Source organism: Mus musculus, chromosome X, assembly GCF_000001635.26.
Source record: "Mus musculus strain C57BL/6J chromosome X, GRCm38.p6 C57BL/6J".
Classification (NCBI taxonomy): domain Eukaryota; kingdom Metazoa; phylum Chordata; class Mammalia; order Rodentia; family Muridae; genus Mus; species Mus musculus.
Window position 1 is genome coordinate 167,214,547 of NC_000086.7, and position 72,089 is coordinate 167,286,635.

The window sequence follows — 72,089 nt, forward strand, 5'->3', positions numbered from 1 at the left end:
CGGAGGAATCTTACTAACAGGAACCAAGACCACTCACCATCACCAGAACCCAGCACACCCACTTCGCCCAGTCCAGGGAACCCCAACACACCTGAGAACCTAGACCTAGATTTAAAAGCATATCTCATGATGATGGTAGAGGACATCAAGAAGGACTTTAATAAATCACTTAAAGAAATACAGGAGAACACTGCTAAAGAGTTACAAGTCCTTAAAGAAAAACAGGAAAACACAATCAAACAGGTAGAAGTCCTTACAGAAAAAGAGGAAAAAACATACAAACAGGTGATGGAAATGAACAAAACCATACTAGACCTAAAAAGGGAAGTAGACACAATAAAGAAAACTCAAAGCGAGGCAACACTAGAGATAGAAACCCTAGGAAAGAAATCTGGAACCATAGATTTGAGCATCAGCAACAGAATACAAGAGATGGAAGAGAGAATCTCAGGTGCAGAAGATTCCATAGAGAACATCGGCACAACAATCAAAGAAAATGGAAAATGCAAAAAGATCCTAACTCAAAATATCCAGGAAATCCAGGACACAATAAGAAGACCAAACGTACGGATAATAGGAGTGGATGAGAATGAAGATTTTCAACTCAAAGGTCCAGCAAACATCTTCAACAAAATTATTGAAGAAAACTTCCCAAATCTAAAGAATGAGATGCATATGAACATACAAGAAGCCTACAGAACTCCAAATAGACTGGACCAGAAAAGAAATTCCTCCCGACACATAATAATCAGAACATCAAATGCACTAAATAAAGATAGAATACTAAAAGCAGTAAGGGAAAAAGGTCAAGTAACATATAAAGGCAAGCCTATCAGAATTACATCAGATTTTTCACCAGAGACTATGAAAGCCAGAAGAGCCTGGACAGATGTTATACAGACACTAAGAGAACACAAACTGCAGCCCAGGCTACTATACCCAGCCAAACTCTCAATTATCATAGAGGGAGAAACCAAAGTATTCCACGACAAAACCAAATTCACGCATTATCTCTCCACGAATCCAGCCCTTCAAAGGATAATAACAGAAAAAAACCAATACAAGAACGGGAACAACGCCCTAGAAAAAACAAGAAGGTAATCCCTCAACAAACCTAAAAGAAGACAGCCACAAGAACAGAATGCCACCTTTAACAACTAAAATAACAGGAAGCAACAATTACTTTTCCTTAATATCTCTTAACATCAATGGTCTCAACTCGCCAATAAAAAGACATAGACTAACAAACTGGCTACACAAACAAGACCCAACATTTTGCTGCTTACAGGAAACTCATCTCAGAGAAAAAGATAGACACTACCTCAGAATGAAAGGCTGGAAAACAATTTTCCAAGCAAATGGTATGAAGAAACAAGCAGGAGTAGCCATCCTAATATCTGATAAGATTGACTTCCAACCCAAAGTCATCAAAAAAGACAAGGAGGGACACTTCATTCTCATCAAAGGTAAAATCCTCCAAGAGGAACTCTCAATTCTGAATATCTATGCTCCAAATACAAGAGCAGCCACATTCACTAAAGAAACTTTAGTAAAACTCAAAGCACACATTGCGCCTCACACAATAATAGTGGGAGACTTCAACACACCACTTTCACCAATGGACAGATCATGGAAACAGAAACTAAACAGGGACACACTGAAACTAACAGAAGTGATGAAACAAATGGATCTGACAGATATCTACAGAACATTTTACCCTAAAACAAAAGGATATACCTTCTTCTCAGCACCTCATGGTACCTTCTCCAAAATTGACCACATAATAGGTCACAAATCAGGCCTCAACAGATTCAAAAATATTGAAATTGTCCCATGTATCCTATCAGATCACCATGCACTAAGGCTGATCTTCAATAACAAAATAAATAACAGAAAGCCAACATTCACATGGAAACTGAACAACACTCTTCTCAATGATACCTTGGTCAAGGAAGGAATAAAGAAAGAAATTAAAGACTTTTTAGAGTTTAATGAAAATGAAGCCACAACGTACCCAAACCTTTGGGACACAATGAAAGCATTTCTAAGAGGGAAACTCATAGCTATGAGTGCCTTCAAGAAAAAACGGGAGAGAGCACATACTAGCAGCTTGACAACACATCTAAAAGCTCTAGAAAAAAAGGAAGCAAATTCACCCAAGAGGAGTAGACGGCAGGAAATAATCAAACTCAGGGGTGAAATCAACCAAGTGGAAACAAGAAGAACTATTCAAAGAATTAACCAAACGAGGAGTTGGTTCTTTGAGAAAATCAACAAGATAGATAAACCCTTAGCTAGACTCACTAAAGGGCACAGGGACAAAATCCTAATTAACAAAATCAGAAATGAAAAGGGAGACATAACAACAGATCCTGAAGAAATCCAAAACACCATCAGATCCTTCTACAAAAGGCTATACTCAACAAAACTGGAAAACCTGGACGAAATGGACAAATTTCTGGACAGATACCAGGTACCAAAGTTGAATCAGGATCAAGTTGACCTTCTAAACAGTCCCATATCCCCTAAAGAAATAGAAGCAGTTATTAATAGTCTCCCAGCCAAAAAAAGCCCAGGACCAGACGGGTTTAGTGCAGAGTTCTATCAGACCTTCAAAGAAGATCTAACTCCAGTTCTGCACAAACTTTTTCACAAGATAGAAGTAGAAGGTATTCTACCCAACTCATTTTATGAAGCCACTATTACTCTGATACCTAAACCACAGAAAGATCCAACAAAGATAGAGAACTTCAGACCAATTTCTCTTATGAACATCGATGCAAAAATCCTTAATAAAATTCTCGCTAACCGAATCCAAGAACACATTAAAGCAATCATCCATCCTGACCAAGTAGGTTTTATTCCAGGGATGCAGGGATGGTTTAATATACGAAAATCCATCAATGTAATCCATTATATAAACAAACTCAAAGACAAAAACCACATGATCATCTCGTTAGATGCAGAAAAAGCATTTGACAAGATCCAACACCCATTCATGATAAAAGTTCTGGAAAGATCAGGAATTCAAGGCCAATACCTAAACATGATAAAAGCAATCTACAGCAAACCAGTAGCCAACATCAAAGTAAATGGAGAGAAGCTGGAAGCAATCCCACTAAAATCAGGGACTAGACAAGGCTGCCCACTTTCTCCCTACCTTTTCAACATAGTACTTGAAGTATTAGCCAGAGCAATTCGACAACAAAAGGAGATCAAGGGGATACAAATTGGAAAAGAGGAAGTCAAAATATCACTTTTTGCAGATGATATGATAGTATATATAAGTGACCCTAAAAATTCCAACAGAGAACTCCTAAACCTGATAAACAGCTTCGGTGAAGTAGCTGGATATAAAATTAACTCAAACAAGTCAATGGCCTTTCTCTACACAAAGAATAAACAGGCTGAGAAAGAAATTAGGGAAACAACACCCTTCTCAATAGCCACAAATAATATAAAATATCTCGGCGTGACTCTAACGAAGGAAGTGAAAGATCTGTATGATAAAAACTTCAAGTCCCTGAAGAAAGAAATTAAAGAAGATCTCAGAAGATGGAAAGATCTCCCATGCTCATGGATTGGCAGGACCAACATTGTAAAAATGGCTATCTTGCCAAAAGCAATCTACAGATTCAATGCAATCCCCATTAAAATTCCAACTCAATTCTTCAACGAATTAGAAGGAGCAATTTGCAAATTCATCTGGAATAACAAAAAACCGAGGATAGCAAAAACTCTTCTCAAGGATAAAAGAACCTCTGGTGGAATCACCATGCCTGACCTAAAGCTTTACTACAGAGCAATTGTGATAAAAACTGCATGGTACTGGTATAGAGACAGACAAGTGGACCAATGGAATAGAATTGAAGACCCAGAAATGAACCCACACACCTATGGTCACTTGATCTTCGACAAGGGAGCCAAAACCATCCAGTGGAAGAAAGACAGCATTTTCAACAATTGGTGCTGGCACAACTGGTTGTTATCATGTAGAAGAATGCGAATCGATCCATACTTATCTCCTTGTACTAAGGTCAAATCTAAGTGGATCAAGGAACTTCACATAAAACCAGAGACACTGAAACTTATAGAGGAGAAAGTGGGGAAAAGCCTTGAAGATATGGGCACAGGGGAAAAATTCCTGAACAGAACAGCAATGGCTTGTGCTGTAAGATCGAGAATTGACAAATGGGACCTAATGAAACTCCAAAGTTTCTGCAAGGCAAAAGACACTGTCTATAAGACAAAAAGACCACCAACAGACTGGGAAAGGATCTTTACCTATCCTAAATCAGATAGGGGACTAATATCCAACATATATAAAGAACTCAAGAAGGTGGACCTCAGAAAATCAAATAACCCCCTTAAAAAATGGGGCTCAGAACTGAACAAAGAATTCTCACCTGAGGAATACCGAATGGCAGAGAAGCACCTGAAAAAATGTTCAACATCCTTAATCATCAGGGAAATGCAAATCAAAACAACCCTGAGATTCCACCTCACACCAGTGAGAATGGCTAAGATCAAAAATTCAGGTGACAGCAGATGCTGGCGAGGATGTGGAGAAAGAGGAACACTCCTCCATTGTTGGTGGGATTGCAGGCTTGTACAACCACTCTGGAAATCAGTCTGGCGGTTCCTCAGAAAATTGGACATAGTACTACCGGAGGATCCAGCAATACCTCTCCTGGGCATATATCCAGAAGAAGCCCCAACTGGTAAGAAGGACACATGCTCCACTATGTTCATAGCAGCCTTATTTATAATAGCCAGAAACTGGAAAGAACCCAGATGCCCCTCAACAGAGGAATGGATACAGAAAATGTGGTACATCTACACAATGGAGTACTACTCAGCTATTAAAAAGAATGAATTTATGAAATTCCTAGCCAAATGGATGGACCTGGAGAGCATCATCCTGAGTGAGGTAACACAATCACAAAGGAACTCACACAATATGTACTCACTGATAAGTGGATACTAGCCCAAAACCTAGGATACCCACGATATAAGATACAATTTCCTAAACACATGAAACTCAAGAAAAATGAAGACTGAAGTGTGGACACTATGCCCCTCCTTAGAAGTGGGAACAAAACACCCATGGACGGAGTTACAGAAACAAAGTTTGGAGCTGAGATGAAAGGATGGACCATGTAGAGACTGCCATATCCAGGGATCCACCCCATAATCAGCATCCAAACGCTGACACCATTGCATATACTAGCAAGATTTTATCGAAAGGACCCAGATGTAGCTGTCTCTTGTGAGACTATGCCGGGGCCTAGCAAACACAGAAGTGGATGCTCACAGTCAGCTAATGGATGGATCACAGGGCTCCCAATGGAGGAGCTAGAGAAAGTACCCAAGGAGCTAAAGGGATCTTCAACCCTATAGGTGGAACAACATTATGAACTAACCAGTACCCCTGAGCTCTTGACTCTAGCTGCATATGTATCAAAAGATGGCCTAGTCGGCCACCACTGGAAAGAGAGGCCCATTGGACACGCAGACTTTGTGTGCCCCGGTACAGGGGAACGCCAGGGCCAAAGGGGGGGAGTGGGTGGGTAGGGGAGTGGGGGTGGGTGGGTAAGGGGGACTTTTGGTATAGCATTGGAAATGTAAATGAGCTAAATACCTAATAAAAAAAAAATTATACAATCAAAAAAAAAAAAAAGAAATGCAGAGTTTGTCTAACATCCTAAGGTCTTCAGACTGGCTGTGTAGACAAGCTAGAAATATAGACATAGACATATCTTTTGTCTATAAATCTGCCAACTTACTGTGCTTGTCCTTAGGGCATATACTTAGCATATGCAAAGTCCTAGGTTTAGTTCTCAGTACCTCAAAACAAATAAAAAATAACACACTTCAAAATATAGATATTGGTTGGAGAGACAGCTCAGCAGGTAAGAGTCCTGGCTGCTTTTCTAGAAGGCCAGGGTTTGATTCCAACTATCCATATGGTGACTCAGAATTGTAATTCCAGTCCCAGGGGATCTGACACCTTCTTCTGACTTCTGGATTTCCTGGGTAACAGACACATATGTGGATAACAGACATACTTGAAATGTAAATAATTAAATAATAAATACTATAAGCAAATAGTGGTGTCATATGCTTGAGATTCCAGCCATTGGGATTGGAGGCAAGATGATTATACATTAAAAGCCATGCTCAGCTATGGGTGTGAAAACTTTGTTTTACATTGCTGTTGTTGTTTTATTTTATTTTTTCCTCATGGTGCTATGATTCCAGCCCTGTGCCTCACACATGCTAGGCAGCACTCTACCACTAAACTTCATCCACACTCTTGTCAAACCTTTTCTGTGAAATACATGTCCCAGGGCTGATGCATTAAACCCTGTGCTTTCCTTGCAAGCGTGAGGACCTGAGTTTAATTCCCAATGTCCACATAAAAAGCCAGGTGTGGCGGTGCTCATGTGTAAAATCCCTGCATTGGAGAGGTGGAGGCAGGCAGAGTACTGGTGTACACTGGCCAACCACCTTACTCTAGAGTACAAGTTCCAGGCCGAGACAGACCCTGCTCAAAACAAAACAAAACAAAAATATCAATAACAACAACCAAAATGAAAAACGAGATAGATAATACCTAAAGAATAAGACACTTAAACACACACACACACACACACACACACACACACACATGAGAGAGAGAGAGAGAGAGAGAGAGAGAAAGAGAGAGAGAGAGAGAGAGAGAGAGAGAGAGAGAGAGAGAGTATAATTTCCATATTACTAGCAAAAAGTAGCACTCTGGCTTTATGATGAAGAAACCAAGTCTAAGCAGCCAAGCAGTGAGCGGCTGCTTCATAGTGGAGAAGGATGCTGATCAAAGTATTAGCTTGTTTGGGGCTCTGTGGCCTGTGTGTTGGACTGGACCCTGCACTCAGAAAAGCCTGACACATAGTAATAAACTGTTGCCATCTTGAAATTCTTCATGCTTTCCCGCAGAGGCTCAACATGTTCCTTCTTTACAGAGTTCCCCCTACATTATGAAGCCAATCCTACCCTTCCAGATTATAGAGTCCTACGTGTCCCCACTGCCATTAACTTGTCCTCCTGATTCTAGGATGGGACCTGTGTTCATTTCCTCTTCCTTTTTGCCCCTGGCCACAGCCACCCATGATGCCCAGCTGCAGAAGCATTCTGATCTTGGTTCACGGCCACAAGTGGTGGCGATTTGAGGAAAAGATTATTTAGGAAAGTAGAACACATGTTTGAAAACTCAAGAATGAAAATGGGCCTCTTAAGTTAAACACAATGAAGTCCAAGCACACATTGACCTGGCTGTCAGAACTTTATTTTGTGTCCTTACTCACTTCTGGCCTACTTGGGAGGAATGTGGGGCGGGGGGACCATGCAGAATGGGACAGAGGTGCTTTAGTAGAGCTGTTGACACCAACACCACTACTGGTGAAATTCGTCATCCTTTTCACCTTTTTATTTTCCTTTCCAGTTGGGGTCCAGCCTTGCTAACCTGGGCCTGCCCACTTTTGTGAATAGCATACAGCATGTGTGCATGAATATGTACACTCACACGCAAACATATATGCATACATACACACAGTCACAGAGAAACACATACACACACACAGCTCCAGGAAATCCTGGTCTTTCAATGTCTATGAGTAAGGAACTTCTCATGACCTCCAGTGGTTTGGGGGGAGGTTCTTGGGTTGTCTCATCCTGCTTTGCCGTTCAAATTGCCAGTTATGGAAGGTTTCTGGGCTCCTCACCTTCCACCCATTCTGTGCTATTGTAATAGCCAACCTGTGTGCACAGAATGCCTCAGCCTCTCCCCTCTATGCAAAGGTTCAGTTTGCCTCTAATATTACGCTTGAAGCTGATGACCTAGATCAGCCATTACCTGTCCCTAGGGTTTGTATAGTGCGCAGATACAAGCTCTCTTCCTTTCGGCTATGTTATTTTTTCCTGTCTAAGGGTGACCTGCAGCTCTCAGCTTACGTGTGTGAAGACATTGATGGACATATATGGTTAGTGAGAGAGCGGGCCTTTCCTAGCATCTGTATACCTCACTGATTCTCTCATCGCTGTACTTACTTCCCATGGGAGGTATCTTGCCCTACAGTAGTTCACTGTGGCATTTGTCTTTGCATCTAAAGCAGAAATTATAGATATGAACCCTACTCATTTTAAAGGAAAGCACAAGAAAAGACCACTTAAGTTACTTACCAGAATGCACAATGTAGAGCCAAGTCCATATGATATGGATTGGTAAAGATGAAATGAACAATTGAACTCAACAGACACATTAATTCCTGAATTTCACCTCAGCTAATAGATTCAACTTGGTTTAAGATTAACCTTAGTCTTCAAATGTTAAGCATTGAATTACCTACCATACGATGCCAGGCATGGTGGTATATGTCTATAGTCCTAGTACTCAGGGGGTAAAGATAGGAGGGTCTCAAGTTTGAAGTCAGTCTTGATTTCAAGGGGCCAGTGTGGGTTATATAGTGAGACTCTGTCTCAAATGATTGAAGGGCTGGTGATATAGCTCACTCTAGTAACAAGGCCTGGGGTTCAATTTCCAGTATTACTCAAAAGGATACAGACTTGAACCATACTACAACATAGACCCTTGAAAACATGAAATGTGAAAAAAGTTATCTACAAAGATAACATACTGTATGACTCTATTTACACTAAGCATCCAGCCTCAATAAATCCAGAAGCAATAAGTGTATTAGTAGTTACCAGGAGCTAAGAGTTGAGAGGAATGAGAAATGACCTTGTAATGGTTTCAAGGCTTACTGTGGGAACAATAAAAATGGTTTAAAACTAGGTAGAAGTAATATTTGTCCAACACAACAAGTGCACTTAACAACAGCTGTCTGCTTCAAAATGGTTCATTGTTACACAATGTATATATAAAAATGTCATGTACAAAAAATGCTACATCCAATTTTCCAAAGCAACAACCACCATCACCATAACAAAGAGTGTTAAAAAGGAGGCAAATCAGAGAGGACCTTCCGGGTATAGGTTTCTCTTGCTTCCACTTCCAGAGAGAGGAACAACCATTGGGGACTGAGCTGGGTAAAGGTCATTATGTGCTACCTACTGGGGACTGGATATAAATCAGTTGAGTGAAAGAGATTTAAATTTTATAGTGAGGGGTAATTGAAAAAGAGCACACACTGAATTATCACTCTCGTGCGCAAAAATGCTAAAAGCACCAGGAAAGGGAGATTGGCCATGAAAATACGTTAGAAGTACTTCTTGTCAAGGTAGAACGTATGCGTTTTTACTGTTGCTGTATATATTTTGGGTACGTGTGGGTGCATACACACGAGTACATGTGTGGAGGTCAGAGGGCAACCCACAAGGTTAATCCTCTCCTTCCATCACTTCAATCCCAGGGATCAAATTCAGGTCATCAAGCTTAATGGCAAGTGCCTGTACCCATTGAGCCACTTTTGCTGCTTGGCTTCTTTGCCTTTGCTTTCTGCAACTTTACTGGTTTGGTTTGCTTTGGTAATGAGGCCTGGTTGGTTATTTGTTTATAACACAAACCATGTTTGGAATTACCAGACTATGTAACAAAATCATTTGAAATAATTTCAAACTTACAGAAAAGCTTCAAAGATAATTAATGACTGCAGACCCTTTTGCCTAGAACATCCCAATTTAATATTTTGCTGCTTTCCTCTGCCAGCCATTTTATGTACCTACTTGCCTGTGTATTGTTTTGAAAACCATTTGCAAATAAGTTGTGAATATGAAATCTTTTACCACCCCACCTCCCATCCCTAGATGCATGTTGACTAACAATAAAAGCATTCCACAGCATAGACACCAGTACAATTATGTGCACCAGGAAATTATCTGCGCTACAATACTGTGATCTAATCTACAGGCACATTCAAGTTTTGCCTGATAATGTCCTTCTAACAGTTTTTGTCTCATCTAGCTTCCAATTCAGGATCATGCAAACATTTAATTGCTATATCCTGTTGATACGTTTTAATATAGAACTTCCTTGGGCTCTCTTGGTGTTCCATGATACTAATATTTTTGACAATAGGACAGCTGTTGTGTGGAATTTCTTTTGATTCATGTTTAATAGATGTTTCCTCATGATTAAATTTGTGTGTTTTCTTTGGGGGCAGAAATACCACAGGCATGAGGGATACTGTGACCTTCTTGTTGTCTACGATCAAGAGTAGAGTGATTTTGGTTTATTTAGTTACTGAGAATATTAAAAAATAACATTGATCACTTCATGATGGTGTTATCTGCCAAATTTCTTCACAAAAAGCTACAATAGTTTGAGACATGCTTTTTTATTTTCTATAAAGATCTATCTCTTTTTTAATTTTATGAATGAGGGTGTTTTGTCTGCACGTATATATGTGTATTCTATGAGTGCCTGGTGCCTGGTGAAGAAGGAGGTTAGGAAAAGTTGTCGGATCATCCGGGACTGGGGTTAAGGAAAAATGGGAGCCACCACGTTTGTGCTGAGAACTGACTTCTGCAAAAGCAACAAGTGCTCTGAACACCACTGATCCATCTCTTCAGCCCCCAAACTTTTAACTTCTCTATTTCCTACATGGTGCCTGGGAATTATGGGAGGATTCATTATGATCTCCATGGTGGTGAAATCGTCTCCCGCCATGCACCAATACTAGTGAGATTGTGCATGGGCATGAAGGCACCCCTGTGATAGCACCTTACAAGGAATCCTGCTGTAAGCTGACATCCCAGGATTCTTCAAAAGGGAAAATCTTCAAAGGTGAAATGTGTCAAAAAGCACTCTGAAAATATTTATTTACGAAGTACATTCATGGTAACTACTCTAATGCGGCTTCGTTTTCCCCTGAAGAAATTGTAGAGCAATGGGACTGTTGAGGACTTCTTTAGAAGAGACTAAAAGCAACAGCTGGGTTAACCCTCTGTTTGCTGGGCACAAACTGCTCTTGTTTATCTTAAAAGTAGACCACAAGGTCTGCAGATACATACTCACTCTACTCAGTGGTAGAGTGCTTTCCAGCATAGCAGCACATCACAAGGCCCTGGATTCATTCCATTTACTGAAGCAATACAAAGGAGGGAAGGGAGGAGGTTGGGAGATACTTTTCCTTAGTTTTTCTTTTGTTCCCACCTGCAGTGTTTACACATTCAAGGGGTCTTCCTTGAACCTGGCATCCCATTCTGCAACATTGGTTTTAGCTGGAGAGCCTCAACTTGAAATTCCCCCCTCTATACAGGCTCAGTATTTTGGGAAATCCTAGCTAAGAAGAACCAGAACGGATTTGGAAAATTGGTGGGAGCCAGGGTTTTTGAATTGTCCTGATGACTACTGGGGGTGGGGGGTGGGTAGAGACAGGAAGCTTGCTGGACAGCCAGTCTAGCCAGTAAGGAAGCTCCAGGTTCAGAGAGAGACTGCCTGTGGGGATAGACAGCAACTGAGGAAGTGACCCAACCATCAACCTCTAGCTTCCATATATGTAGGAGTTCCTATGGTGATGATTACTACTGCAACTATGTTTCACACACACACACGCACACGCACACGCACACGCACACGCACACGCACACGCACACATGCACACGCACGCACACACGCACACGCACGCACGCACACATACCAAGAGCTCACACAAACACTGACACAGAAGGCACACATGGATACAGGTATGTGCTTGTGTGTGTGTGTGTGTGTGTGTGTGCGCACACGTGTATGTGTTGAGCATATGAAGGCAAGAGGACAACTACTTCCAGGTGTCAGTTCTCCACTTCCACCATGTTGACAGGTCTTGGGGTTCCAAACTCAGGCAGCCAGGGCTCACTAAACACCGCTCACCAGCTCTCTACAAGAGAATTTCAAGAACTACTAATAGTTTGATCCTGGGAAAAGGGAGTGGAGATTCTATTTATAGAACTTACCATTTGTACCAGAAATACACAGTATTACTTTTATATTGATGTAAAATATTATTTTTACATTTACCTTCACCTTTCTTGCATTTAAAAATTAGTCTTTATTTTTCTTGATCAAGACACTTTCCATGAAGCCCAGCCCAAGGCAGTTGGGTAGGCCTGTGAAAGTAACAGAAGGTGACCCTGGTGCTTGGGGTTTAGGATGAAAACACCTTTGGAAGGAAGTGAAAGGCACCGCCCAGAGGCCCTACCCAAGGAGGGGGACTTCCTGCTTATTTGCAAGTAAAGGAACTTGTGCTCTTAAAGGGCAGGCAGACAGTTCTTGTGGTACCTGTGGCTCCGAAACAATCCTAAAGTAAATGAATCCTTGGGCCACCGTGCATCAGACTCCGTTCTAGTATGTACCTTTGATACCCACTATTCAGCCATCGAGACCTCATTAAGACCCTCCTAACTTCAGCAGCTACTCTATAGCTAACTTCCTGTAAAATGGAGCAGAACATTACATTTTGGAGACCTGCTTTCTATTTTTCGTGGAGGTGGGGAAGCTGTGTATGGATGTGTTTGAATATTCTGTGAGGGTACTCTTAACTTAGGGGAACGGGGTGGCCAGGCTGCACCTTCTCACAAGAGCACAGTCATCCAAGTGCTTGGTTTTGTTCCTTTTACATTCATTTGTTTCTGCGAACTCATTCTTGTCCCATGCCCCAGAAAGCCAGGATGGAAGACTGTCACTAGGCAGCCAGCACCTCACCTTTGGGGCAAGGAAGTGAGGCAGGCGCGCGGTAAATGCTTTGTAAGAGGACAAACAGTGAGGCCAGAAATAGGCCCCAGGCTCAGCTAAAGGCCTCTGTGTTTGTGCCCCTGCAGGCGAGCAGCTGCGGTTTGCTTGGTTTCCTCATATCTCAGGCAGCCCTCTCAGCTAGACGTTTGTGTAGAAGGAAGTTTCCACAGACTTCTTCTAGGCCTCCCCCAAGTGAGTGCCAATGGAGTGCTAAAGAAAGGTGCTGGAAGGGAGGGATACATGTGGTGGTGGTGGTGGGGTGGGGAACTGGAAAAAAAAGGGAGACCCCCGGGGGAAGAGATACCATCTCCTCTCCCAAGCTCTGATCCATACTTCCGGGTTCCTTCTGCTTCCCTGCTTTGTACTGTTGGACAACATGGAGGATGAACGGAAGCCCGTGAGCTCCAAGTCCTTAGCCTTGCTCTGCTGCTGATTGGGTTCATGTCGCCAAGCGTTCCCAAGAGCCCACTATGTGGCAGGCAATGTGCCAACAGGACAACTTGCTTCCTTTCCTTATGATCTCTTATAGGCCATTTGATTGCCATTTAATAACATAAAAAAAAATACACTCCATTTTGTGTGTTTTCAATGAGCACTGAGAACCATCGAGCAGGCCTCCCACGCCAAGACTGTGGAAAGTCTTCGGAGGTGATAACCGGTCCTGGTTGTTGTCATTTGTATCGATTTGTTTTGCCCCTCCTGGTGGGCTGGGTCTCCTCAATGGTAGGTCAAAGACTTTACATTGGTTTGTGTCTTTTGGGAACAGCAACATTGGCCCACAATCAATGATGCTTTTTGAAAACAAAGCACCCAACTGAACTGGGCTTGCAGGACCTGGCCCCTGAATGATGACGAGCAGACTCATTCATTTAGAGGGCTTCTTTTAAACACAGGTGCAGGCATGGGGCTGCTGCTCCCTTTGGGTGGCCTCAGGTTTCTCATATTTGGCCAGAGTCTTTGCGGCAGCGTGGAAAGACTTTGATTGAGCTCTACTTTCTAGGCTTTTAGGGCAGTCATAAGGTTTGGACCCAACCTGGCATTCATGGTATATTCCATCCATCTTGGGGAAAATATATATATATGTATATATATGTACACACACACACACACACACACACACACACACACACGATAGTAATGTGATAGTTTGATATAGAGATACTGCTGAATGTAACCATTGTTCAAGGTCAATGTAGTAAACCTGGAGGATAGGATAATGACTATATTTCTACTCTGCTCACTGTCTGCTAGAGGCTAATCAAAATATCTCGTCTTCCCCTCAGAAGCAGATGGCATGATGATTGAGATTATGCATGCTTAATGTAGGAAGCTTTGCTACCTACATGCCCCAAATCATGGACATACTGGCAAATAGGAGCTGGGATTTGAACCTGGCAGCTGTGTTTGTGATGTTCTTCACCCCTGTCTCCTATCTGGTTTGAGAGACATATCTTGGAGCTGTTTGCAAAGTTTATTTTCTCTCTGATTTTGTTTCTCTTAATTTCACTGTGTGTTTGCACCAGCATTTTCCATTGTTATTGTTATTATGTGACATAATTATATGTAAGGAACAGAGGCAGAGAGCTGACTATTTCTCTGAAAATCAAAAGGGGATATTTGGGGGGAAAACCAAATTGAGAAATGGCTGAGTTTATGGCCACTAACATCTGTTCTTCTAAGGAACTTTAATTGGTGTTGTGTATGATGTGTTTGTATGCATGTATTGTTTTGTTTTGTTCTGTTTTTTTGTGGGTTTTGTTTTATTTTGTTTTGTTGGTTTGTTTGTATGTTTTTCTTTTGTTTGTTTTCTTCCCAAAGACTTTTTACTTCCTGGAGATTGGAACTGCCATTGCTGTGTAAAAGACATAGCCTGTACATCATCTGTGATACCAGAGACAGGCTTAATGTCCTCCCAAACACAAATGCAAGCCAGCAGTATCCATGATAAATGTTCTTTCCTCCCTGACCCGCTATAATTCGGAGAGTGGCCAAGGTCATTTTCATGTCATTTTCCTGCCAACCTCGACTCCTGAAAGGCTTTTTAATAACTGACTCCAAAGAGCCTTTGCTCTAACTAGTTCTGCTCTACACTGCCCCCTAGCGCTACATCCATGACCTGTGCCTAGGCCACTCCCTGCTTCTGAACTTGCCAGCCCTTCTTGCCCCCAGAAGCATGACAAAGAAGAACTTCTGGTGCTACTGGTTGCACCCAGTCCTATCTGCCAGCATTTCTACTTCCTCCAAGTAAGCAACACTTCAGCCAGGCGGGTTTAGAGTTCCTTCCTCCTAATTCCTCCACATAGTTCCATTTCCGCATTGTTCTTTAGTCCAGGGGTGCATAACCCTACTTTCAACTTCCCAAATGTTTCCCAAGCAGCCATATGTCATGAGTATTAATGTCATGAGTAGAAATCTGGAGCCAGACGTCTGGGTAGATGTGCTCATTCTGCCCAGGAATGGTTTCCTAAGTGTGCCGCCACACAGTGGCTTAGAGCTCAAGCTTAGGCTCTAGGTTTGGTATAACATTGAGCTGACACTATGTTGATATTCTTTAAAAAAAAACTGATACTATGTATTAGCTTAATATTTTTCAGGAAATTCAATATATGTAAAATTCATGTTAAATTCACAGCTCATACCATATAAGGAATAAACTCCAGCATAGAACAACAAGGAAGAGGAGGCAGAAAGAATGTAAGAGCCAGAGGGCAGGGAGGAGTGCCTCAAAACACTTCCCTCCGGGAGTGACAGGGTGAGTCATTCATGAGCTCACAGCAGCTGTGCTTACCTGCATGGGGCCTGCACAAGAGCAGGCCAGACAACATTCTACTGTAGATAGGGTCCATGAGCTCTAGGCCCTACTTCTTAGTGGCAGTGGATAGCTGCTGGAGGAGGGAGATTCATTCATTTTAAGGATGTGGCCACATGAAGCTTTCCCATACTGTAGTGGATGACCCAGACCCATACATGTGGGCATCACTAACTGATCTTGGAAAGTTATTTTAAAAATTATGGAAGTAGGAAGATCAATTGAGGAGAATAAGGGGGAATTTGGAGGGGGAAATGGGCCTAAATGTGATATTTCACTATACACATATATAGCATTTTTAAGAATAAAGGAAATGTAGAAATTCATTGCAGACATAAACATAAAATCACAAAAGTTGTAGAAATGAACAGAAGAGAAAATGATTCTGTTTTTCGTGGGAAGAATTAGAATAATGTTCTTGTTTTTGACACAGGGTTGCTCTATTTAGTCAAGATTAGCCTGGAACTGCTGATCTCCCTGACAGCCCCCCCCCCAAATACTGGGATTACAGGCATATAACACGCCATCTTGCTAGCGAGTATTTCTTAAATGTGCCACTGAAGTCATACCCCATAAAAGAAAGCATTGACAAGTTCAATTTTGAAACCAATTGCTTCTGCTCCGAAAAAAAAAAAAATGGTAAGAAAATGTAAAGATATGGAGTAAAGAATATAAGTGTGTATTGAGAATTTACCCAAAATGTGTTCAAGAGAATGAAAGTATACAACCCTCACTGGGCACAGTGCTGTATGCCTGTATGTTTAGCATTTATGACACTGAGGCAGTTAGGAGTATTATGTGTCCAAGGATAGCTTGGGCTACATAAAGAGATACTCTCAAGAACAATAATGTAGGTCAAGTAATAAAGACAAATAAAAAATTGAAAAGATAATTTACAAAACAACTTCCAAAAGCTGTATTTTTGGTACACAGCAAAGCTGCAAAGAAGCTTAGGTACCGTTCGACACACACACAAAAATGAAGCTGCGGCTGCCATTTTGAAATTCTGGGGTTGCAGGGGGAGGGGCACTGCCAGAGCAGGACTAGTCACATTGGAAGTGGTTACTAAATAAAACCTACTATCACCCCTGTTTTGTTGTTTTGCTGTATTCGACAGGGTGTCCATGTATAATCCAGGCAACATTCAGCCTCCCAATTGGGAGAATTTAGAGGTATAAGCCACCAGGCCTGGCGTGTCACCCTAGCAGCAGGAAGCAGAAACTCAGTGAGTTGATTGTGCCCTACAGCTGTCACATGACAGACACAGAGCAACGCGACTCACTTTCACTTCCCGTGAGAATGAATGTGAACTGTCCCAGTGGCCCTGCCCCTTCTTAGCAGCACGTGGGAACAACTGGTGGCCACGTATTCTGTGGCAGGACTAAAAAGCCTGCTCGAACACCTATTGTTTCTTTTCCCTATGTCTTAGAAGTAAGCTGAGCACAGGTTTTGTCACATTAGATAAATGAGAAAAGTAAGGAAGTAAGCAACTTGTCTAAAGGCCAGATCCAGGTAGGAGCTTTACAGAAACAAAGATGCCTGCAGCACCGTCCATGTCTCTTTGCATTCCGACATCCACTTCTCCCTTCCTGCAGAAAAATGCTAACAAACGCATAGCTGGTCTCTGTGGGGAGGGCTGCTTCCGCCAGACAGTCTTGCTTTTCCCTGCAGATCCCAGGATGCCTTGCAGGAAGGGCTGCAGTAGCCCCCTACCCTCCCCAAAAGAAATGATTTCGTGTTCTTCTGCTTTAAGAGGTCGGCACTGGAGGCCCTGCCTCACTGTTGCTAATGTCAGCTTCCAGTCACCCCTTCATTTATTCCATAAGCATACATTCCAAATCTAGTAATTTTGCTGTGAGCTTGAGAAGGAGGAAGTGCGAAGGTGGAGAGAGATGAAAAAAAAAAAAAAAGACCTACAAAGGTATTCATTTTATCCGTAGGGATTATGGAAAAGACTGAAAAGTGTTCAGAGAGTCGCAATCACAGAAGTGCTGAAAGCCAGGTATGGGAGCCAAGGAAGGCAGCAAAAGCCGAGCTTGGGCAAGAAAGAGACTGTCCTCTCACGAGGGGGCACGTGCGCTGAGAAAATTGGCAAGCACTGCAAAGGGCTTCTCCCCACCCCACAAGTCAGTCACTGTCACTTCTCAGCGCACCTCAGGTTTAGCCCTCCTTTAAGAAAAGCCTCAGGAATGTTTTTTCTTCCTTGATAGTAGAGGTGAACAAAGTGAAGCTTTGAGGCGGTGACGAGCTCTGTAAATAAGCTCACCCAGCTTTTGAGCGGGGCGGCCAGGCCATGTTGTCAGCTCAGTGTATTGGCAACTAGCTTTGGGCTCCTTCTCCCACACCCTCACAGTCATGCCCGACTCTTCCACCTCTAAGGGCTACAGTTAGTCTAACTACCCAAGAGAACTGTTGGACTTAACAGCAAGTTCAACTACAGCCGCCACATTATTAGTAGTGGAGGGGCAATGGCGCTGTCATTGTGGCCAGAGGCTCACCTGGGTCACTGCTGAGCTAAATGGAGCGTGAAGTCCAGGCAGAGCATGAAGAACCACGGATTCTCCACCTGCAGCTGTAGAGGGTTAAAGAGCTTGGATGTAAACAAATGGCCAGGTCCTACAAAAGTACCACCACCACGGACTTCCTCTTAGATGACCTGCAGATATTTAAAGACAAGCCAGACACAAGTGCTTCTTTCAGAAAGGGACAAAGCAAATAATCAAGTTGACCTTTTGGGAACAGTGTTAATTGTGGCAGTTTAGGAGGAGGCAGAAATCAACTTTGTATAGTAATAGGCCTTCTATTCTTCTACCCTTGCCTCATTAAGGTTTGCATATTATTTTAAATGTGCCCGAGGTGTAAAGAGTCTAAAGTGGTTAAAGGGTGAGGTGATTTAATGAACCCAGGAACCAATCCAGAAGGCCTGGAACCACTCTGGGCCTTTTAAGAACTCCATCCATCCCAGGGGGAGAACTAATATCAAGTGAGTGACTTAAAGCTCCACAAAGCCTGGCTTGGCTTAGGGACTGAGTTTCATGGAGCCCAGGTGAGAGTCATTCCTGTACCGTGAATTCACCTAACCCTTGCTCTGCACTTCCATTTCTTAGGCACTCTAGGTGTGCTGGAGCAAAGCAGTGTGCTGTATCCAGATACCTTGGGGGCCCTGGCTTCACAGTGAGGCCCCAGGGTTCCAGGTGGGTGTTGCAGAGAACAAAGGTTCCCCACACTAAGAAAACCAGTTCTCCCAGCCTCCCAGCCGCAGCAAGTGACATCACTGGGAGCCAATAGAAAATTTGCACTGGAGTTTACTTGTTAAGGTCTGAATTGGATCCACGTAGACGGCTTATCTGACTGTGTAGGGCGAGGTTCCCGAACACTACCCTGTTTAGGAGTGCTCTCTGATACAGTGGGAATGTGGCTTTTAACCTTTTTTTTTTTTTTTTCCTGGCAGATTTCAGGCAGGTGAGGGGCCAGGTTTCAAAATCAACAATGAAGATACCACACCCTGAACGCCTGGCTAGCCCAAAGCTAGAGCACTAGGCGGACCTTTACTGCCATCTGCTGGCAGTCCTTGGTATCGATTCATAAGAGTGGCTAGGTTCCTCTGAAAAACAAAGCCTGACTAAGTTAGGCTCCTTATTTTACCTTAGTCTCCGTAGACAAATTGAGCTCCTTCAACTATATCAAAATGAGGTAGCCATGAGAGAAAGACACTCCTGATCTGATCTGATGGCAGTGTACCTTGTCTTTGGTCTTTTTGTTTGACTCAGGATGGCCTTTTTACCTTACTCTGACGATGACCTTGAGCTCTTGATCCTCCTGCCTCTACCTCCACCCCTTGCTGCCAAGTGCTGGTATGATTGGTCTGTGCCACATCTAGTTTATGTGTAGGGATGGGACATGGGTCTTTGTGCATTCTAGGCAGGCCTCTACCGACTGAGCTAGGACCTTTTATTTTTATAAAGCCCCATCATCCATGGGAAAATATAGGTATGTGGTAAATTTGAGGATGCCCTTGACTGAGTCCTGAGTCTGAGATGTTGATCACCTCACACTTTTCACTGCAGATGTGATCTTTACAAAGGCTTTCATGATGCTTCTAGGATTCTCAGTTCACGTGTGGGTGACCGTTTCTTTGAGCACAAATGGGATCCCCTGACTGGGTGTGAATACAGCATTCACCAAGGTCAATCCAAAGTAGTAGAAATTGCATCTCCAGAAGCATTCACTTCTCAGCACCAGCAACTTTCTCCTTTTCTCCCCTAGGCAAAGCAGTTGCTTTGGTGGAGGCACATAGCCCCTTAATTTTGCAAGTTTTAAGGCTAAAGCCAGCCACTCTCAAATCATAGCCGTCGGACCCATACTTCCACACTAAGAATTTAGTATATGTTTTCCTTCTATGTAATGTATATAAGCTGCAAAAGGGAGGGCCCTACTGGCCTGCAGCAGCAAGACTCAAATGCTGTGGAAAATCCCAAAATGTATAGGACAGATCCTTCTAATCCCTAATAAAGAGTAATGTCATCCAAGATCTTAGCAGTGCCACAGTGAGAAAATCTCACTTTCTAACACCCCAAAACCACCATGCCAGTGCTTATGACCCTGAACTTGTCTACTTCTACAACTGAGGCTTCCCTATGGCCTCTACATCCATGTGCACACATGTACACACATATGTGCAACTGTGCATTCATGTCTATGCACACTTATGTACTTGGTGCCTACAGAGGGCATCGGATCCACTGGAACTGGAGTCACAGATGGCTGCAAGCTGCCATCTGCATGCAAGGAATGGAACCCTGGTCATCTTCAAGAGCAGCAAATACTCTTAATCACTGAGCCACTCTCTAGCCCCTTTTATTTATACTTACTAGACAGTTAATGATGGCCATCTCCATCTACAGGTAGACACGTGTACACGTGACTATTGGTATATACATATGCATATTTAATGTTGTTTTCCAATGTAAATAATATCTCCAGAGTAGCCAACTTTGGTTGGATAAGCTTTGCTGTTTTGAAGGTAGAAATTCTTTCAAGATCAGAAAGTAATTGTTTCAATTATACCCACGGGATTTAATGCCTTTGAAAGTACAATATTCCCTATTAAGTCACCAGACATTTCCTTCAGTCGCAGCAGAGGATAACCTAGTCCATGGAGGGACTATTTTCAGTTGTGTCAAGTACTGAGCTTCTCTTGTCTATGACTAACGATGTTACTGAAGGAGACATTATCCTCTTCCCCCGATATCAAAGAAGAATCTATCATGGTTACTTTTTCTTTGTTCTTGACTTCGGCAGTATGATCCGTCTTGTTGTCAACTGTCTCTTTGGAATAATGTCACCTCTGGAAAACTAGCACATTCTGATCAAGAAGAAGACCAACGGTATATGAACAGCTCAAGAAATATGGTTTGAGGGTCCCCCCCCCCGTCTTAAAAACATAAGAATCTGTGGCAGAATAGTGACTGTCACCATACACTTGGGAACACTTTCAAGGGCTTACCAGGCTAGGAGGATCTCCATCAGGCCTTTAAATCTGCATTTTGGAAGAGAAACCCTTAGTTTCAGTACACACATTACAAGCAAAAAAATTATAATCCACAGACAAATGTTTAGGAAAGCTGTATAATCCAGCTCTGTTGGGAGGGGGTGTCACAGTGCATATTAGAGCTATTTGACAAGCAAATACTTCCCAAGTGTGTTGCCCTGAAGAAGAGTTTTCTTTTTCACACACGTATTCTACATATGAATGAGAATATGGAGTACTTGTCAGGCTTCTGCCCTATTATTCTCTATTGCTTTCCCCACTCTCCTTTCTTCACACCTGTCTCCTCAGTGAAAATGCATACATTCCACTAGTAAGAGAAAATACAGTATATTTGTCTTTCTGAATTTGGCTTACTTTCCTTCACATGATGATCTCTATTCACTTTCTCATAAATAAAATTACTTCGTTGTTTTGGAGAGGATAACTCTATTGTGTACATGGACCTCCTTTCCTTGTTCACTCCTCTGTTGATGGACTTATAGTCTGATGGCACATTTTGCCTGTTGTGTGTGAGGAGCGGGTGTGGCAGCAGTCCCAAGATGGCGCCCGGGACTGCAGCTAAGTCTTATGACTTACACCTGACTTCCTCATACACCTGAATATAAGCCACGACCATCGTGAGAGCTGCGCAGGTGCACCATGATGCTGGCAGTTTAAACAAGTCCATATTTGGTGGAGACATGCCCCTGCCGCCCTGATTGGCTGAAGCTGCGTGCCTGGTGAGGTGACGTGGCCTGCTGTGAGTGGATGAAGACTGAGAGTATATAAGAGTGAGAGGCCTGGGGTTGGAGAGAGATAGATGAGGAAAAGATGAAGAGAGAGAGATGAAGACTGAAGTTTGCTGAATAAACTGCTGTTAGAAGGACTGGTGGTCGTGTCGTTCTTGCTGGTCGAGAGAGGACGCGACAGTTGTGGACAGTGCAGCAATAAACATGGATATCTGAGTAGCTTTGTGATATGCTCACTTAAATTCCTTTGAGCATATAACCTGGAATGGTATATGTGGATTGTATAGGGATAGGTGATTTCTTTGCTGTGAAATGAGTCAATTCAAGCTAGATTTGAATATATTAAAGACTGGTTTATTGCAAAGCTACTGTAGGGTGACTGATTTCAGTGCCCCAAGGAAGGAGGCCAGGGAACTTGCCACAGAGAGAGGGGGCTGGAGGCAAAGAGAGAAAGGATACATGTGCAGAGAGAAGAAGCAAGAGAGACCCAAATGTCTGGATTACAGAGAGAGGAGCCTTTGGGGGAAGGGCAGCCCAGCTCCTGGGCTGGAAAATTTAGGGTTGGGGGACAGGGTATGCCAGATAGGAACAGAGGGATGCTGAGAGAACCTGGAGGTCAGGTCTGCTTTGATATGTAAAATATGAGCCCCAGTCCCTTGTACCAGGGTCTGAAATCAAACATCCCAGCCTCTCATTATTATTATTATGATAAATGAATAATGGGCGATGAAATCATCTATGATTACTTCTCGCTGACATTGGGATGCCATTGTTATGGGGTGTGGACAAAAAGCTGAATGTCAGCCAATCCAGGAATTGCTGGTTGTTTCATCACTATTCAGGTTGTGGGATTTTCTCCGAGTAGGAATGTTTAGGTCCTATTAAAGCGGTCTGTAAGGCTGGGCCAGAGCACCTGTGAATGACTGTTTTGGAACTTTCTTGGATGCAGATGCTGAGAGAACACCTGGGTGTTAGGGACAGAAGATAAAGTTTAGGGAGAAAAACTTTCTTGGGTGTACATTCAAAACTCTTAGGCCCACGGTCTTGGTAGTAGTAGGAGGCTTGGGGATTCCAGGACCAGGGAAAGAGAAACAGATCCCACTGTCAGGAATGGGCAGGTGGGGAGGGACAAAGGCTGATAATTGACAGTGCTTATCTTGAGTCTATTTGACAGTGGGAAATGGATTTGAGTGGATTTCCTCTAGCTTACAAGAGTCTTTTTTAAGTTTACAAAAAGACAGCCAGGGCTATACAGAGAAACTCTGTTTTGGAAAACAAACAAACAAAAAAAAAGATAAATCCTCCACAACTTGTATTTTCCAACCTCAAAAGACCTTCCTAGATTTTCAAATACTTTCTTAGAAGCCTTCATATCCTCAGACCTGACATAAACTTTTCCTATCCAATTACTACCATGAGACACAGTTTGTTGATCACTGGCTTCAAACCCTCTCAGAGATCTGATAAGGATATATCATAATCTAAATGGCCTATGTGCCCATTAAAATGACAGACTTACCCATCACTTAGTCACTTCACTAGGTTCCTGTGATGTTGATGGCTTCATTGGGGACACAGGCTCCAGGGTAGACTGAAACTTCGGTTCCCAGGCCTGGCCAATCTGAGAAGCCTTCCTGTAGATGAGGAACTTGGAAGACCGACCTTGCTTTGTCTTAACTCAAGGCATTTCCAGTGTCCCTGTTTGTCCACAGTTCAGGACAGGCCTCAGCATCAGGCAAGGCAATGGAGCAGTATTTTTCAATGGTTTCTCAGTAGTTATCATACTACAGTCCATGTGGAACCCTTTCTTCTTGTGTCCGTATCTTCTTGGAGACCTTGAGGGTGTCACTGCTGGGATGTGGGAGTCTCTATCATTTTAAGAATCTCAAATTTAAGCTTTTAAATGCTGTATTCAGTAGAACTCTGACAGGTTTGAAGGGCAGGGGCCTACTAAGTATACTGGGTTAGACAATCTATGTCCATTTCTAGTTATCTGTTCCAAATTGTACATGTAGCCAATACAAAGCAGGAGGCTAAATAAAGCTTAATAATTACCTGCATCACTTCTCAAGGTGACTTTCAATGCAAGTCTGAGCACGTGAAAGGGTGCTTTTACAAGTTCTTTCTTTTTTCTTTTACTTCTAGCATTTGCCCAAGAGTCAGATAAGAATGCTTGTAATTCTTGCCCAGATGCTGAGCCTTGTGGGATCGACATTATAGCATCCAAGTCTGTTGACATTCTATAGTGCCTAGACACAATCAACCTTCTGGCCACTGAGAATAAGGAGGGAGACAGTGGATTGCTAAGTACATTTTGAGGGTTTCTCAATCCCCTTTTCTTTTATCTCAAGGTCAGAGTTAAAGAGAATGCTTTGGGACTTTCTCTGGTATTCATGGAATTAGTGGATGATGTTATGGCTTTAAGTTCAAGGGTATTGACAATGAAGACCTAAACATATTGCTGAACCAGGAGTTCTCAGAGCATCCTAAGTGTGTATCTTAAAACCTTGATTTCTTTTTAAAAAAATTATTTATTTATTTATGTATTCATTTTATATATGTGAGTACACTGTTGCTGTCTTCAGACACACCAGAAGAAGGCATCGAAGCCTATTACAGATGGTTGTGAGCCACCATGTGGTTGCTGGAAACTGAACTGATGACCTCTGGAAGAGCAGTCAGTGTTCTTAACCTCTGAGCCATTTCTCCAGCACCCTGAGAATGAATGGTTTAAGGAATAGTTTCTTATGACTGGTTTAAGGTAATGACTAAAACTTACCTAAGCTATTTTAATTTTATCCCTTTTGATGGTTTTAGAATGCAGTGCAAGTCCCCCCTCCTCTAAGCTGTTTCTTGTTAGTGATTTAGTCACAGCAAAGAGAAAAGTAACTAATACAGCCATTTATGGTAAGGTGAGTGGGTAAAGGACTGACATACTATGTAAATAACATTATAATTAAGACATAAATAGAGCATAAAATGGGAAATTTGCAGCCAGTACATGTAAAAGAATGAAATGTTCTGTTAAGAGTATTTGCAAGCAACTGGCTAGTTATAGAGATCAGCATAAATAAAGCCAGGTGCTCTGCATCAGAACGAAGGCATTTCAGAGAATATTAAGGTCGCCCCTCCCATCCCAGCAACATTAAAGGGCAAGCCTTAAAGGGCAGAATAGGCTCACTGCCCAGGACCACCTTGGCCTCTGCTCGCTTGTTTTCAGCTGTGGTTCAAGTGGGTTCAAACGCAATTCAACCATCACTCAATTCACCATCACGCAATTCAACCATCACAAGCAATTAGCCCTAGCAATGCCCATGTGGTACTCACTCTGCAGGTGTGTATAATACTAGAGCCATGGAGGCGTGGCAGCCCCTTCTTAGGTTACAAAGGATCTTGTTCACTGCTTGGGAGACCACGAGGAAACCTGATGCAGAGCTGGAGCTACCAGTGGGAGTCCCTGTTAGAGTAATGCCTAGAAGAGCCGTGAGAACCCAATATCTGCAGCTGAAACCCCACCCCTCCACCCCCAAGGATAGAACATGCATACTCAGTTCACAGACCAGTGCTTCAGACGATCCTTTGCAAATCATTGTTCTAATCTTACTTTATTTTATCAAAATGTGCATATAAACACAAAGACATAGTTATTATATGATTACTTCCAATGGCAAAATATTGGAAGCAATCCAAATGTTCAGCAGTAAAACACCGGGAAAATACCTCAGGGTGTATTTCTTTAATGAAATGCTTTATATTTTTGAAAAGTATACACTTTGAGGGGGTAGAGAGATGGCTCAGTGGTTTAAAGCATGTGTTGCTTGTTGTACTGGCTGGTTTTGTGTGTCAACTTGACACAAGCTGGAGTTATCACAGAGAAAGGAGCTTCAATTGAGGAAATGCCTCCGTGAAATACAACTGTAAGGCATTTTCTCAATTAGTGATCAAGGTGGGAGGGCCCATTGTGGGTGGGGGCATCCCTGGGCTGGTGGTTCTGGGTTCTATAGGAAAGCAAGCTGAGCAAGGCAGGAGAAGCAAGCCAGTAAGTAAGGAGGAAATGATGTAGTTATAATCTCAAAGCCTGGAGCTGGTAGGATCTGTGGTTGATTTTTTTTTTTTTTTTACTAAATATAATACAGCTGCAGTGGTAGGCTATCATTTTCTGATTCAGACTCAAGCATCACCAACAGAATACAAGAGATAGAAGAGAGGATCTCAGGTGCAGAAGATAACGATAGATGAAATTAATACAGTGGTCAAAGAAGATGTGAAATCCTGCAAAAGAAAGGGAGGAAGGATTGGAGAGCTGGAGAAGTCAAGAACATCATAAGAAAACTCATGGAGTCAACGAACCTGGGCTCACAGGGGCTCACAGAGACTGAACCACTAACCAGGGAGCCTGAGCAAGACCATCTGCATATATGGTGGTGTAGCTTGGTCTTCATGTGGGACTCCTAATAGTGGGAGCAGGGGCTGTATTTTGACTCTTTAGCCTGTGTTTGGGACACTTTCCTCTTACTAGGTTGCCTCATCCAGCCATAATACGAAAGGAAGGTTAAGGCAGAAAGTGTGTAGTCTTACTCCAACTTGATATGTCATGTTTGGTTGATACGGCTGGGAGCCCTGCCCTTTTGTGAGGAGAAATGAAGGAGGACGGAATGGGGATGGGTAAAGAGGGGTGGAGGGAGGAATAGGGAGGAGGAGGAGAAGAAGAAGAAGAAGGGAAAATTGCAGTCGGGGTGTAAAATAATAGTAATGAAAAAGGAATCTTAAAACTAATCAGTGCAAATGACAACTTTTATATCAGAGTTCTGTTTTCTACTACAGATTTATCACACATTTGTCATGTAAAATGAAGACGTTTTAATCATTCATTTGAAAATATACACCAATGGGAAATAACAAATACCCCCAAAAGCTTTTCATTTAAACGAATACCTTTAAAATGATTTAGGATTAAAAGGCTTTTTAAAAATATCCTTTTCAGTGTTTAAGCAACATCAAAAGCTTAAAAAGCAAATATTGCAGGCAGCATTTATAAAAGTCATAGTGGGGCATGTGAGAAGTTTTGGAGAGAGGATAAAAGAGGGAATGATGTAGTTATAGTCTCAAAACTTAAGATTTTAAAATGTCATTGTAAAGGAAAAATTAATGCAATCACAATGTAATATAACCCCACAGTCATAGATGTATCAACTTCACCAGCATCTTAATATCAAGATCATTAGATACAGTGGCAAATGTTCTTAGGGATTGAAAAGTAGGCATAATAAGCTGCCTGCTAAGACTGCCCATGTGATTTGACTTTCCCAGTATTGATGATCTGTGACCAAGATGGCAAGCCGTCTCTTAATTTCAGTCCAAAGAAATGGATAACGATTAACTCAGACGATCAGATCACTTATCTCGAACTCTTTCCTCTTAGCTGAGAGGCCCCTAGATCTATTACCCTGGTTTTCAATAGCTTTCCCTGAACCTGAGATACTTGGTGCCTGGAGCTGGTAGGATCTGTGGTTGACTTTTACCAAATAGAATACAACTGCAGTGGTAGGCTGTCACTTTCTGATTCACTACCAAAAGACTGACTGCGTCCCCTCTCGCTGGCCTTGATGAAACAAGCTGCCTTGGGGAAAGTTCACATAGCAGGGAGATGAGCTTTTCTATTTTGGCTAACACACAAGAGAAGCTGAATCTTGAGGACAACTGCATGGGGGTGAGCTTGGTAGTGGATCCCAGAGTGAAATCTCTGAGAGAGACCCATGCATTCTGGTTACTCTCATGCCCACCTTTTCCTATCTCCTCTCTCACTGCGGACAACCTACCCACCGCCTTAAAAAACCATTTCTCATGTTCAGGCCCTTTTGTTTTGTCTTCTGGCCACTGACTTTACCAACTCTTTCTGTGTGACCATGAGTTTTGAACCGTCTATTGAATCTAGGCTCATCAATGGGTTCAAAGCTAAAGATAACGATAGTCTCTTTCCTGGATCCACTAATAGTTGATAGTGCAGAAGGATGGAGTACAGGGGACCTGCCCCCTAGAAAGATGAAGTATAGTTTTATACACCTGCCCCCATCTGTAATTGACTGATAAGAGGCCCAGTCTTGTGCAGGCTCACGACAGGCAACCGTAGCTGCTGTGTGATTACAGTTGCAATGGCTGTTATGCCCAGAAGACAGCATTTTCCAGCCCTTCTTCCTGTTTCCTAGCTCATACATTTTTCTGGCTCCCTCTTGCACAAAGTTACCCTAGCCTTAGAGAGGCTGGTATAATTGTCCTGTTTAGGGCTGTGCACCCAATTATCACTTATTCTCAGCACGTCAAGCAGCCACATGCCCTTTCATTTGCCACAGTTCATTGTAAGGAGAAGCTGTGTGTTTTTATGATGGCAGAGTCGTGACTTCCCATCACTAGTATTGCCTAATGGAATCAATGTACAAATCGTCATACCGTGAATCATTTTCAGTCAAGACCACATTTTTCAGACTTTGCCAAAACAAGTTTTCTGCTTTGGGATTGTTGGGCCACTGGAGGATGGAGCTCTTACAGATCCTCTGCCGAAGCCTCAGGTACTGTGAGTACTGTAACACTGGTTCCAGGAGGATGAAAATAATCACATCCATGTTCTCATCCATTAGCCTCTGCAAGGCCAAGTAGAAAGCTGTTTTAAAGTTCCAGCTCTTGGCATATTTCTTGGTTAAAACAAAGATTGTTTTCTTGCTCTGGTTTATGCTCTGCATGAGGTTATCAATGATGGGTAATCCTGGATCCCAATCCCTCTCCTCTAAACAAAGGAGGACACTTTTGTCTTCACTCTCTTCAAGGTGGTAGCGCAGTTCATTGATTACCCAGTCAGTAACAGATGCATCTTTGGTGTCATAAGAAATATAAGCATCATAGAAAGTTTGGGATGTGGATGAAGTCCTGTAGCCTTTTAACTTAGCAGAGCACATGTGATAGATAAACCAAACATCCCAGTAAAACAGGTGGTGAACCAGAGCAGCCAACATAACCATGGAGGTGGTAAGGAATGTGAGGAAAAACAGGACAGCTGCAGTGGTATCCGATACACAAGTCGTGAGATCTAGGCTCATGATACTCTTTGATTTTTGATCCCCAGGATTGGAACATATAACATTTACCAATTTAGGAATTGTGATATTCAGATTTTCATCTAGCCAGCTTCGAAAATCACTTATGTCACACGTGCAGTCAAAATAGTTCCCATGTAGCTCCAGAATAGACAAGTTCGTTTTCATCTTGGTTTGCAGGGAGGATTTATTGATCATCTTTATTGTGTTGAAACTTAGATCCAGGTGCACCAGATTCCTGGCTTCGGAGAGGAAGCCAGAGGGTAGGTGAGAGAAATGATTATGGCTCAGTAGCAGTGTCTCCAGGGAATGTGCAAACTTAGATAGGCAATTGGGTAGAAAATACAGCTCATTTCTCGATAAATCCAGCAAGTGAAGGTGAGGAAAATACTGGAGTAATGTCCAATTAAAGAAACGTAATTTGTTACCACTGATAAGTAACTCTTGGAGGCTCTGAGGCAAATTGAGGAATGCTCCATTTGGGATTTGTTGAAGGTTATTGTATGATAAGTCCAGGCGTATCAAATTCTGGAGACTTTTAAAAATGGACCAGTATTTGCCATCATTTGCATTCCACAAACGGTCAAGACGATTTCCACTGAAAACCAATTCTTTCAGTGAGATGCTTTTCAGCTCACTTTCCTCTGTGAGGGTGTAAATGCCATTGTGGCTCAGGTTTAACACCCTGAGGTTTATTAAGTTCTGGATAAATCCTAGACGGTGCGTTACCCCTGCTATACTGAAATAGTGTGCATTGTGGCTCAGGTCCAGCACTTCTAGATCGTGAAGATCACTGAAAGCATTGTTATCATCAAAGTCTAGTCTGTTGTTGGTTAAATCCAAATATTTAATGTGGGGCATGGAGGAGAATTCTGTGCCATTAAACACTTGAGTATTGGCATTGAAGGACAGATTTAAGCAGGCGATATCCTGAAAACCTTCAAATTGGCTTTTCCCAATAATGAAAATATTGTTCAAACTTAAATCCAAGGCCTTGCCATAAGCAGTACACTGTGGCTTTATTAAAGGTTTGGTGCTATGGTAAAAATTCACGTGTGGATCAAACTCATCATCGTCTGTTGAGAGAGGTTTCCGAAGACGATTTCGCCAAGAGGAATAATCTGTACCATCTAATACAGATGCTATGCGATTTCCTGATAAATAGATAACGTCGAGTTTGGAAAAATTCTGGAAAGCTTTGAAATCAATTTTCTCAATAAAGTTAATGCCCAAGTTGATGGTTGCCAAGTTTGGAAGACTCTGGAGATGCTCGAAATGCTTCTTTTTAAGTTCTCGGAACACATAGCCTCTTAAGTGCAACTTCTTGAGAGAACGAAGCTTAGAGAAATTTGAGGAAATATTAATAAATTGTAAATATTCCTTATATTGAAAGTTGAAGGACAAATCAAGGATTTGTAAACTGGGTAGTTTTGTTAAAAATGCCCCCGAGGCAATTTCTTGAACTAAATAGTTGAATTCAAGATGGAGTTCCTTCAGATTTGACAGATTTTCAAACCAGGTAGAAGGAATCGTCCTGAGGGAAGTGCTGGAAAGGTTTAGATAGAGAAGTTGGGTGAGACTTTGAAAAGCCAGAGGATGTATGTGGATGGATGAGTTTTCCTTGCAAGGTGTGCAAGGAAATGGAGCATTGTAACACCTTGGACAGTTTCCACTCAGATCTAGTAATGTTAAATTTTCCAGTCCTTTGAAGTCTTCCTGAGTGATGTTCATGATTTTGGCATTACTCAGAAAAAGTTTCCTTAGAGAACTTGGTAGTTTGGGGGGCACATAGAAAAGGTTATTGAAAGATAATGAGAGTACCTTCAAGTGTATAAGATTTTTAAATGCCCCATCTTCTACCTTAAAGGTTTGATTACATTTAAAATAGCAGTTCCAGCCCAAATAGAGTCTTTCCAAGTTCCTAAGCCCAAAAGTGTTGTTTTTAGTTACCTGAAATATATTGTTTTGAATTAGGCTAAGTTCTTTCAAAGACTCAGGCAACCCAGCAGGTATAGTATATAACTGGTTGTCTTCCAGCAGTAAAACTGTTAGATTTCTTAGGCTGAGAAGTGCCCCTTCTGTAATATTCATACCATTTTTATTTTCATTTGGGTGCTGTTGTTTGGCATTGTGGTTCAGATCGATTTTAGTGAGGTTTTGCAGCTTTTGAAAGGACTCTTTCGTTATATGTGTAATGGCATTGTCTGACAAGTCTATGTTTGTCACATACTTGCCTATAGTTTGGGGAACTTCATGCAGTTGACGATGGTTGCATTCTGCAATCACAAGGGAGTTGTGCCTTATCTCGTCACAAGGATAGCTTCTGGAATAGTTCGCTTTATGGAAGATGGCACTGGTTCCAGAGGACAGCAGACAAAAGCACGTCAGAATCCATGACTGAGGGGGCATGTTTTCCTAAGGAATACCAACAATGAAAGTATTGTATTAGAGTAGCAATATTTCATGGATGTTTCTTGGCAAACTTAACAGTGTTCCACCACACTTATGAGTTTTGAGATTTGAAATGCTATGAATTATTTAATATGTTGCATCAAATGAGTTTCAGAATACTCATATGTTTTTAGCTTTTAGGGAGCTGGAAAGGTAAAGATAAAACTCTGAGACATGATGATAGAAAGCTTTTGAAAAGAAATTAATCGAGAGAACCAGACAGCTTCTGGGAAGGGCGGAAGCACAGAGCCGCTGAGGCAGCACCCTTGGCGGGCCGCAGACAGCCGGCCACCGTCCGGACCAGAGGACAGGTGTCCGCCTGGCTTGGGAGGCGGCCTCAGCCTCAGGAGCAGCGGTCGCCATCTTGGTTCCAGGACTCCCTGGAACTTAGGAATTTAGTCTGCACAGGTGAGAGTCTGCACCACAGAAGCTGACAGCTTCTGGGAACTGCCAAAGCAACACAGCTTCTGAGAGAGGCCCTGTTTTGGGCCTTCTTCTTCGACCAGGAGGAGGTCCAAAAACAAGATATCTGCGCACCTTCCCTGTAAGAGAGCTTGCCAGCAGAGAGTGCTCTGAGCACTGAAACTCAGAGGAGAGAATCTGTCTCCCAGGTCTGCTGAGAGACTGTAACAGAATCACCAGAAGAACAATCTCTAAACAGAGTCAACTATAACTACTAACTCCAGAGATTACCAGATGGCGAAAGGTAAATGTAGGAATCCTACTAACAGGAACCAAGACCACTCACCATCATCAGAACCCAGCCCTCCCACTTCGCCCAGTCCAGGGCACCCCAACACACGCGAAAACCTAGACCTAGATTTAAAAGCATATCTCATGATGATGGTAGAGGACATCAAGAAGGACTTTAATAAATCACTTAAAGAAATACAGGAGAACACTGCTAAAGAGTTACAAGTCCTTAAAGAAAAACAGGAAAACACAATCAAACAGGTAGAAGTCCTTACAGAAAAAGAGGAAAAAACATACAAACAGGTGATAGAAATGAACAAAACCATACTAGACCTAAAAAGGGAAGTAGACACAATAAAGAAAACTCAAAGTGAGGCAACACTGGAGATAGAAACCCTAGGAAAGAAATCTGGAACCATAGATTTGAGCATCAGCAACAGAATACAAGAGATGGAAGAGAGAATCTCAGGTGCAGAAGATTCCATAGAGAACATCGGCACAACAATCAAAGAAAATGGAAAATGCAAAAAGATCCTAACTCAAAATATCCAGGAAATCCAGGACACAATGAGAAGACCAAACCTACGGATAATAGGAGTGGATGAGAATGAAGATTTTCAACTCAAAGGACCAGCAAACATCTTCAACAAAATTATTGAAGAAAACTTCCCAAATCTAAAGAAAGAGATACCTATGAACATACAAGAAGCCTACAGAACTCCAAATAGACTGGACCAGAAAAGAAATTCCTCCCGACACATAATAATCAGAACAACAAATGCACTAAATAAAGATAGAATACTAAAAGCAGTAAGGGAAAAAGGTCAAGTAACATACAAAGGCAAGCCTATCAGAATTACACCAGATTTTTCACCAGAGACTATGAAAGCCAGAAGAGCCTGGACAGATGTTATACAGACACTAAGAGAACACAAATTCCAGCCCAGGCTACTATACCCAGCCAAACTCTCAATTACCATAGATGGATAAACCAAAGTATTCCACGACAAAACAAAATTCACACATTATCTCTCCACGAATCCAGCCCTTCAAAGGTTAATAACAGAAAAAAACCAATACAAGAACGGGAACAATGCCCTAGAAAAAACAAGAAGGTAATCCCTCAACAAACCTAAAAGAAGACAGCCAGAAGAACAGAATGCCAACTTTAACAACAAAAATAACAGGAAGCAACAATTACTTTTCCTTAATATCTCTTAACATCAATGGTCTCAACTCCCCAATAAAAAGACATAGACTAACAAACTGGCTACACAAACAAGACCCAACATTTTGCTGTTTACAGGAGACACATCTCAGAGAAAAAGATAGACACTACCTCAGAATAAAAGGCTGGAAAACAATTTTCCAAGCAAATGGTATGAAGAAACAAGCTGGAGTAGCCATCCTAATATCTGATAAGATTGACTTCGAACCCAAAGTCATCAAAAAAGACAAGGAGGGGCACTTCGTTCTCATCAAAGGTAAAATCCTCCAAGAGGAACGCTCAATTCTGAATATCTATGCTCGAAATACAAGGGCAGCCACATTCATTAAAGAAACTTTAGTAAAGCTCAAAGCACACATTGCACCTCACACAATAATAGTGGGAGACTTCAACACACCACTTTCACCAATGGACAGATCATGGAAACAGAAACTAAACAGGGACACACTGAAACTAACAGAAGTGATGAAACAAATGGATCTGACAGATATCTACAGAACATTTTATCCTAAAACAAAAGGATATACCTTCTTCTCAGCACCTCATGGTACCTTCTCCAAAATTGACCACATAATAGGTCACAAAACAGGCCTCAACAGATTCAAAAATATTGAAATTGTCCCATGTATCCTATCAGATCACCATGCACTAAGGCTGATCTTCAATAACAAAAAAAAATAACAGAAAGCCAACACTCACGTGGAAACTGAACAACACTCTTCTCAATGATACCTTGGTCAAGGAAGGAATAAAGAAAGAAATTAAAGACTTTTTAGAGTTTAATGAAAATGAAGCCACAACGTACCCAAACCTTTGGGACACAATGAAAGCATTTCTAAGAGGGAAACTCATAGCTCTGAGTGCCTCCATGAAGAAACGGGAGAGAGCACATACTAGCAGCTTGACAACACATCTAAAAGCTCTAGAAAAAAAGGAAGCAAATTCACCCAAGAGGAGTAGACGGCAGGAAATAATCAAACTCAGGGGTGAAATCAACCAAGTGGAAACAAGAAGAACTATTCAAAGAATTAACCAAACGAGGAGTTGGTTCTTTGAGAAAATCAACAAGATAGATAAACCCTTAGCTAGACTCACTAGAGGGCACAGAGACAAAATCCTAATTAACAAAATCAGAACTGAAAAGGGAGACATAACAACAGATCCTGAAGAAATCCAAAACACCATCAGATCCTTCTACAAAAGGCTATACTCAACAAAACTGGAAAACCTGGACGAAATGGACAAATTTCTGGACAGATACCAGGTACCAAAGTTGAATCAGGATCAAGTTGACCTTCTAAACAGTCCCATATCCCCTAAAGAAATAGAAGCAGTTATAAATAGTCTCCCAGCCAAAAAAAAGCCCAGGACCAGATGGGTTTAGTGCAGAGTTCTATCAGACCTTCAAAGAAGATCTAATTCCAGTTCTGCACAAACTTTTTCACAAGATAGAAGTAGAAGGTACTCTACCCAACTCATTTTATGAAGCCACTATTACTCTGATACCTAAACCACAGAAAGATACAACAAAGATAGAGAACTTCAGACCAATTTCTCTTATGAATAGCGATGCAAAAATCCTCAATAAAATTCTCGCTAACCGAATCCAAGAACACATTAAAGCAATCATCCATCCTGACCAAGTAGGTTTTATTCCAGGGATGCAGGTATGGTTTAATATACGAAAATCCATCAATGTAATCCACTATATAAACAAACTCAAAGACAAAAACCACATGATCATCTCGTTAGATGCAGAAAAAGCATTTGACAAGATCCAACACCCATTCATGATAAAAGTTCTGGAAAGATCAGGAATTCAAGGCCCATACCTAAACATGATAAAAGCAATCTACAGCAAACCAGTAGCCAACATCAAAGTAAATGGAGAGAAGCTGGAAGCAATCCCACTAAAATCAGGGACTAGACAAGGCTGCCCACTTTCTCCCTACCTTTTCAACATAGTACTTGAAGTATTAGCCAGAGCAATTCGACAACAAAAGGAGATCAAGGGGATACAAATTGGAAAGGAGGAAGTCAAAATATCACTTTTTGCAGATGATATGATAGTATATATAAGTAACCCTAAAAATTCCACCAGAGAACTCCTAAACCTGATAAACAGCTTCGGTGAAGTAGCTGGATATAAAATTAACTCAAACAAGTCAATGGCCTTTCTCTACACAAAGAATAAACAGGCTGAGAAAGAAATTAGGGAAACAATACCCTTCTTAATAGTCACAAATAATATAAAATATCCCGGCGTGACTCTAACTAAGGAAGTGAAAGATCTCTATGACAAGAACTTCAAGTCTCTGAAGTAAGAAATTAAAGAAGATCTCAGAAGATGGAAAGATCTCCCATGCTCATGGATTGGCAGGATCAACATTGTAAAAATGGCTATCTTGCCAAAAGCAATCTACAGATTCAATGCAATCCCCATCAAAATTCCAACTCAATTCTTCAACAAATTAGAAGGAGCAATTTGCAAATTCATCTGGAATAACAAAAAACCTAGGATAGCAAAAACTCTTCTCAAGGATAAAATTCCTCTGGTGGAATCACCATGCCTGACCTAAAGCTTTACTACAGAGCAATTGTGGTAAAAACTGCATGGTACTGGTATAGAGATAGACAAGTAGACCAATGGAATAGAATTGAAGACCCAGAAATGAACCCACACACCTATGGTCACTTGATCTTCGACAAGGGAGCTAAAACCATCCAGTGGAAGAAAGACAGCATTTTCAACAAATGGTGCTGGCACAACTGGTTGTTATCATGTAGAAGAATGCGAATCGATCCATACTTATCTCCTTGTACTAAGGTCAAATCTAAATGGATCAAAGAACTTCACATAAAACCAGAGACACTGAAACTTATAGAGGAGAAAGTGGGGAAAAGCCTTGAAGATATGGGCACAGGGGAAAAATTCCTGAACAGAACAGCAATGACTTGTGCTGTAAGATCGAGAATTGACAAATGGGACCTAATGAAACTCCAAAGTTTCTGCAAGGCAAAAGACACCGTCAATAAGACAAAGAGACCACCAACAGATTGGGAAAGGATCTTTACCTATCCTAAATCAGATAGGGGACTAATATCCAACATATATAAAGAACTCAAGAAGGTGGACTTCAGAAAATCAAATAACCCCATTAAAAATGGGGCTCAGAACTGAACAAAGAATTCTCACCTGAGGAATACCGAATGGCAGAGAAGCACCTGAAAAAATGTTCAACATCCTTAATCATCAGGGAAATGCAAATCAAAACAACCCTGAGATTCCACCTCACACCAGTCAGAATGTCTAAGAACAAAAATTCAGGTGACAGCAGATGCTGGCGAGGATGTGGAGAAAGAGGAACACTCCTCCATTGTTGGTGGGATTGCAGGCTTGTACAACCACTCTGGAAATCCGTCTGGCGGTTCCTCAGAAAATTGGACATAGTACTACCGGAGGATCCAGCAATACCTCTCCTGGGCATATATCCAGAAGATGCCCCAACTGGTAAGAAGGACACATGCTCCACTATGTTCATAGCAGCCTTATTTATAATAGCCAGAAGCTGGAAAGAACCCAGATGCCCCTCAACAGAGGAATGGATACAGAAAATGTGGTACATCTACACAATGGAGTACTACTCAGCTATTAAAAAGAATGAATTTATGAAATTCCTAGCCAAATGGATGGACCTGGAGGGCATCATCCTGAGTGAGGTAACACATTCACAAAGGAACTCACACAATATGTACTCACTGATAAGTGGATATTCGCCCAAAACCTAGGATACCCAAGATATAAGATACAATTTCCTAAACACATGAAACTCAAGAAAAATGAAGACTGAAGTGTGGACACTATGCCCCTCCTTAGAAGTGGGAACAAAACACCCTTGGAAGGAGTTATAGAGACAAAGTTTGGAGCTGAGATGAAAGGATGGACCATGTAGAGACTGTCATATCCAGGGATCCACCCCATAATCAGCATCCAAACGCTCACACCATTGCATACACTAGCAAGATTTTATTGAAAGGACCCAGATGTAGCTGTCTCTTGTGAGACTATGCCGGGGCCTAGCAAACACAGAAGTGGATGCTCACAGTCAGCTAATGGATGGATCACAGGGCTCCCAATGGAGGAGCTAGAGAAAGTACCCAAGGAGCTAAAGGGATCTGCAACCCTATAGGTGGATCAACATTATGAACTAACCAGTACCCAGGAGCTCTTGACTCTAGCTGCATATGTATCAAAAGATGGCCTAGTCGGCCATCACTGGAAAGAGAGGCCCATTGGACATGCAAACTTTATATGCCCCAGAACAGGGGAACGCCAGGGCCAAAAAGGGGGAGTGGGCGGATAGGGGAGTGGGGGTGGGTGGGTATGGGGGACTTTTGGTATAGCATTGGAAATGTAAATGAGCTAAATACCTAATAAAAAATGGAAAGAAAAAAAAAAAGAAATTAATCAAGATGCCCGACCACTATATTAACATGGGTGATGAAGATGAAGCATGGGTGTGGGTCAAATAAGTGTATAGCATAATGTGACACATATTTTTAGCAACATACTACTTGTATAAATATTCTTTTGCAAGTGTAGCATGCATGCATGTGTGCAGGTGTCTGCATGTGGAAGCCAGACAGTGACACAAATTCTCTTCCTTAAACACTCCTCATTGTATTGATCGAGGTAGGATCTCTTTCATGAGATAAAGAGCTTGCCAATTTGGCCAGTCTAGATAGCCAGCTTGCCCCCAGAGACCCAGTGTGTTTGTCTCCTAAGAGCTGGGGTTACAGGCAGCCACCACTTTTTCCAGGCTCATGTGTAGGTGCTGGTAGCTCTGAACTTGAGTCATCAAACCTCACAGCAAGTGCTTTATCCATTGAGTTGTTTCCCCAGCCCTTCCTGGCATGACTCTTGATAAAACTTCAGCCATCAACCAAAAAGAGCTCATTTTAGGATGTGTCTCCCAAGAATATGCAGCCATTGTAGTATCATCCAAGACACTTAAATCAAAGTCATCACTTGCTTTCCATAGTTCTCACAATTATTTCGTCTGCTTTTCTGTTTCTCTGTGGCGATGATACATATCAGATTCTCTTAGTTCGTTACATTGCTAAAACGTGAAAAATTCATCACGCACACACATACACACTCACACAAAAGTGTCAGGTACTGTGTTAAGTGCTACAACATTTCCTTACCCACAATAAGGCTCATAAGATCACAATTTATTATCCATGCTTTTCAGAGAAACAAGAGAACTCTAAGAGTTAAATAACTTTCAAAATGATACAGTTTTGTGCTGGGCCTTAAGCTAATCTGATTTCAATTTCTTTTAAGCCACTCTTCATATTTACTAATTTTCTTTTGTAATCTATGGGGCAAAATGATGCCTCAAATGTAGTGATCATGCAAAAAAAAATGTGGACTATTGACCATGCAAACATTGAGATTAACAGCTACTTGCTAAATTTGAAATTTCTCTAAGGAAGTCATAAAAAGTATTTCTGGCAACCTAGAGTATTGAATGCACTTCTAGAGTAGAAATCAGGTTGTTGTTCAAACTGAACTTTCATCTCTAAGCAAGCAAATGGATCTCACTCAAAAACTCTAAACCTGGAGTCTACTTAATGTGCAGCAATAGAGAACTAATACAACTTGAAGTTGTCCTCATAATATGACTTCAGCTAGGCTGTAGCTCAGTTGGTAAAGTATCACCTTAGCATTCCAGTGGCCCTGTGTGTTCAATCTTTAGCTCTGATTAAACTGGAGTGGTGTTGCACAAGCTTATAATCCTGGCACCCAGTAGGTAGAAACAGGAAGATCAAGAGTTTAAGTTCATCTCTCGGCCAGCTCCTGACAAATCTGGGCTACATGAGACCGTAGATCAAAACAATATCATAAGATAGTGCTTGAGAACATGAAGCATTGTAGACTCTCAGGAATGTAAGAAACTTGTAAGATGCTGTGGGAAATGTTATATTTATCTAGGGCCCTATGCATATCTCAGTCTACATGTATGCCAATCTGAACATTGTCAGGTCTGAAGGTCGTTTTATATACTTTCCTGCATGTGTCAGCCAGTAAATGGTCTGGGGACTCCATTTTATTGGTTATTTTATCGTTTTCTGTGTAGATAAACATGAGTCACATACAATAATATTACAAGATTTCACCTGTGATTTTAAAAAAAATACTTGATGCTATAAGCAACCCAACAAGGGAATTTGACTTATTTGTATGGTCTAGGAAAGACTTCCACACTTCAATTCTAGACACAACAATTTTCCTAACTTTTTTTTCCTATTAAATTTATGATTTCCTTTTTCCACATTAAAATATTTTACCCAACCAGAACTGTTTTGGCATAAAACAAATAAAAGAAGTAAGCCCAAATTATTCTTTTCTCAGGATAGACCCAGTTGTTTCTATCATCTGTGGAATTGTCTGATCCCTGTTTTGATAATGATAATGCATGTTCAACTTTCCTGCATGTTTGAATTCATTTCTAAATTCCTTGATCTGTTTCATCTGTTTATTTATATTTAAGATGTTATTATGTAGAATCTTATGAGTACAACCCAATAGAAAATGCACCAAAATATATTAAAAGTAAAAAATGAAATGTGTGACTAGAGAGATGGCTTAGAGGTTAACTTTTCACTAAAAAAAATTAATTTGTAAAGGAGGCTATGGGGACATGTATCCTGGTAAAATTAGACTCCAGACATTTTCCTTTGCAGGCTAATAGAGCTATTGATTGGTAAGACATCCTCAGTGCATCAAGCGAATAGGCTGTGTCTACTGTGGCCCCACTTCCTCAACCTAAGGTTTCCCCATCTAGGTTCAAATACAACTATATATTTTATACAGAGCAGAGTAGTTAGGTATGAAAACCTCCAGTAACCTCTTGTCACAAGTAGAGGAATATATTGAGAGTCAAAGTTTTTTCAGGATGAAACCAGATTCCCATACAGCCTAAAGTAACAGTAGGAATTATAGGTCAAGGAAATGAACAGAAGTTGAGATATTACGGAGTGAGGAGCTTGAAGTTTCTAACACCAGCATGGAACTGTGTTTGTGTGGCTATGTTTTGGGTTTTTTGAAAGAAAATTAATTTCTTGCTTTTTCTGGAGTGTAGTTTCCCTTCTTGTGTTGGTATTTTCCATCTATTATTCTTTATAGGGGTGGATATGTGGAAAGATATTGTGTAAATTTGGTTTTGTCATGGAATATTTTGGTTTCTCCATCTATGGTAATTGAGAGGTTTGCTTGGTATAGTAGCCTGGGCTGGCATTTGTGTTCTCTTCGGGTCTGTATGATATATGCCCAGGATCTGCTAACTTTCATAGTCTCTGGTGAGAAATCTGGTGTAATTCTGGTAGGTCTGCCTTTATATGATACTTGACGTTTTTCTCTTACTGCTTTTAATATTCGTTCTTTGTTTTGTGCATTTGGTGTTTTGACTATTATGTGACAGGAGGAATTTCATTTCTTTTTTTATTAGATATTTTCTTTATTTACATGTCAGATGTTATCCCCTTTCCTAGTTTCCGCTCGAAAGATCCCCTATCCCCTTCCCCCTACCCCTGCTCCCCAACCCACCCACTCCTGCTTCCTGGCCCTGGCATTCCCCTATAATGGAGCATAGAATCTTTGAAAGAAAAAGGGCCTCTCCTCCCATTGATGGCCAACTAGGCCATCCTCTGCTACATATGCATCTAGAGACACAAGTCCCACCACATGTTTTCTTTGATTGGTGGTTTAGTCCCAGGGAGCTCTGGGGGTACTGGTTAGTTCATATTGTTGTTCCTCCTATAGGGCTGTAAACCCTTTCAGCTCCTTTGGTACTTTCTCCACCTCCTTCGTTGGGAACCCTGTGCTCCATCCAATGGATGACTGTGAGCATCCACTTCTATATTTGCTAGGCACTGGCAGAGCCTCACAGGAGACAGCTTTATCAGGCTCCTGTCAGCAAAATCTTGTTGGCATCTGCAACAGTGTCTGGGTTTAGTGATTGTTTATGGGATGGATCCCCAGGTGGTGCAGTCTCTGGATGGTCATTCCTTCAGTCTCTGCTCCGAACTTTGCCTCTGTAACTCCTTCCATGGATATTTTGTTCCCCCTTCTAAGAAGGATCGAAGTATCCACACTTTGGTCTTCCTTCTTCTTGAGTTTCATGTGTTTTGCAAATTGTATCTTGGGTATTCTGAGTTTCTGGGCTAATATCCACTTATCAGTGAGTGCATATCTTATGATTGGGTTACTTCATTCAGGATGATATCCTCCAGATCCCTCCATTTGCCAAAGATTTCATAAATTCATTGTTTTTAATAGCTGAGTAGCACTCCATTGTGTAAATGTACCACATTTCCTGTATCCATTCCTCTGTTGAGGGACATCTGGGTTCTTTCCAACTTCAGGCTATTATAAATAAGGCTGCTATGAATAGCATTGGAAACCCTGAATGAAATGGATAATTTTATAGACTGATGCCAGGTATCAAAGTTAAATCAGGGTCAGATTAACAATCTAAACAGTCCCATATCCCCTAGAGAAATAGAAACAGTCATTAATAGTCTCCCAATTAAAAAAAAAAAGCCCAGGACCAGATGGGTTTAGTGCAGAGTTCTATCAGACCTTCAAAGAAGACCTAATTCCAATTCTCCTCAAACTATTCTACAAAATAGAAAGAGAAGGTACTCTATCCAATTCATTCTATGAAGTCACAATTACTCTGATACCTAAACCACACAAAGACCCAACAAAGAAAGAGAACCTCAGACCAATTTCCAGTATGAATATTGATGCAAAAATACTCAATAAAATTCTCTCAAACCGAATCCAAGACCACCTCAATACGATCATCCATCACGATAAAGTAAGCTTCATCCCAGGGATGCAGGGATGGTTTAATATATGGAAATTCATCAATGTAATCCACTGTATAAACAAACTCAAAGACAAAAACCACATGGTTATCTCATTAGATGCTGAGAAAGCATTTGACAAAATCCAACACCCATTCATGATAAAAGTCTTGGAAAGATCAGGAATTCAAGGTCCATACCTAAACATAGTAAAAGCAATATACAGCAAACCAGTAGCCAACATCAAACTAAATGGAGAGGAACTTGAAGCAATCCCACTAAAATCAGGAACTAGAAAAGGCTGCCCACTCTCTCCCTACTTATTCAATATAGTAATTGAAATCTTAGCTAGAGCAATTAGACAACAAAAGTAAATCAAAGGGATACAAATTGGAAAGGAAGAAGTCAACATATAACTATTTGCAGATGATATGATAGTATACATTAGTGACCCCAAGAATTCCACCAGAGAACTCCTAAACCTGATAAACAGCTTCAGTGAAGTAGCTGGATATAAAATTAACTCAAACAAATCAGTGACCTTTCTCTACACAGAAGATAAACAGGCTGAGAAAGAAATTAGGGAAACAACACCCTTCACAATAGTCACAAATAATATAAAATACCTTGGTGTGACTCTAACTAAGGAAGTGAAAGATCTGTATGATAAGAACTTCAAGTCTCTGAAGAAAGAAATTAAAGAAGATCTCAAAAGATGGAAAGATCTCCCATGCTCGTGGATTGGCAGAATTAGTATAGTAAAAATGGATATCTTGCCAAAAGTAATCTACAGATTCAATGCAATCCCCATCAAAATTCCAACTCAATTCTTCACTGAGTTAGAAAGGGCAATTTGAAATTTATCTGGAATAAGAAAAACCTAGGATAGCAAAAACTGTTCTCAACAATAAAAGAACCTCTGGTGGAATCACCATGCCTGACTCAAGCTGTACTACAGAGTAATTGTGATAAAAACTGCAGGGTACAGGAATTTCTTTCCTGGTCCAATATAATTTGGAGTTTTGTACACTTCTTTTATGTTTATGGATATCTCTTTAGGTTAGGGAAGTTTTCTTCTATGGTTTTGTTGAAGAGATTTACTGGCCCTTTAATTTGGGAATCTTTGCTCTCTTCTATACCTATTATCCTTATGTTTGCTCTTCTCATTGTGTCCTGGATTTCCTGGATGTTTTGGTTTAGGAGCTGTTTGCATTTTGCATTTTCTTCGACTCTTGTGTCAATGTTTATAATGGTATCTTCTGCACCTGAGATTTTCTCTTTTATCTCTTGTATTCTGTTGGTGATGCTTGCATCTATGACTCCTGATCTCTTTCCTAGGTTTTCTATCTCCAGCATTGCCTCCCTTTTGTGATTTCTTTATTGATTCTATTTCCATTTTTAGATCCTGGATGGTTTTCTTCATTTCCTTCACCTGTTTGTTTGTTTTCCTGTAATTCTTTAAGGGATTTTTTTTTGTTTCCTTTTTAAGGGCTTCTTCCTGTTTACCTGTGTTCTTCTATATTTCTTTAAGGGAGTTATTTATGTCCTTCTTATATCATCATAAGATGTGATTTTAAATCAGAGTCTTGCTTTTCTGGTGTGTTTGGATATCCAGGACTTGCATGGTTGGAGAACTGGGTTCTGATAATACCAAGTAGGCTTGGTTCCTGTTGCTTATGTTCTTGCCCTTGCCTTTTGCTATCTAGCTATCTCTGGTGTTAGCTGGTCTTGCTGTCTCTGACTGTGGCTTGTCTTTCCTGTAAGACTGTGTGTCAGCCCTCCTGGGAGACCAGTTCTCTCTGGGAGGAATTTGGGTATGGAGAACTGTGGCACAGGGTCAGCTCAGGGGCAGAGACAGAAACTGGAAGGATCCTGTCCACAGGTGTTTCTTGGTTCCTGTGTCCTGATGGTTCTGGGCAGATGCCTCTTGGCCCAGGAATTTGAGCAGAAGTAGTGGTCTCACCTGTGCTCTCAGGTGTGTCAACACTCTTGGGAGGCCATCTCGCTCACAGTGGGATTTGTGTATGGAGAGCTGTGGCACCAGGTCAGCTCCAGGTGCAGATGGAAACCAGAAGCTTCTCCTCCTTTCTCTCTTTTTCCTTATTCCCTTCTCTCTTCTCTCCTCTTCTTCCACCCATGCCTGTCATTGACATGTTGAAGATGGGATACAGGGCCTTGAGCACACTGGGGCATGTTCTCCAGCACTCTACCACAAATTTGTGTTAACAGTAGTATAATAATTGAAACACATGTGACATGATAACTATGAGAATAAAATAGAGAAGCAGCAATATTCCATGTATACTACAGGATTGCATTAATGAAAATAAGATATATGGAGACAGTACATACAGAGACAGACACATGGGGGTTGGGTGGAGAATTTCATGGATTAGTTTGCAGTATAAAATCATAGGAGCATTCTGGAGATGGGAGGCAAAGTCATATCCAAAGGAGGCAGGCCAGTAAATTAACTAAGACTCTCAATAAGAGTACTGGTGACAGGAGTCAGGGTTCAGTGGTTAAGAGCACTGACTTCTCTATAAGAAGACCTGAAATATATACCCAGCACTCACCTGGCATCATATAATTATTTTAAACTCCAGTTCCAGAGGACCCACCATCCTCCTCTGGCTTCCACAGGCACTGAATGCAAGTGATGGACGGACATACAAGCAAGTGTGTGTGCAGTTGTTTTTGTTGCACCCTCTGCCAAGATTTACAGTCTCAAATGATGAAATCTAGGAGCCCTAGACACAAATCAGAGCCAGGATGAACTATCCTGAGAGAAAACAATAGAGATGCAGGGTTAAAGAATGTTCTGCTGGTGGAGCACAGAACACCACATTCATCCCAGGCTCAGCTCTGAGATCTCTAGCATCTACCTTGCTTATGAACAACCACATCAGTATTCCCTACAGGAAGCTCCATGGACTCACTTTGGGGAAGTAGAGCCTGATCAAGGTGAGGCTAGGCAGACATGTGCCATAACTGCAAAATGTTAGGGGACCATGAAAACAGAACTTGGTCAATGAAAATCCATGATGATCGAAAAAGAATCTTTAATACAAGAGCTCGTTTGCTTCCCTCAGCCTGGCTCCAGTTGCAGCATAACTTTCTGCACACAATCAGGTATTGGTTGAGGGCTGAGGCTGCCCCAAATTTTTGATTATCTTTTTGTTTTGAGATAGAATCTCACTCTGAAGCCCAGTCCAGCCTAGAATTCATGCTCCTCTTTAGCCTCCGGAATGCCAGGATTACATATGCATACCTGGCCTGAGTTGTAGATTTTTAAAAAAAGATTTAAGTTTATTTTTATTTTTAATATACTTGTGGGGGATGGTGGGAGGTGAATACATGTGAGTTCTTATGCCCCTGGAGGCCAGAAGAGGACATCAGATCTCCTAGAGCTAGAGTTACAGGTTGTTGTGAGTTGCCCTAGTTGGGTGCTTGGAACCGAACAACAATGCATGGTTTTAACTGCTGAATAATCTCTCCAGCCCTTGGTTTGTTTTTAGAGATAGAACAAAGCAATTATTTATCTTGAATACTGAGCTTCCTGGTGCCCCTGTTCATTCTTAGGTTTTCTTCAGGGCACCCACAAAAGATTCAAGTCTGCCTATATCACATGGATTTTAGACTTCTTGTAACACTGAAAAGGAACGTATTTCTGCTGTTTGAGCACTCACATTTGTGACACAGAACGTCATAGTGTGTAAACAAGTATGATTCGGTGGATCCCACTACCAGGGCAATTGGTCCCAAATGGTCTCTGCACAGACATAATTCATGAACTGACAGCATGAAAATCCCTGAAGAGGAGGGTGGAGCTGCAGGACCCAAGGACTTGCTGTTGCCTTCGTCAGCTGGAGAAAACCGAAACTCATTTATCTAAAGGAAGCCTATGAATCATAAACACCAACCAAAAAATTAACAACAGAAAGAAGGAAAACTGCTTAACTTCCTTTTCTGTGTACCCCAAAGCAGCTCTGGTAGCCAGTTCGCAGCCTTTCCCCTATTTTTCTGTGCATGATCTGCACACTGCTTGCATCCATTGGACATGGCCTTCAGTTCTCCTGAGGATAGCAAACAGCTCAAGGAACTCTATCTCTGTCACCTCACACACTAATCTTTCTTCTCACACTATACCCCGATGGACACCTAAAGATCCCTTTGAAAACATTGTTGTGATGAAAAGAGCAGCTCCAGAGCCCCCCCCCCATTGATTATGAGTGGGCTGGGGGCCATTCTGTACTCATTGGTCCAGTGGTCTTCGGACAGGAAAACTTTAAATGTATGAGTACTAGAACCGTAGCACCTCTTAGTGAGGCCAAAATGAACCCCACACAATTCACAGTGCATGTTGGGTAGGAGGATATAGAGCTCTTAGGATTCAAGCAGTCAATCTGCACAGATAACTCTGTTCTCCCTCTTCAAGGCTTTCTTCAAGACAAGCTGTGGACCCAAAGGCAAGGGAATCATGAATTCAAGACCAACCCAAGTTATCTAGTAAAATCCTGTCTCGAACTAAAATAAAATAAAAACCAAACTAAACAAGCAAAAGAATTTTGTAGTATAGCTTAGCAGTTGAGTGCTCACCTAGCACGGCAAAGGCCTTGAAGCCTTCCCAGTAGCCATGTAAGAAAATGTTTCTCCTTTAACATGGCATGATTTACCTCATACAAGCTGTACCCCTCTCTGGACATGTTCTTCCTTAGGCATGATAACTCCAAGGCAGCCAACACTCCTATTGGTTATTATGCACAACAAACTGAACCATTTAGCTATTCCAGCACCATGTGGGTGGGAAGCAGAGCTGAAAATTTGCTAGCCTGGAGTTCTTTCTTACTTTTAATGGTCTTCAATTAGTTTTTGTTTGATGATGTTGATCACTGATTAACTGATATCAGCTAACAAAGTAAAGAATAGCTACATACAGGATGCTGCAGAGATGGCTCCATGGCTAAGAACACCTACTGTTTGTTCTTGCAGAGAACCTGAATTCAACCATATAGTAGTTCAGAACAATCCAGTTCCAGGGGTTCTGATATTGTTTCTGAGGGCATCAGCCATGCATGCAGTACACCTATATACACAGAGGCAAATCCTCATATACATAAAATAAAAATATTTTATAAAAGATATACAGATATGATTTATCATCTCAGATGAAATTAATAGCAGGTGCTTTATTTTGTCTACTCTAAATCTAATGGATTCATAAACTGCTTTGGAGAGCAAGAGAAACATAATGCCAGTCAAATGAACTTGATGCTAAAGAGATGCCTCCCGATTCAGCAACAACTAAAGATATACGAAAAGTATGCTTTTTGGATCATAGACGGATTTGCCATAAGTCGAGTACAAAGCACCCATATATTTATTTCATCCTCATCCAAATCAGCATAGGGGGGTGGTATCAAAAATCTGTTTCCCAGACTTGGATCCTGATGCTTTGAAAGGTTACTTTACCCAAGTTCACTCCCATAGTAAGCAGCCAAACTGAAATAGAGCATAGATATGCTCAAATAATTCATGAGTTACTGCTGGAAGCTAAAGAACAAATTGAGAATGATCTGGTTGCAGGAATGAGCAAAAGAGTCATAGATAGGGGCTAGAGAGATGACTCAGCAGTGAAGAGTGTTTGTTGCTTTTGCAGAGAACCTGGATTCTCTTCCCAGTACATATATGTTGACACAAAACTATTTATAACTCCAGTTTCAGACAATCTGACATCATTTTCTAATATCTGTAAGCACTAGGCAATGTGCACAAGCATGCAAAACACTCAAATACATATCAAACAAATAAAAAGTATAATAAACTACCACACATTTCAAATCTACAGGATATAGAGTCTGGGAACAGATGTTCCACTTTGACTTTCTGTGCTTACTAAGTCACCACAACAAGCGTCACTGACATTGCTGTAATGAGTTCCTGTGTATGGTGTTCTCTGAAACTGGACTTCCCGATAGCCTGCCTTTCCCCCCCATCAGTTCTGCTGGTTTTAGGATTATCATTTAGGACGAGAAGCAGTGATCGAAAGAAAATGAAATGATATTCAACATAACATAAGACCGTAAAATATAAACAGTGAGAGAATCAATGTAAGCTTGTAAAACCTACCCTCTTCTTTCCCTCTGGTGACAGGTGGAAGCCAAGGACTTCTTTACAAGCTTCCTCTGATTCACTTACTGTTCTATACTCTCCTTTCTTACGACATAGCTATTTTGACTATCATAGCAATTTACCAAGTCGAAACTGGGCGACTTCAATTGCAGTGTCATATGTGCTTTTGGTCTCTTTGGACCAATCCCATATAGATCACAGTCATTTGTAAGGATCATAAAATTTTACTGCAAAATGAATTGATATTCAAGCTCCATTATGGACCTAACTGAGCATAAAAATTAACTTCCAATAAGTTAAATAGACATTAAATTAGTGTCAAAAGCACACCAAGGCCTTTCATATGCACTAAATGGCTAGGGAAAACATACATGGTCAATTTTAAGTGAGATTTGTTTCAAGTCAGATATTCCAATTTCTCCTTATACTTCCCTGAATTTTCTATAACATACACCATTCAGAGAAACTTGTAGTTTGTTTGCTTTTCAATCAAATATCTTTTGACAATGATAAGAATAGAACTCTTGCTGCATCTAGACAGTGTAAGGCAATAGCAGCAGATGCAGTGAGATGTGCATTTTAAAACTTCAAACAGGAAAAGGAGCTGCTGCTACAGAAACTCCAGCTTTTAGTAGTTAAAAGCAACTATCACCAGACTGCAGATACTGAACCATGTTTGTAAAGCAATGGTTCTCAACCTGTGGGTCATGACCCCTTTGGGAGTCAAAGAATTCTCTCCACAAAGGTTGCCTAAGTCTATAGGAAAACACAGATATTTACATTACAATTAAATATAACAGGAGCAGAATTACAGTAATGAAGTAGCAATGAAATATTTTTGTGGTTGGAAGTCACCACAACATGAGGAACTATATTAAAGTGTCACAGCATTAGAGAGGTTGCGAACCACTGGTCTAGCGGTAGGGAACTTACCATGTTCTATAGACAAAGGAAGGTAAAACGTTTGTTTCTCTCTTAACATCCAACTCTGTTTTTCTGGAAGAAGATGTGCTCTATAGCTGGACCAGAAAATAATAGAACAGCCCAAATTCTTTCTTGGAAGGCTCTTGCTTTCCTGTTCAGAATGATAATATTATCATTGTATTCGGCTTTCAAAGTTTCCTCTCTAATTTAGTTTATCTTAACATTCGCACAAACTCATCAGACAGGCAGTCCTCCCAGCATACAATGTGTGCTGCTGGTTTCCTCTGGCTTCTGCTACTACTTGGCTCAGTTAGTACTTTCTTTGTTTCCATCAGTAGCCACCAACCCGGATCTCTAGATGGGAAATTATATTTTGCAGGAGATCTTTGAGACAAGCTCGCACATAGCTTACCCCTTTCTGGCTGGGATCCCTTCAAGGTTCTCTTTCAATAGCTTGTAGTAGCAGTGCAGTGGTCCTCTGTGTACAGTAGCTGTGCAGAGAGCAGACTTTGGCAAACTTCTGAAATCTGGTCGCTTTAGCATCAGCAAAATCTAGCAATGGATTTGCAGAAGTTTATGTTGGAAGACAGGAACTTGTGATTTCTTAACTGTTGCCAAATCACTTATTGGCTATGCTTTAAAAATTTCGAAACTGAATTCAGAGGAAAAGTCATTTATAAAATTATTTTCATAGAACCCTCACATCATACTTTTTTGAGTTGGCATATATTCATGTCTATGGATACCTGTAGGGTTTGGGTAAGCAGGATTAGGAGGGAAACAGGCAATAAAATGGGGGAGAAAATAATATTTTGATGAAAAATTATTTTAAAAAGCAAACACCTGTACCATAAATTTGTATCAAATTTGGGATTTATGAAACTTATCTTTAGGTATGTAACTCATATATACTTCTGCTTTGTTCCACACCTTTTCAAGACTGCCATGCTGCATAGGTGTCTAGGGATCGCCCACTGTAGCTGGGGCACTTCTACATGCAGCACCTGACATGCAATGTAAGGTCAATAAATGTTCATTCAAAAATAAAAGAATTCCTCATTGAGTGAGAGCAAGAGGGATTGGATGAGCATTGTAGAGTCTGGGGATTTTTCCCTTTTCTCATTTGGTTGGATAAAATTAGACTTGGAGCTTCCAGGGCCAGGGCCCCACCACATATTTCATAGAAAGGTATTCACAATCAAAAACCTTGGAGCAACATCTGGTCCACAAGTAAACACACACACACACACACACACACAAAACAAAAAACCAAAAATTTACAAAGGAACATTTGGCAATTTGGCATGTTGAAGCACTAGCTTCAATCTCTAATTATAAAAACACCCCTCTCAAAAACTAATTCTAATTTTTTTCTGATTACCATGTACATAGTAAAATCTACCCTCAGCTATTATTCTGTTTTGAATTTTATAAATGAAATAATTGTGAGATATTGTTTTTCAGTTACCATGTAAGGATATACATGATATCAGAAATTCACCTCTTGTCCCAAAATGCCAACTTTTAACAGAAAGTCCTTGCTGGCCTCTGGAGAAAGAAGTATGTCAGAGTGAGGTGCTCTGTTCTATAGAGCCTCCTCCTACTAAGTAAGAGGTAAACACACTGTGTGTCATTCACAGAAATGTGGACCACAGAAAGCCTGGTTATAGAAAAAAATGCCTTGAAGAAGTCATAGAATACCTTGGATAACCTTTCCTAGACTGACTTCTGAGTATCAGTCCCTGAGGTATTCACGATTTGGCCATGGTCGGGGAGAGCTTTCTAGGATCCAGGTCATCAAGGAACAGAGACAGCTTAAACATTTGTGACATAACCAGAAATCTTTTTTTTTTAACAGAGGAAAGATTTACTTGGGCTTACAGTTTACGAATCAGTATGCTCCATTACCACAGGGAAGGCATGGTCTCAGGGAGGATGGGGCCTCAGAAATCAAAGGCTATATTTAGACACCTCTCACTTTTTTTGTTTCTCCTGAACACTGTTCAAAAGAAAGTTCTAAGCAAGTATGATGGTGCACACTGTAATCTGAGCACTTGGATGGTAGAAGCAGGAGGGTCTCCATGCATTTGAAGACAGCCTGGTCTCCATGGTGAATTCCAGGTCATGTTGACATCCTATTTTAGAAACTCAATGCTCTAAGCAACAATAACAGCGCAAACAGAAACATAGTGAGATGGCTGAGCAGGCTATCTTGGTTCAGATAGAAGAATATGACTCTTGTGGTCTGGGTTCAAAGGTGCAAAATACCAACCAACAGTTAATAAGAACAGTTAATAAGAAGCATATAAAATACAATTACACATGAGCATAAACCACACCCACACAGGCTTTTATCTTCCAGAAAAATGCATAAAATCATTATTGTTCCCAACCAATGATGAAAATGAACAAAGAATTGATAGGAGGTCAGGTAGGACCTGTAAAGAAGGTCTGCCATACAACATGCAGAGTGGTCAGCTGATCTTGCCCTCTGGCCAAGCCCAAGAGTTAGTACTGGTAACTGCTGGAATTGCTCTGCATTCTCTGCCCTGCCTGCCATCCAAGGTATAAAGCTATTGGATATCTCCTAATCACATCTTTCATTTTTCTCTGCTGAGCCATTTGTCCCCTACTCATTCCCAGCCTCAATGGTTGTTTTCTATTTCCGTATTCATTCCTCACTTCAACTCCAAGCTCAAAGTGTTCCACTATACAACTTCTCAGCACTCATTAGGAATGGATGGCTCTTTAGGTAAACGACTTAGCTTCTTCTATGTGAGCGAATATAGTTCCAAATTAGTGAACAGAGCGAGGTAAGAGGAAGGAGGGCTAAATGACAAACTTACTTGACTATGTAGTTGCACAAGTAGGTTTGCAGAGGACAATCTTTGCAACTGTGTACAATAATGCATTTGACTGTGATGAAGAGACCTTTTTCCTATGGTTAGTATAATTGTATGGTTAGTATAATAACAGATACAAGAGAAGGCAAGATCCCAACATAGTCCTTGGCAAATTCATCCTTGAGTCCCTCTAGAGCTAAAGAATAATTATCTGAAACCCAGGTCTTCCTCCCATTCTTTTCTGTATTTCCTTAAGCCAGACTCTCCCAAATAATGACAAGTAACCACAGTAGTTAAAAGCTACAAAGAGTCATCAAATTTTATGGGTAAGGGAACGGGAACCAAAGATCAAGGGTTCAATACAGGAAAAGTAAGTATAGAACTCTTACCACTCAAGTTCTGCTCTGATGCATTTTCAATATCTCTCTTCACTAATATCCCACGTGAAAAATTGGATGACATCAAGTGTTCTGTCACTGTTTTGAGGAAAGGCTGGTCATGAGTTTTTCATCTATTTCAACAGGTGTCCTGTCCTAACTTCTTAGTTCTTTTATAAAAATCTCATTATAACCACCCAGTTTCTCTGCTTTTGTATACAAATATTTTAATAATTTTAAATTATATTCATTACTTTATGTGTGTGTGAATTCTATTCATGTCACAGTGCATATGTGAAGGTCAGAAGACAACCTTTTGTGTTAGTCCTCACTTTCTACTTTGTCTGGGACAGTTTCTTTGACTTTAAAGCTTCTGGAGATTGTACTGTTACCACCTCCCATCTCCATGTAGGAGGTCTGAGATTAAAGATACTCATGTCACCATGTCATTCTTTTCCATAAGTTCTGGTGATTTCCTCTCAGGTTCTCATGTTGGCATGACAAGTACTTTTACCCACTGAAAGTACTCCAGCCCTCATGGCAGCCATCCAGTTCCTTTCTCTAGGGATGGGCTAGATTTTTTTTTTTTTTTTTTTTTTTGGTGATTATTTCTGCTTTTCCTGATCCACCAATGCAAACTCGCGCATGGATGGGTATCCCCGATCTAAATGGATTTGTAAATTATAGACATACTATAGGAGTCTATCCATGGAAGTACCTCCCTCTCCCTAACTATGCCCTCCACGCTAACGAGTCTCCAACTCCACAAATAAACTGTAAGGCAGTTACTGTTGGGAGTAATGTGTGAGACTCAGCACATTCAAACAAATGTGAGCAGTTTCCAAATGCAGAAGCTATATGAAAAATATACATAAGGAAACAGTGTATCATTCCATAGGCATGATGAATTGGATTTGTTTTGGAGAAAATGAGCTGCAGAGAGAAACAAACCTGGGAAGGATGCTATTGGGTTTCTCAACAGAGAGATGGGCCACAGATTAGAAATTCAGGATCGGGGGGTGGGGATTTAGAAGTCCTGGGTAAGTTGTGAGACTCAGAACAAGAGGAAATGGCTACTTCATAGCCCATCTAAGTCTGGGAGATGGTAGTATCTGGAATTTTCCTCACTACCACAGAGTGGAAACAGAGAAGACCCAAAGTTGTTACTCTGCCTTACTCTAAGTCCCAGAATATCATGGGAGTGGGGAGGACAGACTCCAGAGAGGGAGTAAATGTTTGTCCAGATCCAGTCAGGTCAGGGAACCTGTGGATGCATTAAAGAGTAAGAGCTGGTTGATGGAGCAAGAGCATTCTGTGGATTGTTGCTGAGTCTGACAGTGTGGGCCTGTATACTGGAGGCTTTCCACGGAGATCTCTAGCCCAGCCGGATGCAAGAGTTCATGCAAAGGGAGCAAGTGTGAGCAGGGAGGGGAAGTCATTTCCGCCACTTTTGCTGCTGCAGTTGGCTTTACCTCTAGCATGCTGTCTTGGTTACTCCACGCTGGCCTGCACTGAGTCAGGCTGAGCTGACAAGAGGCCGACTAGCCAGTGAGGAGTGAAGGGTAGTTTCAGGCGGCGTTTTGGGAGGGCAGACCTCTTCCCAAGTGTTACAGCTCTTATGACAAAAGTTCTTGTATGACAGAGTAGTTCTAGCACACCGTTAATCCTTCTGGATAGGATTCTTATATACAGTTTTGGGGTGGGTCAGGGTCTGACAACGGGTAATTCTTATTGGCTTGGTCTGAGAGCTTGGGAAAACCTTATTTGCATGTGGGAGGGCTTGGTGCTGCTCTTATGTGACTGATGGCCACATACCTCTCGGGGGGAGGGGTGGCTGTGGGATGCTGTAGCTCCGACAGGAGCCAGATGCCCAAGCGGCATGATCGAACACCTGCCATCCCTTGCAGACCAAAGCCACCTGCCAGGTTTCTGGGGTTCAAAGTCTGAGCTCAACCTAGGACTAGGCTGCCTGTGCACTGCTCACTGCTCCACAACTCCCCCTTTTCCTTTTATAAGGGAGAGGTGTCACAGAATAACTGTCTCCTGTGTTGGGAACAGTTTGATACTGAACCAAGACCTGATTGGTGATATTGTAATGTTACTCATCTGTTGCTTTAGAAACTGAATGAGACAGGGTGCCAAGAGAAGCAAGGCTCCAATGGCTAATATAGGGCCAAGGAGCAGAAGAGTCTAGGCTACCAAGAGGTTAGAGTACCAAGGGGAAGGGGTTTCGGGAGTATAGCGTGCCTGGAGGTTTCTCCAGAGCTCTTTGAGCATTTGTATATCTTGTTCTAACAGCCCAGATTCATTGACATAAAAGCAACATTTCTCCCCCAGCAAAACACAAGTCCCTCCCTGTTCAGCAGTCAGTTAGTCTAGGGCTCTCCGGTTTTGGAGAGCAATTCCTACTAAGGAAGTTATCTGGCGTCGAAGAGACTCAAGGCTGTCTGTAGTGGAAGTCATTGCCTGGTCAAGCTTGTCTTGCAAGTTGCTGGCCAGATGTTGTATTTGGACAAGGCTGTTCCCGCAGCTCCTGTTGCATCCAGTGAGACAGCAAGAACTAGAGCAAAAGTCACCTGCTGGGTCTCTGGGGTTCAAAGTCTGAGCTCAACTGGGGACCAGGCTGCCAGTGCACAGCTCACCGCCCCACATGGCATCATATGGAAATGCTTTATAGCTCCTTACATTTTTATCACCAGTCTTCATTCTCAATGAATAATGGGAGATAATAGCTTTCTAGAGTTGAGAGGCAACAACTACAAGTGGAGCTCAGGGGCCTCTTGATGTCCAGCCACAGGCCATTGCCAGGACTCCAACAATAAGAGCCTGTGTGGCCTTGCCTCTGAGGGCATTTTGTCCACACTTGATCCCATCAGCCAGGCAGTTTCCCTGGTTATATTATACAGCACTGACTCCTCACAGTTACTTCCTATGCTAAAGGCACAAAACATTTCAAGGGGGATTGTTGATGTGTCACTAAGTTCTAAATGACATGGACAAGAGGATACCTCTTGTCTTGACTCAGGAGTTCCCTGTGTTGCTTTATGCCTTTCACCTGAAAACTGCATTTGAGATCAACCTGAAGGACTGTTTCCAGAAGGTTGGTCACACATGGGAAGTATTGGCTTCATGGACAAGAAAGCATTCATGAACATATGCATATGAAATTGAGCACTGCGTTAAAGAATCTTCTTCAGAGAAAAGAAACCCTTCCTATTAGCTGACTCCTGTCAGCTGTTCCTCGTGGCTATGATACCATCATCATTGCCTAGGCTATTTGAGATCTTTCTTCGCTATATTCATTGATACACCTACCATAACAAATGAGAAAAGAAGGGATGGGGAGAAAAGGGAAACTTGCATCTTGGCACAAAGGAAGGTCTGGGCCCTAAGAACTTTTCTTCCACAGCATCTTCTAATGACTAGCTTCTTGATGTGAATACTGGGATAGGTTGGGACTTCTAATTCTTTTGCACAGTCTATTTTAAAATATTTTGATGAAATAAAGTCTTCTACCTGAAAGAAAACAAGGAATGAATGAAAAGAAAAATAGAAAAAAAATGTCCTAACCAGAATAAGATCCCAATGGCTAGTAGGGATATATATATATATATATATATATATATATATATATATATATATACATATGTGTATATATATGTGTGTGTGTGTGTGTGTGTGTGTATGAGATATGGGATTAGAACCCAATGTATGAAGCAAACACCATGCAGAGATACATAAATGAATAAATGATTAAGCACTTGGGAGAAGAGAGACAACTTCCATGTTTTAAAGAATTCCGACCAATCCCACCCCACCCTGCCACCCAACTGTCTACTTCTTACATGGGCTGCAATTCATTTTCAAAGACTACATCATGGAAGCAAGGATGTTTTTTCACAGTTGGAAATTCTAAGTCACCCATGTGACCAACAATGTAACTTGGCAACTGGTACTTCTGTTATGTGTATATGTGGTAGTTTGAATGAGGCTGATATACATAGAGTTATAGATTTGAATGCTAGGTCCTTAGTGGGTGAATCATCTGTTTTAGGTGTGGCCTTGTTGGAGAAGGTGTGTCACTAGGGATGAGCTTTGTTTTTTTTTAAGATTTATTTATTTATTTATTTAATGTATGTATGTAAGTACACTGTAGCTTTTTTCAGACACACCAGAAGAGGGCATCAGATCCCATTACGTATGGCTGTGAGCCACCATGTGGTTGCTGGGAATTGAACTCAGGACGTCTGGAAGAGCAGTTAGTGCTCTTAACCACTGAGCCATCTCTCCAGCAGCCCTTCCCCACCCCCACCCCCACCCCCGCCGGTGCCCAGGGATGAGCTTTGAGGTTCCAAAAGCCTACTCCAGGCTCAGTCTGTCACTGACTTGTCATTGTTGTCTCAAAATGTAAACTCTTGGCTACTGCTCCAGTGCCATGACTGCCTGCCTGCTTGCCTGCCTGCTGCCATGCTCCCCAGCATGATGGTCATAGACTCACCATCTGAAATTGTAAATGAGCCCCCAGTTAAGCACTTCCTTTTCTAAGTTGCCTTGGTCATGGGGACGCTTCACAGCAGTAGAATAGTTACTAAGACATGTGGTGAATGGTGTTTCACCTATCTGTGGGTGTCCCATTTAAAAAAAAAAAAACATGACCCCGGTCTAATCATGAGACTGAGAAGCTAAATCTTTTAAATTCAGACTCCATTTTAGAGAACCTGGCCTAAGTTTGAACTCAGGTAAACTAATAGGCTGGTACCTAGCATTAATTTCCAAGTTACTTCCCAATAAAACCTGAGCCTAGCTTCAGTCTCCAGGTTATACAGAGAGAAGCAGAAATTACATTTATGATATGACTCCCAGCACCAGCCCATTATGTTTAAAGTCTATAATAACTTTTCAATTAGATGCTTACATACTCACCCCCCCTCCCCCATCGTAGCCTTCTATAAAGGCTTACCTGGTAGATATTTGGGGCTCCTTTCTCCAAAATCATCCTGTGTGTGAGCTGAGGGGCCTGAGTTAGCACCAATAGAATGAAGACCCTGCTGTGAGTTGCATCGGCTCAGCTCCTGTCTGTTTTGTGGGGTGGGGTAGGGTGGGGCAGAGGGATCACCATCTCCTTCCTGGCACTACAAGACAATCATTAGACAAAACTAAATAAAGGCACATTTTACAGAAAATCTCACCAGGATTCCTCAAAATCAAGGTCATCAAAAATAAGGAAAATCTTAGCAACTGCTATAGGAGCCTAAGGAGATGGAATGAGCACTATAATGTAAGGTATAGGACATTGTAAATAAGCTACTGCAATTTGAATAAACTGTAATATGTAATCAGTGAAACTATATCACTATTAGTTTATTAACTGTGATTAATTTTTCATAGTAATGTAAGATATTCGCAGTAAAAAACTAGATGTCTGCACAGGTATTTATTTATTAAAAATAAAATGGATGGGGGCTGAGGTATGGCTCAGCAGTTAAGAGTTCCTACTGCCGTCGAGAGGATCTGAGTTCAATGTCACCTACATCAACTGCCTGTAACTTCAGCTCCAAGGCATCTGACACCTCTGGCCTCCAAGGTAACCCACACTCACTTGTCCATACCCTGACCCACACATATAATTGAAGCTAAAGTAAATCTTTAAAAAGTAACAACAAAATAAAACAGATGCCCTTATAAACTGAGGAAGGTAGTCACTCCAGATTTGTGTATGTATATGCAAGCACATGTATAATAAAATGTGAATGTCCTTGCTTACAACAAATAACAGCAACAACAACAAAAATATCATATGAGCCAGGCACAGGTGTGGTTACATGCAATCATCGACTTGGAAGGTAGAGGAAGGAGAATCACAAATTCAAGCTCATCTTCTGCTACACAGTGAGTTTAAGGCCAACCTGGGTGACATAAGACATTCTCTAAAAAAAACAACCAACCAAACAACAACAACAACAACAACAACAAACCCAAAGCAAACTAAACCAAAAAGTGACAACATAAAAAGAAGGAGACAGCTTTTTCCAGAGTCCAAGGTAAAAAGTAAGGTGACAGTAGAATGTTGAGAAAAGAATGGTCAGAAAGGGGCAGAGCCTCCCTATTCTTGCCATATTCCTAGTTCTTTGCATGGGGTCTGGCATGAAAATGAACCTGTTATTATTTTGTATTTATTTACCTTATTTTTATGTGTTTGAGTGTTTGGACTACATGCATATGTGTGTACCACATGTGTGCCAGGGGCCCTCAGAGGTCAGATCCCCTAGAACTAGAATTTTATACACTTGTGAGCTACCATGTAGGTGCTGGGAACAAAACCTGGGTTCTCTGCAAGACAAACAAGTGCTCATAACCACTGAGCTATCAATTCAATCCAAAATGAACCTCCCTTACCAAGAGCCGAGGGTCTGGCACTTGCTAGGTAAATGCTCTTTCTCCAGTCCCACAAACTGCACGTTTAGAAATATAGTGTCTCAGGTACCTCAGTCTGGCTTCAAGTTCACTATGTGTTGAAGGGTGACCTTTTGACCTTCTGACCCTCTTGCTTCCGCTGTCCAAATGCCTGGATATAGGCTTGGGCCACTACTCTTGATTTATACACTGAGGGAACACTTTTATGTATGATAAGCAAGTGTTCTACCGGAATGAAAATAAAAATTAAAAAAGGAAAGAAACATAACTGCTTCTAGGTATGGTGGAGGAGAAAGTTTATTATAGATATGTGGGAAAGCATAGAGGCAAGGACATCTGGGAGAGTCCAGAATGGACATCAACAGTCAGGTCAGGAGGGGGGGGGGTGGGAAGGGAGAGGGGAACGAGGTACAGCAATCAGGAGGCCCAATAACACAAAAAAGGCAGGCAACCAAAATGGTTGGATTATATAGGGAAGAGTAGCCCAGCCTCCTGGCCTGGAGAGTTCAGTGTCGGTGGCCGGTTGTACCAGCCAGGACAGCTCTTTAACAGGTAAGGACTGAGAAATGTCAGGAGAAACTAGTAGCTAGCATCTGCTTTGATATGCTAAGTAGCCATTTGTCCTAGGTTTGAAACATAACATTACTAACTGAGCTACAGTACCAGCCCTGAAAATTCATTATTAAATCAAAGTTATGAGAATGGGGATGTCAAAGAACCCAAACGGAGTAACCCAGGTAAGAGGATGAACCAGTACTGAGCACAATGATGTAGCTGTGTTTCATGACTGCTCCATGATTCCATGACTTGGTGGGACTAGCCTCACTCCTGAATTGATTGAGCCTCCTGTTTTAGGATTTCAAGGGTCTACTTCTACCTTTCAAACTCTTATCACTCACTGATTAAGCAGTGTGAAAGCACTCTGGTCTAGTTTCTCCATGATGGCAAGGCTGTCCTTTGCACTCAGCCCTGGGGGCTGTAGAATAGAAGCTCAGTAGGTATTTCTAGAATAAAAGGAAGAACAAAAAAAGAAGAGACCTGTGCTGGATACTTATGGCCATTTCCATTTCTCAAAGGGAAAACTGATGTAAAGAAAAGCTGAATTATCCTGGCTCCTGAGTTCATGCTCTTAACCATCATATACTAGCACACTAATGCCAAGCAGTACAAGAAACTGCAGAAGTCCCCTAACCTGGCAAAGAGAATTTTACCCTTGACAGTCAAGAGAGTAGTTTTGATAGTGTGGTGCTAGAATCTAAAGCCTGGTTGTGGAAGGTTAAATCAGAGTGGAACATGACAGCCCTTTGGTAGCCCTTTCTATTTACCATCACTAATCACATAGTAACCTCTGATTGACCTTCCCAAGATGTTGCCCATATTACTAATGTTGCAACTCACACACTTCCATGAGTGGACTGGTGAGCTAGTAGTTGGTTGGCTCTCTCTGCAAAGGAGAGCTAATACTTCCCAACTGTCTCTCACAACACTCCACGATCTCAGTTCATGTGGCAAGCTGTACTCCTAAAGAACTCCCCAAGGCCGGACTCATACTTCTGGACAGGACTCTGGAGACTTCCAGTTAAGTCATAAGGCTCTCATTGTGTGATCTGCTGAGTGACTCTGGCAGTGAACTTTTGGGACACAGCCTATTTTAGTTCAGTCGATTTTACTATCATCTACTAGCAGATATAGACTTTCTGAGTTCTGTCCCCAAGTGCCCGTGGATCCTCATTGATCCCAGGTACAGATAAGTTGTGTATCCATTATACCAGACAACTATCTGTGACTCTTCTCCCACACAGCTCACATAGCTTTTTGTTATTAGAATCTCATTTTGGGAATAATATGAACAGGCTTGCTGAGAATCAGTCACTTAGCCAAAGTTTGCTGCAAAGCTAAGATTTGAATTGTATATTCTCTTGTACTTTTCATGGTCAGCTCTAGACATTCTTTAGCATACAAGTATTTTTGGAAAGCTGAAGAAATGGATCAAAAAAGTGAGTGCCAGCATAAGGACCTACTTTGACCCCTAGGACCCATTTCCAAAGCTGGGCACAGTGGTGTGTTCTTGTAACATCCTGGACTGGGGCAGTGACTGGCAGATCCTTGAGGCACTCTGGCCAACCATCCAGACTTCATCATTGAGCTCCAGGCCAGTGAGAGACCCTATCTCTAAAACCTAAGTAGATGATACTAAGAAACAAAACCTGACGTTGACTTCTGGCATTCACTTACAGATACACAAGTGTGTACATGAACAGGCACACACACACACACACACACACACACACACACACACACACATTTTATTTTATTTTGAGATAAAGTCTCTTTACAGGCAGGCTGGCCTCAAACTCACTTTACAATCCTGACTGACTTCAAAATTTCAATCTACATGCCTCAGCCTCCTGAGTGCTGGGATTATAGGTATGCGTTTTACCACTATGTCCAGCAAGACTGTAAAATGTTTGAGACCAAAGAATATTGTATGTATTCAGGCCCATTTTGTGTGATTGTATTATTATGCATATGTATTATAATATTATCCCCATGTGGTTCCAAACATTTAATTACAAGAATAGATGTTTGTTCTTCAGGGGCTTTCCTATGTGTATGTTTTTATATAAGTACATACAAAGTTCTTTTGTAAAAATGGGGTCACAGGGGTCACAGATGTGACTTAGTCAATACAGGTACTTTCTGTCAAGTGTAACAACTTGAGTTAGATCCCAGAACCCACAAAGTAGAAGGAGAGAATTGACTCCCTCCATAGCAAAAATCAATAAATGTTTTAAAATGTGCTATTTTCTAACCTTTTTCTGTGCCTAACAGATCTGTTTTAGATATAGATATGTTTTCTGGTTTTATTTTTTTAATTTAATTAACTTAGTTGGAGTGGTCTTTTGGAGGACAGTGTTTTTTATTTTGTTTTAAAAATCTAGAGATCTAGAGCTCCGGCTGACCTCAAACTCATAATCCTCACTCCTTGAGTGCTGGGATTATCATCTGATTTTAAAAATAATCATTGATCTAGTGCAACATTTTATTTCTATTGACGGACATTAGCAGTTAATCTCCAGATTTTGAAGTCAGACTCCAGGTGTGAGCGAAAGGCAGCAGGATGGGAAGAAGCAATTGTGCATCAGATGAAGTGTGAGCCAGTTACCCAAGTAAGAAGAGCGGAGCGTGGAGCAGGTCTGGATGGGCTTGCAGTTTATATAGGGGAAAGCTGCCTCTTCTCCAGGGTTGGGAAGGAAGGCAGGCTGGAGGGGGGTGGAAGGACTCTGTTTTCTATCAGATGATGGGGAGATTTAGTGACAGGAGACATTTTGCAGTGGTGGTTGTGGGTGGGTGATTTGAGGAAGTGCTTTTGTAATCCGGGAAAGGCTGTTTAGCCGGAAAAGCCGGTGGCAGAAACTGAAGATGTGTGGGACGATCCTGAGGCCAGTGAGTGATTTCAAATTCACAGTCTGAAAAGTGCCAGAGCAGTCTGGTTTGAGACCCGAGGCTTGATGTAGAGATAAGGATTCGAGAAGGAGACGTTTCTGTCAGTTTTTGTTCTCTTCGAGCTTTTACTTTCCTTAAGGCCTTACAAGTTCCAGGAACCCTGCTGCCCTTCTTTCGACACGTTTTTCTTTCCTCTTTCCTTCCAGTTCTTTTTAAGTTTATCATTCCGGAAGCGCTGCATGCACTATTGGGGAAAATCTCCTCTCAGAAATGACTGGAAAATCCTGCTAAGGACTAAAGAACTAACAATCATTCTGCCACGAGGTGGCGCCCTCCACCCAGCAGTTTGAACAGCATACCCAAGCAGCTCAGATGCTGAGGGTCAAAACTAGGGCCTTGTGCTTTTTCTGGTGGAGTGCCTGGATCCCCAGGTCTCTCGGGTGATTGTGATGGCTGTTCACGTTGAAAACCTGCTGCAATAAGATTAATTGGATTGGTTCTTTCTCCTCTTTACCTGCCGATAGGAATCCACCTCACCTGCTGAAATCCAAGGCTGAAGCTTTAGCTCGAACCAATGACACAAGAGCCCACAGAGTGCAGGACTCCCAGACCTGCTTTGCCTTAGTGTTAGTTCGATTGTTGCTGTTTTAGCTGTCCGGGTAATTTCAAGGTGCAGCCAAACTTAGAGTTAGTGTAAAAGTTGGGGAATTATTGCCTGAGTTTTACCGGGACTCTCCCAGTAAAGAAATGTCTCTGACTTGCATGTTATCGTTTTATCCACCCCCTAAAACTCTCCATGGTTGTAACCTTTGTTATTGGTGGGACAATGTTCTCTGCCACGTGGGTGCTTGCTTGGGTTTTAAAGAAGTTGAAAGGCACAGAGTCAGAACAACTCATGCCAACTGTATTCCCACGGTTGTTTAGAACAGTAGAAACAACGATGAATTTAGATTAGATATACAAGAAACTGGAGAGATGGCTCAGCTGCTAAGCATACTTGTTGGCCATGCAGAGTTTGGTTTCCACACGGAAGCTAACAACTATCTATAACTACAGATCCAGGGGATCCAATGTCATTCTCTGACCTCTGAGGGTATTAGGCACACACATAACACACACACACACACACACACACACACACACACACACACACAACCAAAACATCCATAGACTTAAAATAAAAATGCAAAAATCTGTATATGTACATTCAATAAGCCATAATTACTAGGCTCCTCCTCCTCTTTCCCCCTCCCTTCTATGAAACAGGATCTTGCTCGCTAAGGAAATTGTGATGCCCCTGACTCTGCTTGCCAGGTGCTAGGATTACAAGGCTGTGTGTGCCACTGTCTCAGGCTCAATACTTCACTTTCATGAATGTCAAGGAGACCTTATAGGAACAAACTTGTATATTACTGTAATTTCAGTATGTGTATCTTTTCACTTGGTTTTAACTAAAATCCTTCTTTATCCACTTAGACTTGAGCTTTGTGAGATAAGAATTTGCCTTCTTCTACATGCTAACCGCCAGTTGAGTCAGCATCATTTCTTGAAACTTCTGTCTTTTTTCCACTGGATGGTTTTAGCTCCTTTGTCAAAGATCAAATGACCATCGGTGTGTGGGTTCATTTCTGGGTCTTCAATTCTATTCCATTGGTCTACTTCTCTGTTGCTATACCAGTACCATGCAGTTTTTATCACAATTGCTCTGTAGTAACTCTTAATATCAGGCATGGTGATTCCACCAGAAGTTCTCTTATTGTTGATAATAGTTTTTGCTATCCTCGCGTTTTTTGTTATTCCAGATGAATTTGCAAATTGCCCTTTCTATCTCAGTGAAGAATTGAGTTGGAATTTTGATGGGGATTGCATTGAATCTGTAGATTGTTTTTGGCAAGATGACCATTTTTACTATATTAATCCTGCCAATCCATGAGCATGGGAGATCTTTCCATCTTCTGAGATCTTCAATTTCTTTCTTCAGAGACTCGACGTTCTTATCATATAGATCTTTCACTTCCTTAGTTAGAGTCACACCAAGGTATTTTATATTAATTGTGACTATTGTGAAGGGTGTTGTTTCCCTAATTTCTTTCTCAGCCTGTTTATCCTTTGTGCAGAGAAAAGCCACTGATTTGTTTGAGTTAATTTTATATCCAGCTACTTCACTAAAGTTGCTTATCAGGTTTAGGAGTTCTCTGGTGGAAATTTTGGGGTCACTGATGTATACTATCATATCATCTGCAAATAGTGATATTTTGACTTCTTCCTTTCCAATTTGTATCCCCTTGACCTCCTTTTGTTGTAGAATTGCTCTGGCTAGGACTTCAAGTACTATATTGAACAGGTAGGGAGAGAGTGGACAGACTTGTCTAGTCCCTGATTTTAGTGGGATTGCTTCAAGTTTCTCTCCATTTAGTTTGATGTTGGCTACTGGTTTGCTGTATGTTGCTTTTACTATGTTTAGGTATGGGCCTTGAATTCCTGATCTTTCCAAGACTTTTATCATGAAGGGGTGTTGGGTTTTTTTTTTGTTTTTTGTTTTTTGTTTTGTTTGTTTGTTTTTGTTTTTATGAGACAGGGTTTCTCTGTCTAGCCCTGGCTGTCCTGGCACTCACTTTGTAGACCAGGCTGGCCTTGAACTTAGAAATCCACCTGCTTCTGCCTCCCAAGTGCTGGGATTAAAGGTGTGCGCCACCACCGCCTGGCGGGGTATTGGATTTTGTTAAATGCTTTCACAGCATCTAATGAGATGATCATGTGGTTTTTGTATTTGAGTTCGTTTATATAGCAGCCTTATTTATAATAGCCAGAATCTGGAAAGAACCCAGATGTCCCTCAACAGAGGAATGGATACAGAAAATGTGCTACATTTACACAATGGAGTACTACACAGCTATTAAAAACAATGAATTTATGAAATTCTTAGACAAATGGATGGATCTGGAGGATATCCTAAGTTAGGTAACCCAATCACAAAAAAACACACATGATACGCACTTGCTGATAAGCGGATATTAGCCCAGAAACCTAGAATACCCAAGGTACAATTTGCAAAATACATGAACCTCAAGAAGAGGGAAGGCCAAAGCGTGGATACTTCCATACTTCTTAGAAGGGGTAACAAAATACCCAAGGAAGGAGTTACAAAGTTCAGAGCAGAACCTGAAAGAATGACCATCCAGAGACTGCCCAACCTGGGGATCCATCCCATTAAAAATCACCAAACCCAGACATTATTGCAGATGCCAACAAGAGCTTGCTGACAGGAGCTTGATAAAGCTGTCTCTTGAGAGGCTCTGCCAGTGCCTGACAAATACAGAAGTGGATGCTCACAGCCACCCATTTGACTGAGCACAGGGTTCCCAGTGAAGGAGCTAGAGAAAGTACCCAAGGAGCTGAAGGGGTTTGCAGCCTCATAGGAGGAACAACAATATGAATTAATCAGTACCCCCAGAGCTCCCTGGGACTAAACCACCAATCAAAGAAAACACATGGTGGGACTCATTGCTCTAGCTGTATATGTAGCAGAGGATGGCCTAGTAGTACATCAATGGTAGGAGAGGCCCTTGGTCTTGTGATGGTTCTATGCCCCAGTATAGGGGAATGCCTGGGCCAGGAAGCTGAAGTGGGTGGGTTGGGGATCAGGGGGAGCAGGGAGAGGATAGGGGATTTTTTGGAGGAGAAACTAGGAAAGGGGATAACATTTGAAATGTAAATAAAGGAAATATCTAATTTTAAAAAACCCTAAAATCCTTCTTTGGGAAAAAGAGGGTGAATATGCCCAATGGTAATTCTGTCTATCCTCTTTATAACATAACTAGGCATGCCCAGAAGGTTTCTTGACTTCCCTTTTTTCGCCATTTGAATGTGTGCACCATAATTTTCTTTCCCCATGATCTTAAACCAAGCATACCCAGTAATCTGCCTATTCTCTTTCCTTCCTGAACTATGACCTTAAACTGAGAGTGCTTAGCAATGCACTCCTTAAACTGAGCATTCTCAGGAAGGTGCTGCTCTCAAGGTGCTTTCTTCTTTTTTTTTTTTTTCCTTTTTTTTGTTTTTTGAGACAGAATTTCTCTGTATAGCCCTGGCTGTCCTGGAACTCACTTTGTAGACCAGGCTGGCCTGGAACTCAGAAATCTGCCTGCCTCTGCCTCCCAAGTGCTGGGATTAAAGGCGTGCACCACCACCGCCTGGCTACAAAGTGCTTTCTTATATGAATATGTTTATGCTTCCTGAACAAGACCCTGCAACTTCTACCATCAAGGAATGATACCAGTATTCTCTTACCCTTTCTCCATTCTTTTATCTACTCGAAATGTTTATTGACTTTGTACTCACTAAGAGGAGACCCCAATGCAATAGTAACAATCTCAAATGTGTTTGCATTTGTTCATAGACATTAATTGTCTGAATAAAACTGTTAACTAATAAGTGTCTTTGAGATTGTGATAAAATTATTTTAAATTACATCTAGCTAGCCTCTCAAAAATAAGAATGCAATAAGAGTTCTGATTTCTGAGTTTGTAGATCATACGTTTTCCTTTTTACAGAGCCAAGATGTTCAACTGTATGTGGGTCTTTTAAATCTGGGGAGAGTAACATATTTAAGACACTCACATATAGTAATCCTGTTGTATAAGGTCAGCTGCTTTCCTCCCTTCAACCAGCCAGATGTAAAAATTGCCCATTAGTAAGTTTCCTAACCTCTAATGTGTTTCAGAATTATCTGGAAACTTCAGAAATCTTCTTCAGAGCCAGATTGTGATTCTTTAGGCTTGGGACTCTGTTTCTAAATTCTGATGCTGCTCCTTGGGGACTATATTAAATTCCAAAGAACTAACACCTGGCCATAATTTCCATACCTTCTACTCATTCTCCAACTGGACTTGATTGCTGCCCCCTACACACACACACACACACACACACACACACACACACACACACACACACACACACACACAGAGTGAACGAGTGAGCTTATTTTGGATCATCAGTAGCCTTCATTTATCTAGATAAAATGAGCATGTTATAGTTCACATCTTCATTAGCAATGTCTATCAGTATGTACCTCCTTGATCTCCTAGCTGCTGTTCTTCTTGGATTCCTCCATCCTCCAGTCTGTCTTTTTATCTTCTTTTCCAGGATCATCCACAAGCCACGGAAGATGAGAATGACTCAAAGCTCAGTTCTTATAATTTTCCCCTCTTGTTTCCCTACTCTGTGTTTAATCAGTCATTAGCACATCTCAGAGAAAGTTGTATAATGATCTTCAGAGACATTTAACATTGTCTAGGAGCATTTTGAGTTATCAAAATTTGATGACGGAGGAATACTGCTAACTATCACTGAATGCACAAAAGTTTTTATCCCATCTGAACAATGAATATTCTGCCAACAGAGAAAGGAATTCTACTATACAGAAGTATGGACCTGCTTTCTAGCACCTAGAGAGGCCATGTTAAATTTTAGATTCAAATATAGCTGAACTGTGGTAGAGCCTTGATGCTGCATCCCTCAATCCCACCCGACCCTATACCGTGTGTGTGTGTGTGTGTGTGTGTGTGTGTGCGCGTAAGCTGAAGGACAACTTCAGATGTCATCCAAAACCATTCACCTTTTTTTGAGACAGGATCTCTGACTGCCCAGAGCTTATTCATTTGCCTATGCTGACTGGCTGGCAAGCCTCAGAAATCCTCCTTTCTTTACCTCCTCCCCTCCTTCTTGCTATTCTAGGATGACATGAGCATTCCACTATGCCTGCCTTTCTTAAAATGTGGGTACTGGGAAGCAAATAACATTTCTTATACTTGTGAGACAGGTGCTTTACCAACTGGTCCATCTCCCCAGTTCTAGATACTGTATCTCTAACAAGCCTCTAGCAAATGCCAAAGTTTCTGAGTCAAGTACCACAGTTTGAATAGCAAAGCTCTGTCCCAAAAGCCCAGATATCACCACCATTGTCACAGGAGATCCCAACACCCTCCTTCTAACTCAACTCTTCTTCTTGGCCTTGATAGGCCACCAAAAATGACTGAATCAGTGTCTTCAATATGGCTCTTTGAGGGCTTCCAAGTTTAGTATTACTAACACATTCTTTTCTTCAAACTCATTAAGAAGTCTTAAGTCAGGTTGCCTCCTCCTCCTCCTCCTCCTCCTCCTCCTCCTCCTCCTCCTCTTCTTCTTCTTCTTCTCCTTCTTCTTCTCCTTCTTCTTCTTCTTCTTCTTCTTCTTCTTCTTCTTCTTCTTCTTCTTCTTCTTCTTCTTCTTCTTCTTCTTCTTCTTCTTTTCTTCTTCCTCTCTCCCTCTCTCCCTCTCTCTCTCCCTCCATCCCTCTCTCTCTCCCTCCCTCCCTCCTCCTCCTCCTCTCTCCTCTCCTGTCCTGTCCTCTCCTCTCCTCTCCTCTCCTCTCCTCTCCTCTCCTCTCCTCTCCTCTCCTTTCCCCTCCTTCTTTTTGTCCTAGCTTGGAGTAAAACACTGCAATGGAGGAGAACATATCTCTTTAGTAATAATTGCCTCAATAAAGGAGTCATGCCCATACCACAAAGAATTAATGATTCTATTTCATTGGTGTGGTTTCACGTGAACATACCTTTTAGAGGTGGTTTCTTGGCCAGAAGTTTGATCTAGCTCCATTGGAAAGTTAGGTCTGCACCCAGGCCAGAGATTGTGTTCTTTTGACCAAGAAGGGTTTTCAAAGCATACTGTCTTTTTACTTATCTGCAGCATAAATTGTTCATCTAGAGAGAGATATGCATAAACAGATCCCCAAACACCAACAATGCCAAAAGACCCAGTCTTGCTAAATAGGACTCTAAAGTCCCAAATATGCTTCATTGAGACTAAATGTGGCAGAAGCCTTGGAGGTAAAGCCTGCCCCTCACATTGTTGGCAGAAATCACTTCAGTTTTGTGTATGTCAACCTTGGTGTCCCTAAACTTTGCATTTTTGATGAAGTTTTGAGAGAGAAGGCTGCATCTAGAAGAATGTAAACACATGCATGGTAATGAAGAAGACTACGTCTATCCAAAATCAGAGTAAATATCAGGAAATGGGAGAGCAAGGGAAGACTTTGACAGTCATTTCTCACTTAGGAGTAAGCAATCATCAAAGTGTTTCATGCAAAACAACATTTGGAACTAATTAATACGTTTGCATCTTCTTCTTCCTCTTTCCCCCTTTCTCCTCCCTCCCCCCTTATTTTTTTGTGGAGTCACAGGAAGCAAGAGAATTAGAGAAATCTGGGAACTTGCATCAAGAAAAAAAGACTTTCCTAAGATAAGTCTTCAGTAGGGAATGGTTGGCATTCTTAATGTAGAGGAAATATTATGGAAAATTAAAACTATATTTAAGAAAAAAGTTTATAGAGATAACCTCTGGGTATCTGAAATATTTCTAGAAAATTTGATGGAATTAAGACTATAAATAAGCCAGCAACACACATACAGTAGAGGACTGCCAGGTCTGTGTTCATTCAGAGATGATGCACCTAACCCTCAAGAGACTGGAGGCCCCAGGGAGTTTAAAGGGCAGGTGGGGTGGGAGGTGGGGGCATCCACGTGGAGACAGGGTATGGGCAGGAGGTATGGGATATGGAACAGTCAGAGGGTGGACGGGGTGGGGGGGAAATAAAAACTGGAGTGTAAAAATAATTAATTATTTTAAAAAGACTATAAATAAAAAGCAAGAGTAACCAAACCATGCTTAAGAATATTTATTGAGAGCCTGGTATGATAGTACTCACCTTTAATCCCAGCATTTGGGTGGCAGAGGCAGGCAGATCTCTGTGAGTTAGAGGACAGCCTTGTCTACAAAGTGAGTTCTAGGACAGCCAAGGCTACTCAGAGACATCCTGTCTCTGCAGAAGTAGAAGAAAAAGAAGGAGAGAAAGAAGGAGAAGAAGAAGGAGGAGGAGGAGAAGAAGAAGGAGGAGGAGGAGGAGGAGGAGGAGGAGGAGGAGGAGAAGGAGAAGAAGAAGAAGAAGAAGAAGAAGAAGAAGAAGAAGAAGAAGAAGAAGAAGAAGAAGAAGAAGAAGAAGAAGAAGAAGAAGAAGAAAAGGAGGAGGAGGAGGAAGAGGAGGAGGAGAAGGAAGAGGAGGAGGAGGCTGTAGTAGTAGTAGTAGTAGTAGTAGTAGTAGTAGTAGTAATAGTAGTAGTAGTAAGCTAAGTATAATGGCACACACCTTTAAACCCAGCACTTAGAAGACAGCTCTCTGAGTTCAAGGCCAACCTGGTTTACAGAGAGAGTTCTAGGCCAGCCAGAGTTACACAGTGAAACTGTGTCTTAAAAAGAAAATAGCAACAAAAATCAGTATATATTGCATAAAAGAGCTAGGTAATTGCTGTAATTCAAAATTTAGAATTTAAGGGCTGAAGATATGGCTCAGCAATGAAAACTAGTAGCTTCTATTCTTGTGGAGGACCAGAGTTTGATTCTGTAACTACAGTCCCAGGGGATCTGATATTCTTTTCTGGCCTCTGAGGGCACTGTACTCTTGTAGTACACCGGCATCCATACAGTAGAACACCCATACACATAAAAACCAAAATCTCAAAAAATATAAATTTAGAATTTATATAATGTATCAACATACTACTACATAGCATTTTATATACAGTAGAGATGATTAGTAAAAAAAATTCCAAGTACTATTTGCTAAAAGAAAAACAAAATTCAAAATTCACTTTATGGGGAATATCGAATTTACCTTGCGAGATGACTAATTTGATAATAAACTCAAATCAGTAAGATAAATTAATAGTTAACACTTAACAAAGTATTTGATAGATAATCAAACTCTGTGCTGAATAGTTTTGATAGATTATCTTACTTTGCCTTACAACCAACATAAGCACAAGGTAGGTTGGCATTACCAGTATTTATAACACATAAACAGTATACATATATACACAAGCATACATGGGAAGACATATGTGTAGTAGTGCAGTATATGTGTGTGTGCATGTATGTGTGTGTATGTGTGTTTGTGTATTTTTAAGTGTTCATGGCATCATTGTCTTTGACTCAATTATCTTTGTGGAAAGTTGGCATGGAGCTTCCAAACATTAACCCATTCAGCAAGATGTTTTATGAACTAACAGCCAAACAATTCGAAATGATGACTAATTCTCAAACTCTGAAGTTTCAGAAGCTTCAAAGGAACCACTTGTAGACTGTTGATAGTATAGTGGTAGAAGAGGAAGGATATTGGTTATGTTGTTCAGACACATGAGAGATACAAAGCAAATGAAGAGAGAGAGGACAGGAACAGGTTAATGTTCCATTACTACTCAAATAGGGGGCTCATTCTTTTTTCAATTTATTATTAGATATTTTCTTCTTTTACATTTCAAATGCTATCCTGTAAGTCCCCTATACCCTCCCCCCATCCTGTTCCCCTTTCTATCCACTCCCACTTCTTGGCCCTGAACTGGGGCATATAAAGTTTTCAAGACCAAGGGGCCTCTCTTTCCAATGATGGCCCGACTAGGCCATCTTTTGATACATATGCAGCTAGAGACAAGAGTTCCGGGGTACTGGTTAGTTCATATTGTTGTTCCACCTATAGGGTTGCAGACCCCTTCAGCTCATTGGGAACTTTCTCAAGCTCCTCCATTGGGGTCCCTGTGTTCCATCCAATAGATGACTGTGAGCATCCACTTCTGTATTTGCCAGGCACTGGCATAGCCTCACAAGAGACAGCTATATCAGGGTCCTTTCAGCAAAATCTTGCTGGCATATGCAATAGTGTCTGGGTTTGGTGGCTGATTATGGGATGGATCCACAGGTGCAGCAGTCTCTAGATGGTCCATCCT

The 72,089-nt window shown here is 41.4% G+C and overlaps 1 protein-coding gene across 5 annotated transcripts; it reads right to left on the minus strand.

Annotated features, from left to right (window-relative positions):
• Window positions 1–26,576: 26,576 nt before the first annotated feature.
• Window positions 26,577–49,783, minus strand: Tlr8 (toll-like receptor 8). Of its 5 annotated transcripts, none has more exons than NM_001313761.1 (3): window positions 49,606–49,783; window positions 31,123–31,303; window positions 26,577–30,434 (listed from the first exon to the last, which is right to left on the minus strand). In NM_001313761.1, exon 3 carries the CDS (start codon window positions 29,747–29,749, stop codon window positions 28,208–28,210), a length of 1,542 nt encoding a protein of 513 aa, NP_001300690.1. In that variant the 5' UTR covers window positions 29,750–30,434; window positions 31,123–31,303; window positions 49,606–49,783; the 3' UTR covers window positions 26,577–28,207. The 5 variants fall into 5 exon arrangements, with proteins under 5 accessions (NP_001300690.1, NP_573475.2, XP_006528782.1 ...); NM_133212.3 differs by adding an exon at window positions 49,203–49,344 and having other exon boundaries at window positions 26,577–31,303; XM_006528719.3 differs by lacking the exon at window positions 49,606–49,783 and adding exons at window positions 44,714–44,919; window positions 45,827–45,889 and having other exon boundaries at window positions 26,577–31,303.
• Window positions 49,784–72,089: the final 22,306 nt, after the last annotated feature.